This window comes from Ursus arctos, unplaced genomic scaffold (genome assembly GCF_023065955.2).
Source record: "Ursus arctos isolate Adak ecotype North America unplaced genomic scaffold, UrsArc2.0 scaffold_2, whole genome shotgun sequence".
Taxonomy (NCBI): Eukaryota; Metazoa; Chordata; class Mammalia; order Carnivora; family Ursidae; genus Ursus; species Ursus arctos.
In genome coordinates, this window is record NW_026622874.1 from 61875222 (window position 1) to 61946736 (window position 71515).

Sequence of the window (71515 nt, forward strand, 5' to 3'; positions counted from 1 at the left end):
CTGAGGATTCTTCCCTATGACCCTCCTCTTGGGGCCTGACAGAATCCGAGTTACTTCGTTATAATGGAGAACCGTAGTCTCTCCCCCAATTCCAGACTGGAGCTGGTTCACAGAACTCAGGTCAGGGTTACATTCCCAGCCTTAGATAATTTTAAAATGTATTGGTACTATTATATATAGATAGCATATTATAAATGTTATATAGATATATTGGTACTGTTATATAGATTACTATTACATAGTTTCCCTCTATTTCAGTCTTAGGAACACCACGATCTGGTAGGTATGCCGGGGAGCTCTGTAAGCGAGCAAGGCCTGTTACTACGTTACCTCTTTCCATAACCATACATAGTCTTTACGTCTGATGGCTTTGTGATGCCACTTGACCTTTGACTCATTGGGCCCTCATTCTCCCTATTGAAATCAGGGAGACGTTCACTGGTAATATCTCATGACTTCACAGGCTGTCCGGACCAGGCACGGTTAGGTTTTCCACTCTTGAGTCCATATTTTAGCCTAGCAACTGAGCAAACTCTGAGAGCTACTCCTATCTCCTTGAGCAGATATATTCAGTACAAAATCTCTAGTTAAGGGCACACATCAGTACGTGCTGCCTGTCTGAACGTTATGTTTCTTTCTCCTGTAACAAAGTTAGAATAAATGCCTGCACCCACGTCCCTGGTTCTCAGTGTTATGAATCTGGAATCTGTCACTAGTTATGGATTAGGAGGCAGTGAGAGAAAGTGAGGCAGACAGAACTTGTAGTAATGGTGGCAAGTGAGGCCAACACTGTTCGGGGAAAAAAAAAAAAAAAAAGGAAATGGAAGGATACAAGCAATGATTTCAGAGCACTGGAAATTGACCAAAGGCAGGTAACACGTTAAGAAACAATGTTCCAAATACTGCTAGAGCTTCAGGTACAAATCGCAAGAGTACGTGCGTTTTTTGGTTTTTGGGATGGTCCCATGATCGTCCCCCCACCCCCAACCCGCCGCCCCCTCTCAGCGCAGAGGGGAGGAACTTTAGTGTTATCTGCTTGGGGTTGGCAGGAAAACCCAGCAGCTTCGCTGGCTTAATGCAGACTCATCTGGGGAGAAACCCACAGCTCTGCTACTCTGATACTGCGGTCTTGGTTCTGAGTGAGGAACAAATAAGCCATAAATTTAACGGAGAGATCCTGAAAATAAGAGAGTCGTAGAAAGGCTGAAACCAGTTCCACATCTCTAGCTTCGGGGAAACTATGAATGCGCAAGGGAGACCTGAGAACTGGCTGGAATTTTGAATGCATCCAACAGGCTGCCCACAGGTTAATCAGCACGGGGTGGAACCGTATGGGTTCTAGGTGTTTATGTACAATCCCTGCCCGAATCGTCGGATAACCGCTAAGCTATGTATTCACAGGGAAACCCCTGGGAAGCCAGGCACAAAGAGAAACACAATTGAGAAAATGAGCAGACATCAGCATCCATACACAGCAGTCTTTGCATTTAAGTTGGAAAGAGTAATAGAAAATGGAAAAGAACAATAATTGACATTTAAAAACATAAATTTTCCAGAGTTCCTATGATATATTCAGTTACCAACCAAATATTACAAGTTGTGTAAAGAAACTGAAAAGTGTGACCCAAATTCGGGGAAAAAGTCGTCAATAAAAGTTAGTTCTGAATGGGCCCATTTACAGCAGACTCATGATGAGCAGATTTTATAAATAGAGTCAAAGAATTAAAGGAAACTATGTTCAAAAAATTATATATATAGAATGATAGCCATTCAATGGGGAACCTCAAATGGAGGCCATAGAAAAAAAGGGAATTCTAGAGGTGAAAACTATAACTGAAATGCTATCAACAGAAGCGAGAAGGCTGAAGAAACAACCAGGGAGACTGAAAATCGATAGTAGAAACTGTCCAGTCTTGGGGCACCTGGGTGGCTCAGTCAAGTAAGCATCTGACTCTTGGTTTCAGCTCAGGTCTTGATCTCAGGGTCATGAGATCGAGCCCCACATTGGGCTCCACACTGGGTATGGAGACTACTTAAAAAATAAAAAATAAAAAAATCATCCGGTCTGAAGAACAGAAACAAGAGAATGCAAACAGAGTGACTCTCACGGACCCGTGGGACAAAGTAAACACTGCAACATAGGTGTAACGGGATTCCCAGAAAACAAGGCGGAAAAAAAAAAGTATTTAAATAAATAATGGTTGAAAACTTCCCAAATTTGATGAAAAACATCAAATTTAATGGGTTCAAGAAACTCAACAATTCCTGAGTTGGGTAAATGCAGAGAGAAGTATATGTAAGACATCAAGCTGCGGAAAGCCAACACAGAGACAAAAAAATCTTAAAAACCAAAGAAAAGTGACTCACCATGTACAGAGAAAAAACTATGATTAATAGCTGACTTCTTAATAGGAAACATAATTGAGACCAGAGGATAGTGAAATGGCATTCAAATCACCAAGAGAAAAAAACTACAACAGAATAATCTGTATCTAGCAACAACATCCTTAAAAAATGAGAGAAAAATTAAAGTGTATCTAGATAAACAAAGACTGAGAGAATTTGTTGCTAGCAGACCTACCGTTCAAGAAATACTGGAAGTTCTTCAGGCTGAAAGGAAATGACAATTGACAAGAACTCGTTTCCGAGGGAAAGAATGAAGTGAACCAGGAACATTACTTCCGTAACGTATATAAGTCATCGTAGAGGAGTGTTAGTGTGGGCTTCTGTCAGCCTTTTTATTTTCTTCCCATGGTAATTTCTTTTAAAAAATACCATTATTTAGAAACAGTTATATTGTTATAATACCGTATGGAATTGTAAACTGGATTTATAAAAAAGATGTTATACGACAATAATAGTGCAAAGAAGTGAGAGGGGGAAATGGAGCCCTATTTCCATATTGCTGTATTTCATTGAAATCAACTCTGCGTTAGCCCGAACTACATTGTGATAATTTAAATATGCATAGAACAAACACGAAAAAACATCTAGTTTTAAAATCAACAGAAGAATCAATAGGGTACAATAAAAAAGTTGTTTCACAGAAAAGAAGGCAGTAAAAGCGGAACAGAGAAATGAAAGGACATGAAATTTGGGAACCAACTAGTGAAAGGAAAGGCGCTAATCCGCTCACAGCCTTAACTACATTAAAAGTGAACGCATTGAATCCTCAGAGCAAAAGGGGAAAGATTGTCAGATTGGATTTTAACCAGCAAGACAGAGTTGGTAGGCTGTTTATGGGATGTACATTTAGAATCTGAGACACAGATACTTTGAAAATAAAGCGTGTAAATAGCTACGTCATGCGGACATAGAGCAGAAACGGCTACGTTAATATCAGACAAAATAGACTTTCAGACAAGGAATATTACAAGAGACAAATATATATATTTCTGATAAAAGAGTCAGTGTGTTAGGAAGATATAAAATTATAAATGTGTATGTACCTAAGAACAGAGCCCCAAAATCCATGAAGCAAAAAGGACAGAATTGAAAGGAGAAATGGTGCAGCAGGTAGAGTTGCAGAGTTCAGTAATTCAATTTTAGTAATTTCTAGAACAACCAGACAGAGACTCTCTAAGGATGAAGACTACAGCCCTGTCAGTCAACTTGACACCTGACATTTATGGAAAACTACACACAGAAGGAGCAGAACGCACATTCTTCCAGAGTTCGTGTGGCACGTTCTCCAGGCTCCAGATATCAGGCCACAAAATTGGCGTCCAATTTTTAAAACATGAAGTTTTCTGATATTTACATAAAACAATTTTCTTTCAATTAGTATTTACATGATATTTTTCCCATTCTTTCATGTTTAATCTTTATGCTGATATGTCTGTCATAAACAAAATTTTGTTTTCCTCTCCAGTGTGACAAGTTTCGTTTACTAGTTGGATTATTATTTTATATTTAATGAATTTTATATTTTATTATATATAATGAAATTTATAATTTCTAATTTTACATTTAATGAATTTTACATTTCATTATATATATGAAATTACTGATATCTTTGGGTTTAAATATACCATGTTAGGATTTGTTTCCTACTTCTCCCATTTTTTGTGTAACTTTTCTCTCTTATTTTGGAATAACCAAGTGTTTTTATTATTCCTTTTCCTTTTACTGGGCACTTATACATTATTTTAATGGTTATTTTGGAGATTACATTTCAAGGACCAAGCAAATATTTTGTGAAACCTGAATTTGATTTATCCCCATTTAAATGTTATTGTTGTGTATTTTAATTCCACAAATACTTAGAGATCCACATGACATTAATTTACTGGATAATATTAAGCATAATATTGACACTTGCCCATACATTTATCCTTTCTGTTATTTTAAAATTCATTTTGGTTATTTTTCATTTTGGTTTCCATCTGGGTGGATTTTCCTTATATCTGAAGAACTCCGTATTTCTTTAGTGCAAGTCTGCTGATGAGGAATTCTCTCATTTTTTCCATTTCTGATGCTGTTTTTGTTTTGTTTTCTTCGTGAATGAGATTTTCCTGGAGTGCAGACTTCTCATTTGGCAGCCCTTCCCTTTCAGTACTTTGAAGATGGCATTCCATTGATTTCTGTTTCTCATTATTGCTATTAAGCCAGCTCATAGTTTTATTGGTATTCCTTGAACATAATGTATCTTTTTCCCTCTAGCAACTTTAAGGCTTTTTCTTTTAGTCTTTATCTTTCAGCCATTTTACACAATATGTCTACACCCATTTTGTCGGGTTGGGGAGGTATATGTAGCCATCATGCATGTGGTTCAGGGTGAATCTGTATCCCGATGTTTTCTTCAGGTTTGGAAAACTTGTGGCCATATTTCTTCGTCTCTTGCTTCTGATGCATTCTCTCTCTCCTGTGCACCTATAACTCCAATTACACACAGGCTGGACCTTTCACTGGGTTCTGCGTGGCTCTTGCACTCTTTGATACATACTGCATTTTCCCCCTCTCTGAGCTTCAGCTTGGATATCTTCTCTTGACAGACTTCTCACTCACTGATTTTTATCTCTAGGTTGTTTTTTTTTTTTTTCAAATGTGCCGTTAAACTATTCTATTAAGTTCTTAGTTTCAGTAATATTTTTTATTTCTGATGTTTCACTTTATTTAAAAAAATTTTTTTTTCCAGTTCTCTGTGTGGTTCCACAGTCTGTCATCTATTTTCTTCAACACAATGAAAATTAGTTTTTTATTGCTTCACAACAAATCACCAGAATTTTTTTACATGTGATATATTTACATTCATTTTCTCATATTATTTCTCAAGCACAAATGTAATAGTTTAAAATAATACACACGTCTTATGTCACGGTTCCCACAGTATAGTTTGACTGGGTCCCCTCCTCAGGGTCTCACAAACCTGAAATCAGAGGCTCAGCTGGGCTGTATTCCCTTCTGGACCTTGGCATTCTTTTCCAAACTCATGTGGTTGTTGACAGTTTCATTCCTTGTGGTTCTAGGGTGGAGGCTGTCTTTTCTCACTGGGTGTCAGCTGAGTTTGCTCTCTTCCTTGAGGTGCCCATATTCCTTGCCACCTGACCTCCTGGGAGTCCTCTCAAAACTTGGCAGCTTGCTTCTTTAGAATCACCAAGAAAGGGTCTCTTGCCCCTGTCTGCTAAGATGGATTTTTATAGGATACGTAATGTGAGCATGGCAGTGACATCCCCTCACCTGTGCTGGACTCTGGTGGGTGGGGGCAAGTCACAGTTCCACCCATGCTCTAGAGGAGAGGATTACTCATGGATGTGACTGATTGTGGGTCACCTTAGGACGCATCTCCCACAATCTGTCTCGGAGTTGTATTAATAACTTTAATACAGTGACTGTTTTATGAGTCTTTTTCTATTGAGTGCTTTTTTTTTTTCCCCTTCTTGATTCTTAGCCCCTTGGTCTCTTGTCCTGGTATGCTTCGTGCATTCTGATTGTATCCTGGACACTTTACATCAGCAGTCCTCAAACTTTTCCCGAAGGGGGCCAGATAGTACACGATTCAGGATTTGCGGACCAAAAGTGTCTCTTGCAGCTATTAAATGCTGCCATCGTAGCACAGAAGCAGCCACAGTAGTAGGCAGGTGAGTGGGGTTATGGTTAAAAAAAGAGGGAAAAAGCCCTTTAATTATGGTGACTGAAATTTGAATTTCATGCAGTTTTCGTGTCACAAAATAGTATTCCTTTTTAAGCTTTTTTCCCCAGTCATTACAAAATGTAAAGTCCATCATAGCAGCTTGTAGGCTATGGGAGAGCCGATGGCGGGTTCCTGGGTCAGCAGGCAGTGGTTTGCTTACCCCTGCTCTATGCGAACAGGTTGTGAAGATAAATGGAGTCTGTACATTATATGATCTTCTCTGTTTTACCTCCTAGCAGGTAGTTAGACTGGGAGGGAGAGCATATTAGTAAGTGGGGATTAAATGAGATTGAAGCTGGTTCCAGTTCCAGAGGGTTCATTTCCACTTTAACCTCCCACCTAGAGGGCAGCCCTGGAGACCACCCGATGCTCTGCTCATTTTGTTTTAGTGTTTTGATCAAAGCCTGTAAACAACAAATTATAGCTCCTCGAAGAAGCTGCAAACAGTGGGTGTTAGGCTAACATTGCTGCATGTCCTTTCTTTATGGGATCTTGGCCTCTCCACCATTCACACTGACTTGGAAGCTACACCACCTCTTACAGTCATTCTAACATCATTGCGGAGATGCAAGAGAGGGAATTCGGTCCTTCGATTGTCTGCACATGTGAAGAGTAGGGGGGGCGGGGACCCTGGAAAGGCCCACTTACTCCACTTCTCTTGTTTAACCTTAATCTCTTCCTTCGTGAAACGGGGATGGTAATATTCAGTATACACCTGCACCCTGTTACTGTGCATTGCGTGAAGCCGCGTGAGGGATGCAGAATGAGGGCAACATCTGGTGAGACATCCCTGTCCTCACCGTCGTCACGCTGTGACATCCTCACAAAGAAGGAGGACCAGATCAGAGGTGTGTCATCCAAACGCCAACCAGATTAGTGGCAGATCTAAACACTAAACCGGGGTAAACAGAACCACTAGTCCGCTTCTTTTCCGCAATAACCATCTGCCGTCCTGGATCCCTGTCACCAGCTGTACCACCGTTGAGCACAATTTCAAGTTACATTCCATCCAACCAATAGTTGTGCAGAATTCTGTGTCCAGACTTGTGCTAGTATTTCTTCTGAAGCCGGATTTCCGGTTTAAGTCTTGGTTTCTCCTTTATCAGCTCCATGTCCTAGAGAAAGTTCCATAACATTTCCGTGCCTGTTTTCTGAAGACACAGTAATGCTGCCTCATAGGTTTATTGTTAGGATTTAATGCACTAACATGCACATTGCATAGTTTAGTACCTAGCATATAAGAAGCATGTATCAGAAACGTTAGTAATTACTTCGATTAGTCGCAGCTCTAAGTACCCTGCGAGAGGAGATGAACGAGAGTCCCTAAAGGTGCTTACAATTGAATTAGGAATGTCAGATCAATGCAACGAATACAACTCATGAGTTAAAAATAGGTGACAGCTGAGTGCCGACTTCTACCTCGTTTAAAGCTACATCTGTGCGGGCTGTGGGTAGTAAGATGGGTGCGGTGTCTGGAAGATGGCCTGGCAAGGCTGAGGCCTTGGGCGGGACGGAGCCAGGGGCTCCAGAATGATGCAGGCTGTGTGGCGAGCAGAGCCGAGATGGGAGAGATTGGTTAAAAGTAGAGGAAGTCACGAGGATGAGAGGCACAGCATGGAGGATGTAGTCAGCGATACTGAGAGAGTGTTGCGGCTGACAGATGGCGGCCGCACTCGTGGTGAGCCCAGCGTAACACAGTTACGTTGCACACCTGGAATTAATGTAACATGTGTGAACTACAACTTAAAAAAGTATAAAAGTGAGAAAGACAAACACTGGATGATTTCACTCCTGTGGAATTTAAGAAAACAAACAAGCAAAGGGAAAAAGTCTGTTTCCCAAGAAACAGACTCTTAACTCTAGAGACAAACTGATGGTGGGGGGGGGGGGTGGAACAGGTGATAGGGATGAAGGACTGCACTTGTGATGAGCGACGGGTGTCGTAGGGAAGTGTTGAATCACTGTCGTGCACCTGAAACGAATTTTACACTGTGTTAATTGGAATTTAAGTAACAAATTTTTTTAAAATGTGAAGTTCTTACAACAGAAGTCGGAGACTGGATGGCTGGTGGTACCCTGGGACTTCAAACTGGCTCCGGGGGCGGGACATCCTGTGGCCCCGGCTGCAAGGGTCCGTACTTAACCCTCCTTGACTATTGTTGCTTCTCTTGAGCCACATAAGAGCCATTTCCATATTAAGCTCCTCTCCTTGGCACCAGAGAAATGGACAGAAAGTATGACACATACCTTGGCAGGACCCTGGCCCAACCTATCAAATTTTGAAGTCAGCCTTTTCACCCCCAGAGATCTCTCCCAATAGCCAAGCCAACTCTCTCTCTCTCTCTCTCGGTGTTAATCCTGGGATTAGGAAATGAGGTTCCTGAGTAATGAGGTCTCTAGACGCTGTGCTGTTTGGATTGTGCCCTCTGCTATTAGTCAGTTGGGAGTAGTCGGTGCCGTTTTGGGGAGAGAGACCCAGGAGTCTGGGACAAGCCATCTGCACCTTATTAAGAAACCTCAAGCCAGAGTTACTGCTTGTGAGCCAAAGAGGAGCTTCTGGCAGAGGAGGCTGTGGGAATCTCGAGGAACCTGATGTGGCTTGTTCTGTCCCTCACTCGTGGGCTCGGGCACTGGAAGATGGGGCGATGCGTTGTTTCCTTCCTTTCTAGTTTCTTTTCAGTGTCACATTCTGGGTGGTATCTCAAGATTAGCCAGTGAAGGAGGAGTTCCATTAAACCACAGCTCTGCTTAGGAAGATGTTAGTAACCCTCAGATAAGAAATTCGTAGACTTTCGATAGGATAGCAGTATTTCTACAGTGATCTAAACTCAAGGAACTGGTGGATTTTAAATAATTTCAGGAAGGGCATTGACAAAAATCTGGGAAATGCTGTATAACTATTAGTTCAAACAGACCATATCTATTATTGCAGGCAGTTGTATTTTCCGAGTGCAGGGCTGTGACTCAGAAGAGCAGAGAAGCAGACTGCTGGTGAGTTTCACTTCCTCATCTGCTGGAGTGGCGGATGGGGACGGTGGCGGCGTTGTCACAGCGCCAGTGACGGTCTGTAGAAGGGGCGACCCGATCTGTCGCAGAGAATCTTGCGATTTTTATCATTCTGGAAGTGTGGATGTGTGAACTAATGGAGGGAGGAAGGACGTAAGACTTGAGGGACCTTTCATTGGGTCCCATTCAAAAGGCTGTTCAGAAATTCAAGCTCTGAGGGGAGGACCGTTGTTGGTTATCTCTGAGCTCCTGATACCAGCGCTGCACCCACCCTTCGTGATGTGCTCAACACACTGAGCCCCTGAAGAAATGGTTCTGCTTGGATTTGAAGCAAAATTTTATTATTCACAGTAGATTTAAAAAAGACTCAGAGAACAATGAGATAAATAAGTTCTCCTCCCTGGAGGAAAAATGTAAGTAGTGTATTCATCCAAGATTGGGTCAGGGACAGGCTTTGTGTCAGTTTTTTTTTTTTTTTTTTGATCATTTTTTTGAAAGGAAGAAAGGGTAATAACCTCAAAGCCAAAGATACGGTCTGAATTTCGACGTTGCTGTCCATCTCTACCCTCCCTACCTTTTTGTCTCTCTCCTTCTTCTCCTCCATTTCTTACGCCCTAGATGAGTGATCCTGCTCTTGCCAGTGTTTCTCATTTCCCCATCCCACTCTGTGCCCCTTTACTGGTCGTTCTGCCGAGTCTACCCACATAATGGTTCTGGGATAGAGTGGTTCCAGGGGTTGGTAATTTAGAGCTGACTAATGGTCTGGAGGAGGAAAGAAACCGAAATATTCTAGGCTATAGGCATGAGTAAAATCTTTTGCCAGGAAAGTGAAATTAAGTTATAAGAATAACCTGGATGAATTTCAATGTAAGTGTGCAAGTATAATGAAAACTGTGGTTTTCTAGTGATGGGTTCCAAACTATCCATGATAACCCGGGAATGCATTCTGGATGTCACTACAGATTTTTCCTAGATATATCAACTGGATGAGCTTCTGTGGTCTAAAGGAGACAGAAAATGTTGGGCATCTTCAAGAGTGGGATTAAAAGCAAAACTAAAAATCTTGTCCTACCAGAGCCATACCTATGTTGGGATAGTACATGCAACAGTACCTGGATCTGGTCAGTGCACTTCCAGAAAGATTTTTAAAGCACATGACAAAGTCCATATGAGCAACTGGAAGGGAAATGATGACGTTTATAAAATCAAGGCTGAATAATTACAGGCTTGTTTACAAATCCTAGAATGCTGGGCTGAAGACCCCTATCCCTAAGCAGTGCTGTGTCAGACTCTTCAAATATACTAACCCCTCTAATACAGTGATTCCAAGAGGTATTATTACTATGCTCAATTTAGTAATGATTTTAAATATTCTTCTTAAAATTTTGAGTGACTACTGAAGGAATTTATGCAGGAAAGCTCCGTTAGCAGATTTTTAAAAATTTTGTCTTAATTCCAGTAGAGTTAACATACAGCGTCACATTAGTTTCCGACGTGCGATATAGAGGATTCAGCACTCCCATACATGACTCAGTGCTTTTCACCATAAGTGTGCGCTTAACCCCCTTCACCGGCTTCACCCCTCCCCTCAGCACCTCGCCTCTGGTAACCGTAAGTTCTCTATAATAGAGAGTCTGGTTTTTGGTTTATCTCTTTTTTTTTCTTTGTTCATTTGTTTCTTAAATTCCACATGTAAGTGAGATTGTATGACATTTGTCTTTCTCTGACTTATTTCACTTAGCATTATCCTCACGAGGTCCATCCCTGTTGTTGAGGATGGCAAGATTTCATTCTTTTTTATGGCTGAGTAATATTCCATTGTGTTTATACACCACATCTTTATCCGTTCATCTGTTGATGGATGCATGGGCTGCCGGCATAATTCGGCTATTGTAAAGAGTGCGGCAATAAACAGGGTGCAGAAATCTTTTTGAGTTAGTGTTTTCATATTTTTTGGGTGAATCCCAATAGCAGATTTTTTTTTTTTTTAAAAAGAATATTATGATAACATTCAGGAGGCAGGCTTGGACTTGGACCAGCATCAATGCACTGAGGGAGCTTGACTGGGAGACCACTGCAGTCCCTACAGAGAATGTTCGTTTGTGCTCTAGAGTTGGGTGTTGGTAGAAAGCACAGAGAGGAGGGGACAGAGAGGACAGAATTTCAGGAGGGACTCTTTTCCACATCTGAAATGATGATCCTCAATTTTCTGAATGGAGGTAATGGTTAAACATGGCGGGTTCTATCAGGAGTAGGTATGGGTTTAAAGGGCAAGGCTAAACCTACCACTGTATAGTCTCCAATTCTGAGCTCCCGTGAGATGAGTTCATTTCTATCCTTATCTCAACTTGGAATATGCAAAATTGAAGGAAAAAAATAAAACATCTGGACCTTCTCCAATTAGATGAATTTTATCTTTGCTCTCACACTAGGAAAACCCACTCCCTACTCAAAGGGATATCATTGGTTTTGTTCCATTCTCTTTTCTGCTAGAATCCAAGGAGATAAGCCGAATACCTGCCATGCCTTATCAAACCATTGCCCACGGCCCTAGAGGATACTTGGTGCAGGGTTTTCAGGAGGAATTTTTTGTTGAAATGCTCCCATTTCTAGTCTTCCACAATCACTGGGGATTTTTAGGTTCAGGGCTTAGGGAAGAGAAGCCTAGGACCTAGGTAGGGTTCTGGGGGAGCAGAAATCATTGGAGGATGGTGCTGGGGCATTCGACAGTGACAGTGCATTCTGACCAGGGTTGAAAGGATATCAGCTATATTCTGTCTTCCACCTCAGTTACTGTGCCTCACTGGATCCTTCCCAGCTAATTCAAGAGTGTCTGAGGAGGAACTATAGCACCGAGCTTCTTCCTTGACCTGGACTCACCTCTCCAATGTCTGCCTAATTACTTCTACTCATCTTTCCTTTACTCTGTCTCTACTTTTCCTCTCAGATCTCTCTCTGCCATCAGTCTCAGGATCCTGGGGTAACACTGCAGTAGAACAAAGAAGAAGGTGGGCAGAGGTGATGACAGCAGCAGATACTGGTGACCCTCCAGGTCCAGGGCATTGCTCAGCCGATGGTCACACTTTTTACTGAAGGGCTTGGGTTAGCCTACTCTCTTTCACGATTGGCTCATCACACCTGCCCTTTGCCCAGACCTAGACCTCCCTCAGTGCCAATGCCAAACTCCACTGCCGTGACCGAGTTCCTCTTGGAAGGGTTTTCCAACTTTGGGTGGCAGCACAGGCTTGTCTTCTTTGCTGTCTTTCTAACTTTGTACCTGCTGACTCTCTCCGGCAATGTTGTCATCGTGACTATTATTCGTCTGGACTGTCACCTCCACACTCCCATGTACTTCTTCCTGAGCATGCTGTCCCTCTCTGAGACCTGCTACACTGTGGCCATCATTCCCCGTATGCTTTCTGGCCTCCTGAGCCCCCACCAGCCCCTTGCTGTCCAAGGCTGTGCCACTCAGCTCTTCTTCTATCTCACCTTTGGCATCAACAACTGCTTCCTGCTCACAGCCATGGGCTACGACCGCTACGTGGCCATCTGCAACCCCCTACGGTATTCTGTCATCATGAGTAAAGAGGTCTGTGTCCAGTTAGCATCCGGATCCCTGGGAATTGGTCTGGGCATGGCCATTGTCCAGGTGACATCTGTGTTTGGCCTGCCCTTCTGTGATGCCTTTGTCATTTCTCACTTCTTCTGTGACGTGAGGCCCCTGCTGAAGCTGGCCTGCACAGACACCACTGTCAACGAGATCATCAACTTTGTTGTCAGTGCCTGTGTCCTGGTTCTACCCATGGGCCTGGTCTTCATCTCCTATGTCCTCATCATCTCCACCATCCTTAAGATTGCTTCAGCTGAGGGCCGGAAGAAGGCCTTCGCCACCTGCGCCTCTCACCTCATGGTGGTCATCATCCACTATGGCTGCGCCTCCATCATCTACCTCAAGCCCAAGTCCCAGAGTTCCCTGGGGCAGGACAGACTCATCTCGGTGACCTACACGGTCATCACCCCCCTGCTGAACCCTGTTGTGTACAGCCTGAGGAACAAGGAGGTCAAGGAGGCCCTGCTCAGAGCTGTGGGGCGGAGGCCCCTTTCCTCTTAATAAGGGCATATTGTTGAAAGCCTTTGATTTGATTTTGTAAATATATCCTTATTTTAATGCTGTTTCAGTGATGCTTTTAAGTATGAGATCGAGAAGAATAAACGTAAAGGGACCAAAACTGTGGGCTTCCATTTGAGTTTGTCATGGCTTCCTGTGCCCTCCTTCAGAGAGGATAAAAAGTGGCATCTTTAAGTAGGTAGGTAGGTAGGTAGGTAGATAGATAGGACACCTGGGTGGCTCAGTCGGTTAAGCGTCTGCCTTCTGCTCAGGTCATGATCCCAGGGTCCTGGGATTGAGTCCCACATCCAGCTCTGCCTCAGCAGGGAGTCTGCTTGTCCCTCTCCCTCTCCCCCTCTCCCTTCCCCCCACTCGTTCTCTCTCTCCTCTCTCTCTCTCTGAGAATCAATCAATCAATCTTTTTAAAAAATGGCTTGGCAAATGCTGAAGACTAGAGGGGAAAGATTTACCCGCCTGGGTCACTCCTGCCCGTGTCCTGTCACACGTGCGTGCACACAGCTACACAACTCCATTGGGACACAAAACTAGCAGAGTTCCAAAAAGCCCATGAACAAAGGGTTTAGAAGGCACCTCAGAAAGACTTTCACTGTTGTTGGTAGGAATGTAGGAGTAGTTTGTACAAACTTTTTAACAAGTGAGGAGACGCATGCATATTCTCTTCTGTGGACGTTGAGGACTTTCTCGTAATCTGTTTTGGCTAATTGCTAATATCTCACAACAGCCTAAGGAATCTTCAGGAGGCTGGGTACACACGTTTCATGTGGTAGAACTGCCCTACCTGGCCATTCCTGGGAATGAGGGGTGCAAATGTGGGAAAGCAAAAAGTCATCAGCTACTGAGAGCACAGATGTGGGTTGTCCACAGTCTGGAGATGGCTAGGTGAGAGAACACCAGATGTAAAGGGGAAGATATTAAAAAGTTCAACACCTTCCATGTTTCCAGCACAGGAGTGAAAAGCACAGAGGCTGGAAGGAGCCAAGCAAAGCCTAGTTCTTTTGCAGGGTAGACCTAAACTCTTGATAGGGTGTTAGAAGTGTAAGCACTTTGCCTACAACTTCTGAAAATACTTACTAATGACCAGAAGTCTGAAGCTTGACTTAAATAAAAAAAGTTTTCTGGTAAGCTCCTAAGCCTACAGAAGTTAATTTTCGGAAGTTTCTTCTGAGATACTCCCAACTTAAAAACTGACTTAAAAACAGCATTCCTGTCTGAGCATCACAGAAGGTGAACACGCGTACTCTGGTGGGTCCTTTCTCCTCATCCTTCCACTCCGCTCTGGCCTTCTATGCTGAGGAATAAGCATACATACCCCGAGTTCCAGACACAGCTCCTGTGGTCCCCGCAATCCAGCTGATGTCATGGGGCGACCCTGCACAGGCAAGATATCACTTGGGAGAGTGTCCTGAGGTCTGCTGGCTGTGGGGGATGGGACAAGGCAGTGTAAATTAACATTCTCTGAGTCAAGTTAACACGTCTGACTTTGCAAAAAACAGTAGCGTGTGAAGGCGACCCAGAGGCCAAAGATACCTTTGCCTTCATGTCAAGATTTCTAGAGACGATAGCACCAGTGCATTGCTGTGAGAATGGTCGAAATTATAAAAAGTTTTGGGCTTAGTGATTCTGCTTAATCCAGATAAAAAGCTGTGAGGTAGGGGTCTGATGGATGGGCCTCACTCTCTTCTAGCGCAATTGTCCTCTGTGGGTGCTGTGCGACCCTACCCAGAAGGCACACCTTCGGGACCCACACATCCATTTCCCCAAGCTGCTGGGAGGGCTTTGGGCAAACAGCGGTCAGTTGAGTGGCTCTTTGGAAATTGTTCTTGCTGAAGAGCTACTTTCTCCAGAGTCACACATCTTCCCAGGGCACCCTGCCTCCAAAGACTTGTCTACCTCGGGGTGTAAAGACTGGCCCCCGGACCTCGGCCTAAGATGATTACAAAGGGCCGTCCCAGCTCCAGGGCTCTTGCCCGTGAGATGGTTTGATGTTTGCTATGACTACATCGCATTTCAGCTTCTCCCTCTGGGGGCGTCCGCTGTCTCCACCCTCACACAGGTGTTGGCGCTGAGGGCACTCCCTAAGAAACCTGTCACGTTTCTATCTGTCTCAGAATCTGTTTTCTGAGGATCCTAATCTGCAACGTTTTAGGATCCCATTCCTAGAACAGCAGTCGGCAAGTGGAGAACCCAGATTTTTAGCCTTGACATATTCTAGTGAGGGCTGAAGGCAGTGGCTCCTATATTTCAATTTTTTAAAAAATTCACCCTATTAATTGAAATATATGTCCTGTGGCTCAATTTAGTTAGTAGTAGTACAGTATTATCCTCTTGGAAACTGGTGAAAAAAAATCAGAATTTTTCTCAGACTCTACAAGAAGTCATTCCTTTATCTTCAGAATTTTTTCTGTGAGCAATTTTCGGTTGCATTGCAGCCCTGGATTTCCATCCGATTACCTTGCAGTGAGATTGCCGATCACTCGCAGTGATATTTTTAAAATTTCAAGTGCAGGAAAGGTTGAATGTGGGGATATGTCATTCCAGGTTTCAGGAAGGGAAAGAGTGTGGGTGCTACAAGTGACGTGTACAAGCTAACGTGATAGTGAGCCTGGGCACAGTTGTAGGTAAGAGGTTCGGGGTGGGGTACCATGGAAGCTGATGAAGCACCAGGTGGGGACTTGAGCTTGGCGAGTAACCGTCCAGAGCTGGGCAGACAACTTAAGGCAGGAAGGCGGGACCACTCTGAGAGGTTATCTAGGGACCCAGGCTGGCAGGTGCCTCTGTCATTCTCAACATGAAGCTCCCATCTCTGAGGTCAAGGAGATGATCCTGTTGTCCCACCTCGCATTTCATGAGAAGAGAGAAAGAGTAGAACCTTTCTTCAGTCAATTCCCCCAACATACTGACAAGGTGGATCTTTTGTCTGAGTTTGCATGCTCGAGGTGACCGAGGGACTTTGTCTTTCCCTGGCCACCAGTAGGGAGTTAACTGAGTTGATTTTCAAAAAAACAATCTCTAATATTGGGAATTCATGATGATTGTGGCAGCCATTTTGGAACAGCAGCTGTGGGAGAGAAAATTTGCTCTGGGAACTGGCCTAGACCAAAGTGGTAAGAGATTAGAGGCAACAGAGGAGGCCCTAAGAGTGACGTGGGGGTGGATTATCTCCCTTGCAATCACCAGTATAACATACGTACTTCCTCTCTGGCATAGACAAAGTATTTTATATATATAAAAATAAAAACACATCTATTTTAGAGCTCCACAAAATATTTAAGCTCTGATTCTGTTCCACATTCCTTACGGAACAAGCAATGTATGGAAAGGAAGAAAAGAGGACGAAAAGAATTGTAGACAGAAGTCTCAGACAAACCTGAGATTCCGATCATGGAAGAGCACGGCGAAGACAATGTGTGCAGGATGAAGGAAGAATCCACCCTGGAGCTTCTTGGGGATGCCTTCTGAGCCTCTGAGCCTGTGGAGTCACCACATGGGAAGTAGGCTCCCAAGTCACCGAGGACAGGACGTCTGGGCTTGAGGAAGCTTAGAAGCCACCTAGTCCAAACTCCTCTTTTTACAAAGAAATGGAATCTCAGACACCGGCCAGTGACTTTCTCCAGTCACACAGCTAGTTCACGGGGGCTTGAAGATCCAGGGTCGTGTTCTCTGCAGAGCCCTTGCAAGCTTGGGTGGCGATAAAGGGGAGGTGGAAGTGGACTGTGATACTCCAGAACCTAGAAGACCCCTCAGAAGTCGCATCTCAAGCTGATCAAGCTTGGACTTTCTATGCACGTTAAATATCTCTCAACTCTTCACTCTGGGTCATTTGGCCTCAGACCCAACAAAGGAGTAAGTTGCTTGCTCTCTGGTCTGATGTGCATGATGCCATGTCTAGGATGCTGTGAAGCAAGATGTTGTTAGTGAAGATGGTGGCAAGACCATGGTCTCAAGGTCTCATGGATCTTCCGTCTTCCCTTAAAGGCAGGGGAAGTGTCTAGAACAACACCAAGGAGCTTCCTGTGGAGACTCTTCCTGGCCTGTTATTGCAGGAAAAATCTCTTCTCCACTCACCAGGCCTGTTTACATGAAGCCAAGTGACAAGGCTATTCACTGGGAATCTGGTCACTTCTCACCTCTCTGAAATGATTCGGGGAAAAAAAAAAAACCAAAACAACTAGAGAGTGTTAAGGAGATTCATTCCAGATACCTATACTAAAAAAGAAAAAAAGCTCCAATAATTCTCTCTGTGGTCCAAAAACATCTTTGGGAGAAAATAAGACTTCTCGGTCTCATGGGTATTTACAAAATTTCCTAGATTCACTTCCTCCTTGTATCAGTAATTATTCTAAAACATATGAAGCTGCAGACACTCTGGTCTCTCATCGACTGTTGTGAACTCATGTGAGCACTGACAGCACGTCGCCTCTCTTCCCTAATCCTGTCCGCACGCCCCTGTATAACTGTCTCCATGGGAAACGGTGGCGTGAGGGTGGGAGAGCAAAGATTGGGTCTTTGCCTGGGATCTTTCTGTTTTCAGAGTCGAGAGTTCTGGTGATTATTATTTGCTGGGATTCCTCCAAGACGCTTAGTTCAGTTGCTGTAAGACGGTATTCAAGATACAAGTTTGGGAGATATTGGAGGGAAAAACAGTAATGGGAAAATCTTAGACTGAGCCTCATCCCCAGAGTCCGAGGGCGCAAGATTGCCCCAGATTCAGCAAGAGCTAGAAGCTTGTAAATGGCACATTGAAGTGAGAGGATAAAAATGGTCAATCTCACCAGCATCCCTCCATGTCTTTGTAGTTCTAGTCCAGACTTAGAGTGCTTAAGAGAAGACATCTCTAGTCTAGAACTGCATGGTTTTTGCCTCTAGGAACAAAAAAAGAAACTAGCAAGCCTCAAATACTCAGAAGCATCATGTTACCTGGTTTCATATCTCTTTTATTCAAATTGAACTTGTCTTTGACAGATACTAATAAATGAATCTACTCATTCCTTTACTTATTTCACTGACGTTTATTGAGCACTTACTATTACATGCCACTTAATCAGTTTGAGTTGGTTTAATGAAGCAGTTCTGTGAAGCCTTGGGGGCAGACCTTCCTGTGCGCATCGGGAGCTGTGTTTGACGGTGGAGAAGCGATTGCTGACGCTGGAAAGAAGCTGCGACTGCTGATGTTCTTAAGCAGTGACGTCAGCTCTTTTCGGGGTCTAGCTTTCTGCCCTTCTTGGTCCTCTTAGTCTTCAAGAGCAATGCCAACTGCTGCTGGGTCAAGACAAACAGTCCTGTGTCCACAGCAAACAGAATCGCCACCAACACTGGGATCAGAAATTGTAGCCAGGAGTATTTGCTTTGGTGACCACTCTGGCCGGGGGAATCTAGATGCAACAAGAAGCATAAGTCATATGAGGAACTGACGAATGAGGCTCAGGACTTCATCCTCCCTAAGAGAAGGACCTGACATGGTCCCCTCCCTTCTAGCACCACCATGATATGGCATCCAGGACCCGAGAGCACCCTGCCTGTTGGCTGAAACACAGACGCAGGGCCAGAGCTGCTTTACGCTGCCTTCCAATTCCCCTCTCTTGTGATTCTGTTACTCTGTCTGCAAGGCGCTGATTTTTGTGATTATCCTAGAATTATAGAGCCCCAGAGTATTACAGCCAGAACCCCCTCCCCCGCCCCCCCGCCGAGGGCACCTAGACCAGAGGCTCTCAGCACTGGCTGCACATGACCGTTACCCGAAAGGGCTTTTAAAAATACTGATGCCCAGTCCTCCAAACGAGTTAAAGCAGAACCTCAGGAGATGAGAGGCAAACATCAGTATTCTTAAACTTCCCCAAGTGGCATCGAGACTAAACCCTTTACTTTACAGTCAGGATACTGGAAGGCCAACGACAATTAAATAGCACTCAGGTCTCAGAGTAGTTAACAGAAAACTGACATTAAAACTTAATTCTGGCTTCTGGTCTCATGCTTTTTTAGACATTAGCAGGCGCCAGATCCGCCAAGCAAAAAAGCGTAGTTTCCTCCTTGCAAGGCAGATACTCAAAGGCTCCGTCTCTTCTCTGGAGGTAGGAAGGAGCCTCTTTGTCTCTGGCCCTGAGGCAGCCCACCAGCCCGGCTCTCCTCAGGAGGCTCTGTCGCCTCCCGACTGGGGCACCCAGCCTGCTGGCCCTTGGGTCTCCTTCCCAGGCCTCCTCTGCCACATGGCGTCTTCAAGCTCCTCACAGCCTTCATTCCTTTCGCTTCGACACTCGCTTTCAGTCTGATACATGGCAGTGTTCTCCCCCGGGAGCAGCAGCGGGCTTCGAGATCAAACCAGGAATCGCCATCCGTATGCTTGGGCAGAGCTTCACAGGCCTCGCATCCATTTCCCGATATCGCGTGTAGTCTTCACCGAGATCCCACAAGTGAGCACGTGTCACTCTTGCCAGCAGACCCATAAGGGCTCGGAGATGGGGGGGGCGTCTGTGCCGCAGCCCGGCCCCTCCCCGCAGGCCGGCAGACTCGCAAGGCGCCACCGCTGTCCCCTGCTGCGTGCTGCAGCCACTGCAGGCTGGGGGGGGGTCTCTGTCCCCCTTCTCCCGCCATGGGTCCTCCTCTTGCTTTGCCAACTCACCTTTTTTCACAGTGATGTTGAGGGGGTCAGAGGTGTGGTTTTGTCTCCGAATGCAGCCGGTGCAGAAATATCTGCCGCCGTCCCTGACTGTGACATTGGTAATGGACATGTCGATGCTGTCATACCAGTACTTGAGGGCTATGCCATTCCTGTAGTAGGTCACCTTTGAGACATTCTGATTCCTCCAGCCATGGCACCTGATGTGGAAGGACTCGCCCTCCGTCACCACCTCGGCGGAGGCTTGCAGAAGCAGCCACCCTGGAGAGCAGTCGTTAGGTTACGTAACAGCAGATGGCCAGACAGAGACACAAAAGTAGCAGTGGTCACGCACCGAGCGTGTGTCAGGAACCGTGGTTTATCATGAACCCACTTCTTGGCTCGTAAGGTCAATAAAACAAAACACGAAATAATGCTTGGGGTCTGTCCTCTATGTTGGTAAATCCTCTCTCCTCCTGAAAAGTGAGTCTGGGGCCACAAAACCACGCTGACTTTTCTACCGAGCCTGACCCTGGACGGCTTGAAAGCCAGTACTCATTTCAGCTCTGTGGACACGAGTTCTGGTCACTAAGGGGGAGTAGAACTATCCTGCGCACAGAGTCCTTGCCTAGGGGCAGGTCTGTTTTGTCCTCTTGCCTCTTAGGGGCTCCCTACTTCTACCATGACTCATAGTTGGCTCCAAAAGTTCCCCCGACCATGAATGCCAATTTTAATTGCGTGTGTGCCGTTACTCTTCCTATTTGGCTCCATGCTTCAGGAGGCCAGGGGCCACGTCTGATCCTTACATTACATCCCCAGCGCCCGACACCATTACCGCGGCGTGGGTACGTACTCAACAAATACTTGTTAACAATGATTCTGTAAAACGTAAGAGTCGGGTTCTCTGGCTAATGTCATTGTAGGAATTGAAACACACTCACTGAAGGAGAATTTTGAACAAAAATCTGGCTAGGTTGTGCAGGCAGAGTTTATTGAAGAGCAGTGCTGGAGGAGTTTTCTAGAATCTCCTCAAGGAAATAAGCAATTCCACACTCCTTTAGTTTGTATCTGGAATTTGCATACAGATGCCGCCACACCTCTTTCCAAGAGGAAAATATGAAGTATGTTTATACTTTAAAATATATTCACATTAAAAAATATAAAGTAAAATATATCCATGGCCTAGCTACTTAAATGAAATCCTTCCTTTGTTCATCCGGCATTTACTAACCAACCACATGTGCCAAAGCATGCTGTGCTAATTGTTGGCAGTGGAAGGATCACAGAGTTGAAACACACGTAAGATTTGCTCTTAGTAAAAGTGAAGGTCGTGAGGAATCTACACAGATGTCTTTCAAAACCATGAGTGCAACCCAATATCCACGTCGTGGTGCATGGAAATTGTTGAGCAAATTTTACAATCAGACCTTTGATCTACTTCAGATGTTCAGTTCTTTGCAATGTTCACATAGCCAACCTACCATTCATACGTATCATTACATCAGCCCCAGGAAGAAGAGAGATGAGGTGGAGTAGAGGGATAACGTGGGGAGGTGGGAGATGGCCAGAACGTGGAAAGAAGGCAAGGCCGGGCAAGACTAAGTGTGGAAAGAGAGCGACAGGCAGGTCTTGAGTAGGAGACCAGAGTCCCACCCCAGTGCACTAACCCTGGAATAACGTGATCTCTCCCCATCTAAGGATGGGCCATTCCTCATATGGGGGAATCTATTTTTCCATAGTCCTGGAACTTACCTGCAAAGACTCCTAGGTACACCGGTTCACTCGGGATGGAGTCTTTGTTCTGACACCTGTATTCCCCACTGTCCTGGATTCGGGCTTTCACAATGTTCAAACGTGAAGATGTCTCTTCCAAGCGGATGTTGTTGTGGGTCCACACAGCGGAGTTAACTTCAAGGGAGTTGTTCTCATGACATATAAGAGTCACAGTATCATCTTTCAATATCCTGTTCCATGGTGGGTTCAAGGACACTGTAGGTTTCGAGGTATCTTTGAGGAGATCAAATTGTGGTAAGAGACATGGGGGGGAAAGGGAAAACTGTCCAGACTCCAAAGTACAGACATAGCAATAGTGAGTCAGTCAGCGGTCAGTCTACCCTTGGATAGCTGCTAATAAGAAACTGTCCTGATTCCTCAGATTACAGAAGGATGAAACAGTACTGTGGCCCCAGGGAGCTACCAGCCTAGGGGGGAAGACCGGACATGAGTGTAGGGTATTCAGAAAACAAGCCAGTGAGGACTGCAGCCTCTGGTCAGGCAGGGGCGATGTCTGTCCTGTTCAGCCCTAAACTTAGCACAATAGCTGGTACATAGTACGTGTTCATTAAATATTTACTGAGTGGATGAATGTGTGAATAATGGATGAATAAATGTGTTGGACTAGATGAAACATAGTCTCTCCCAGCTCTAAATTTTTATGACTATTTAACTGTGAGTGCATATGGAGTGAAAAATACATGTCAGTTCTGGAAGGAAGTGAGAAGCGCCGACAGAATCAGTCTTAATAGGTTTTCAGGAACAAAGAAATGTGGTACAGATTTGACCAAAGCCTAGGAAGTGGCAGGTGGTGATGAGGAAGGGTGCAGAAACAGAGCTAGACTTGGACCCAAGGGGCTTGTGTTAGAAGCTGGCCCTTGGTTAGCTGCGGACTCCAGCAAGGCTCTTAATTGGACAAACGCCTCAACTACAAAATGGCGACAGTGCGAAGATGATGATGATGTAGAAATTGGATGAGGTTGTGTGGTAGTGCCGGGGCGGCACTTGGATGTTTAGATGTTCCGCAGATATGGTTGTTGCGTACAAAAAGGTGGGGTGTCTCAAGAGAATGAGGTGGTTCTTTTGAAACTGTTGAATGGGGGAAAGGAGGAAGACAGGCAAGGTGGAAGTGGGGCTCAGGTTGGACACGGAGGGGCAGAGGGCTAATCATTAGCAAGCAGAGGAGATGGGGTGAAGGGAGACAGCGATGGGGGGAGCAGTGGCCAGCCATGTTGAGGCTGACAGAGCAAGGACAGAGGACTCGCTTACCTGCTGACATGCCATCTGGACCTGTAGAAGTCCAGAGAAGGTAAGTTAGTGGCTACGCCCAGTCTTCCAGGACTCTCAAGGACAGGGATCTGGCTACGCTGACGAGGTCCACATCCATGGAGTTTTAAGGGCCAAGCATCTTCTCAGGAACCTGACCCAGGGAGAGAAGGAACTTCTCTCTTTACTCTGCCCTCCCTCCCTTGCCCTCTGGGAGATGCCAGAGTGATTGCAAGGACAGTTCTCGGGCTGGCTCCCCCGTAGGTCTGCTCAGCCCGATGTGCCCTGATCTCCAGCTTGTGTCCACTATAATCCCCGGGAGATGCCCTGTGGTTGGCATGTAGCCTAGAAAAAGTCACCACGAAAACTGTCAACGTGCCCACCCCCGCTGCTCGCCAGATCCATCTTGGCCCCTCGGGGGGGGGGGGGGTCACTGAACGTCTACTTACGGCAGAGCAGCAACGCCATCCACAGCAGGGCAGGGCCTCCCATGGGAATAGGCATCTCCTCCGTGGCCCCCAAGCGCCGACTGGACTGGAGACTTAAAGCCTTAAAATAGACTTGAAGCCAAAAAGGAGAAGGAAATGTTTTCTGTATCATATCTGGTTAACTCATCAGCTGCGCCTCGGTTTGCCTTCTCTGGCGATAATAGTCAGAGCGGAGCCTAATCGGGCGATTTCACATTTACCTGCTGGTCCCCTCCCGTGCCGGACCGGCGAGTGTTGAAATTCAGTTGTGGTTCTCCGGAGCGGCCTTCCCTCTTCTTACCTAATTTCCTGCTGGTCGTGAGCCCACGATCCACACGTTTTCATCTTATTCCCTGAGGATCCATGATCTGAGCAGCCAAACTGGGGATATTTTCAGACTCCTTCTCTTCCCCTGGGTCTTGACGGAGCGCCCAACACAGGACGAGAGATGTTAGACCATCACTTCCAGGGATCTGGTCTAGTCTATAATTTATTTCCCTTCCCAGCTTTTATCCATTTTTATGTTTCCAGTCTTCCAGCAGGGCTGCCCTTCCTTCTTTAAACCCACACCAGTTCTGTTCCCCCCCAAGACCCCTTTGACTAATTATTCTGTGTCTTAGTTCTGGGCCGGAGCTGGTGACCGGCCCCCAGAATTTGGTATCAGTGACGATGCTAGAGATGATAGCTGCACAGGTACCTGAGGTCGTGACCACTCACGAGGCTTCTTTCAAAGGCTGTATTTATTCTACTTGGTCCTTGCCGAAAATCTGAGGTCGGCAGGGCACTACGAGGTAAGCCAGGCCCCGTTCTGTCTCGCTGTGCTTTTGCTCACAGGCTGTGGGAGTAAGTCTACTGAATCAAACGTGAAGTTCCTCCACAGGAAAACCGAACCAAATCTTCCAGCCTCTGTGGCATTAGAGAATTTGGGGCTACAAAGATTCATAAGTAGAAAGTTCCAGATAAGAAAGTTCAGTGACTGGTTTCAGGCCACTCAGTGGTTTAGGGACAGATCTTTAAAGAAAACAGCAAGTTATTTTGAAAAATGCAAGTTGTTTGTATTTAAAGATCTGAATTCAAACACCCCCCACATTTATGTCATTAAGGTTTACCTGTAACGTAGGGACGACTATGGCATTGAGATCACGGCTTTCGTGTGAAGTATAAGAAGTTAATAAATGTGTAAAGTGCACTGCACAGCATCTGGAATGTAGAAGAGGCTCAATGAATATGTCTTTCCCTCCTTTATTACCAGTGTTTATTAAAGACACTTAGGAGACACGCGCGTTTCAACTGGGTTAAGGCAGCTGGTCACCTACTTTCATGTGATGACCGGTATAGCTTAGGTAAGCAGTCTCACTCATCTCCATTATCATGATAAGAGAGCGTAATAAGGGAGGAATTGAACATAAGGAGTTGTTCGACGGGGGTGGGGAGCAGGAGAAAGAAGTGGGGCAGATGCCGTTTTTGGGGTGCTGTTGGAAGGCAATGGTCGAATAGCGAGATCCTGGAAGAGACAGCTGTACTCGCCACCTTGTTGAGACTCTGTCCAGGGCACTGATGGGATCTTCCTTTCTCCCAAGAGGGTGATCCTCCGGTGACACTGTCCTTCAGAGACAGACCCCTTCCCGGACTCACATGGGCTCTTTGAGAGCTTCCTCCTAAGACTCCACACTGTCCAGACACCTCCTCCTTGATTGGGAGGGTACTCCGTTTGCCGCACCACCCCAGAGCTTTGGGCTCAGTGTCCGCCGTCGAAATGGAGGCCGTGTTTCGGCAGTGGTGAGGGCCAAGAGCTCGCACATCCAACAAAGCAGTTCGTGAAAGCTCAAAAAGTAAACCAAACCACCCCGTGCATCCACCCCTAAATCAAAACCATAAGTGACAGCGAAAGCAGCAGCACCAACATCAGGAGGAAATCATCCCCACGGGACATGGCCACAGGCACCCAGAGGCACGAACTGATGCCCTGGAATACCGGGCTGACGCCCCGGTTGAGTCCCACACATCCTTTATCTTATCCAAAACCCAGGGCCTCTGAATTTTTCATATGCTCTCCGGGTCGAGCGTCTCTTCGTTTCGTGTGTCCTGCCTGTTGGTGGCCACAAGTGTCTCAGACCAGAAGACTGGGTCTTCATCTCACCTCTTCCCACAAGCTTTCCAATCGGGGTATTCCTAAGTAGAGCGTCTCTATCCCAAATTCTGACCTATTGTTGGCTCTTGGAAACCTTAATTTGTATTTCACGCTGTAGCAGTGGGGGAGGGAAACCCAAATGGCCGTGAATGAACTACAGAGCCTGCGAGCTGTGGTGGGTCTCTGCAGCTGGATCCAGAGGGAGAGGCTTTGGACGGGAGTGCTCATGATTTGGGACATGTTGGCCGAGGAGGGGTCAGCCCATAGGGTCTCAGGACGTTTGTCGCCTTCTCCAAAATTGAAAGCAGACAGAAGGGCCAATTTATTGGCTTCTTCCTCTCTGTGTCCTCCAGCACAAGGCAAGGTCCCATGAAACTGGATGTGAAAAGATGAGAGAGCCAAGTGGCCGTCTGCTCGCGGTGTGGGTGCAGCTGATGAATGCTGATCCCCCGTGAGGACGGGGGACAGGGCTGAGGCTGCAGCATGACTAATTTGTTTTGGTCCCACCGACTTTATGTGGTTAAAGAACGAGGAAATTAAAACACAAGGAAGTTGGGTGACTTGTCCAGGCACATACCCGCTAAGTGGAGGAATTAAGATTTGAAACTACGCGGTCCGCCAAAGAGACTGTGCTCGTGACCACCTCCATATAACGCCCATCCAGCCCGGCTACGCAGTGTGCTCACAGTGCACCTAGATTCAGAGGCCCCCTGCAAAGACTGTGTGCATTCCCAGGGATCTGTAACCCACAGAGGGAAAATCACTGGTCTAGGCTAACCTCCTGTTCTACCATTGCTTTCCTTGGGCTCACGAGATGACGTCTCAGTCCGTAGCCATGCATTGGTGTTGGCATGGTTGTGTATCCATTATGTATATTTCATAGATGTGCCTAGAGAGAAGAGAGAGAGATTCTTGCCTTTTAATCCAGATTCTTAAGGTCCAGGAGGCCATCAGCTCTTTCTGCCACCAGGACAGGCATCTGTCTGCTTAGGGAGGAGTCCTCAACAGGGGGTGCTGGCTGCCTGGCGGATTTTCACAATAAACACGATGGCTCTACTATGTTTTATTCTTGTCTTGACATGAGTGGTTGCCTGCTTTGGGTGGACCCAAAAGAAATAAATGGAAACTCCCAGGGCTCCCAAAGTAGATACCACTGACAAGGAGATGGGGACATGGATTGTGGAAGCCACAGCTTTGGGTGTGGACAGAGATTCTTCCCCCCAAAAAAAGAAACAATGTGACTTCAGGAAAAAATCCTAAAGATGATCTTTTCCTTCCATCTTTAGAGACTTCTTTCTAACCTGGAAGGGACAATCAGTGGAATGTTTCACAGAAATAATGGATTCGAATGGAGACCAGACACAAACTATATTTCCAGTATCTGATTTTAATAAAACATACTATTGCTCAAATTCAAAGGTGACCGTAGTATTTGGATTTTACATAGTTTGGCTTTTACATATTAGCAAGAGCTAGTATCTGTTTATCGGTGAGTCTACGGGTAACCAATGCAAGGTTACCAGTGGCCAAAGGGCCTGGGCAGGTACAGGATCATACAGGTGCAGTAGGCTGGGGAAAAGTCCTGACTAGCGTTACAGTTCTTGGGTGTCCCCTAAAAGTGTAAAATACAGAAAAAATCCGTGAATAGGTCTCCTAACATCCCTCAGGGCTGGACCGCTGACTGAGTGTGACGGTCCCATGGGCGTCTGGGGTATCACGCTGTCTGTCTTTGAGGTGCGTAACCGGCCGCTCACTTTCCATCTTGCAGTTGGGGAGCGGTCTGAGCCACGAGGTGTGCTCCCGCCAGCCGACCAGGAGCTTGGCTTATAAATGTTGTGTCGCAGCCCGGGGACCCCGAGGGCCTCGGACTTGCCGTCCTGCCTTCCGACAGACGCAGATCAGTTGAGGTGCGCTGACTTTTCCTTCAGAATGGGGAGAACAGAAGTATAAGCCTGCTAAGGAAGATTCTGAGGGAAGGGTGGTGGTAAAAAAAAAAAAAAAAGTTTTATAAAATGTCAGACGATTGCATTAAATTTTAAAACCTAAAGAATAAAACTAAGTTACTGCCCGTGCGTATTTCACAGAGATTAAGTGTAATGCTGACTCCGAGTCCATGCTCTGAACAGGCTGAGGGCTGTCGTTCTCAGCCCGGATCGCCCAGGGTGTGTGGTTCCTGGTGAGCTCCTCGGTGTCGCGGCGCCTCAGCCCCATCTCAGGAAAACGGGGCTGGCGATAGTGCCCGTTGTGGCTGAGAATTAAATGCGTAGATGCAGTGAAAGGTTTAGAGAGAGGCTGGCAGATAGTGAAGCCGTGTATGGGACTTACTGTGTCATTATTTTGTAAGGAGCCCTTGGACTTGAGAGCAGCAGGGACAGAGCCTCCCCATGTCCATGGGAAAAAGCTAGAAAGACCACTGGGGGACCCAGGGGGCACACCTGGGTCCGAGGATGCGGCCTGCGCACACAGGCCACGTGGGCCGGGGGAGCGGACGGCTTGGGGGCTCAGCGTCTCCGGATCTCAGGGCAGTTGCTCTCTGGGGGTCCCGGGGCGGGTCCCAGGCACGCTTTGAGACGGAGAAAGCCATCCTGCGCTCAGCCCTCAAGGCAAATGTAGTGTAGGCCAGTTTATTTTAGGCTTCCTTACAGAATTACACAGTTCAAAAATGGAAACAGCCGGCTCTGAAAGGAATCCCTTTAGGCTGTTGGCAGATAAGGACAAGAGGTCTTCGCTCAGCCAAGGACATTTGCATTTTAATAGGTAACTTTCGAAGCCCTAATCCTTCAGGGCCTGGCTGAACAGTACTGTGACCAGTGTGTTTCTGGGGGTGAGGATGGGCGTGAGTGGGGGTTGAAAAAGGAGGACAGACGGAATCATCTGAACCTCTCAGACGGTGTTCCCCGAAGGTCGTCCCTGCCGAAGGCCATCAGGAAGTACGAGAGCCAGAGCGTGCGTGCGAGCGTGCGTGCGAGCGTGCGTGCGTGCGGCTGCGGGAGCGGGAAGGGTCGTGCACTGCTGCTGCATGCTGGTGTGCAGCGTGCGTCCGTAGCGTTTAGCAGGCGCCGACACCCCGCCGTACCAGGGACAGCCTTACGTCGGGGGACTCGTCCTGCTTCTGCACAACCCGTGAACGTCCAGCCAGATGTTTATCATTATTCGAGCCTTGAATCCGACTAATAAATGCAAAGAATTTTTCCGTTTCTTCCTATATGCTGAATGTTCTAGGGAAAAAACCCGTGGAATGCCCACGTAAAGATTATTCTGCGCTCTTCCTGGAACAGCATCCTTGAAGGGCTCACTGTTGGACCAAATCAGACCCCCAGCAAGTCGTACCCCCTCTCTTTGCGTCGGTGCCTCGCCCTCCCCTCGGGCTATGCATGTAGCCAGTTCACTTGTCCTGGATATGTTTTCTTATAAAGTTATTTCATCTTATTTCTTCTTTATGTTGAGACTTCATGCGGGTGGAAGAGGTGAGTCTACAACTCCCACAGTTGGGGCTCCTTAAGAAATGGGGCAGAAAATTATGAATACAATATGAGGTATTAGAATGACTATTTAGAACAAGAAATTATATCACAGCAAGTTATGGAATATATAAAAGCCGAAAAATGACATGAACATTATAAAAATCCAGAAAAAGTAACAATTCGCTGCTAGACATTGCACTGTAATACTTTTCCTTTGCACCTTTACCACGTACTCTTTGATCCTCTTCATCAGACAGTGATGTCGTATCATCATTTTTAATAGAGAAACTAGAAACACAACTCATTCTTTCTCCTAGTATTGCTGACCAGTATTTTTTTCTATACTTGCTCCTCGGGGAGCATACAAGGTGCAGTTTCTACGAGACGCCCTCACTGTGTGTAAGACTGTTACAGGTTTGTGGCTTACAGACACAGGAATCCTGATAAATTCTGCTTTGTTTTTATTTCCATGAACAAGAAGACAAAAACATCATGGTGTGTTTATAGTTCTGTATTTCACATTACTGAGATTATTCCTGAAGGGAGAGGACTCCCATTTCCACTAGACACAGAAATGAACCAAATCCCCTGCTTACAATTTTACACACATCTGACGCTCGGGAAAACGTTTTGACAAGATTAGCTTCTAACTCCAGATAGTTCAACCTCGGTTTTCCTTCCTGCCCACACATTTCCAGCACCGAGGGCCGGAGGTGGCGGTCCCGCTGCAGCCTGACCTCTGGCCCTCGACCTTCGTGTCTCAAAGCCCAAACATCTGGCTCTTTGGTGGTTTTCCTGGAGGCCGCTCATTGCTACCATGATGGCGCTCGAAGTGCCTCGCCGCGTCTTACCCTGTCTGGAAGGAACTGCAAACTGCACGCATCCGTTACACCAAACCAGGACCGAGCGCCCTCAACCCACGTCCTCCTTAGCCGGTTCCCAGAACGGCTATGCCGGTAGGAATGGAAGTCTCACCCAAACGTGGCTAAAATATCTGACTTCTGTGAATCTCACAAAAACATATGACCTCTTCCGGGACTTTGGAGGGGCCCACGCCAGTGAGGGGTCATGAGGGTTAACTTTCCATAGCCCCCCAACCCCGCCTCTGCTAGGTGAGTCCATGATCCGTTCGTTCTTAATCAGGAGAACAAGGAGTGTTCCCAAATACACAGCACAAGATGGGGTCTGATAGGATTGAAAAGCGCTGGTCTGGGTTTTGAAGACGAGAGGAAGGCCAGACGAAGGTGAGATAGGTGTCTTAAACTGGGCAGTTTCCAGAGAAACTGTCCTTTCCTTCAAAACAGGCAAGATTTTCACAGAGGTTCAAGAAAACACTGGAGGACTTTGGGTCGGGCCTCCAGTGTCGGACCCAAAACTAGAATGTCTGGTCTGACAAGGGATGTGAACAGTGACTGAATATTGGAAAGATTCAGTATCAGAAAATTCAGGATGGGGGCGCCTGGGTGGCTCAGTCGGTGAAGCGTCTGCCTGTGGCCTAGGTCACAATCTCAGGGTCCTGGGATCGAGCCCCATGTTGGGCTCCCTGCTTAGTGGGGAGCCTACTTCTCCCTCTGCCTCTGCTGCTCCCCCTGCTTGTGCGCACTCTGTCTGTCAAATAAACAAAATCTTAAAAAAAAAAAAAATCAGGATGTTTTGGTGGCCGTCCCTATAGGCCAGTGTTTCTCATAGGATTGCTCAAGGATTTGCAAGTTTTTTAAATGAGAAAATACAAACATTTTCCACTGGTGATGATCTAAACAAAATAAGTCCTGGATTATTCAGATGACCATTTCGTGACTAAATTTACCACTTGATTTCAGTGCCAACATTTGCATTTTTGCTTACAATTTACAACTGCATCCAGTGACTGTCAAATTCAGTCATTTTGCACCCATGAAAATGGGTTCAACAGGAGAAAAGTGGAGAGAAGAGTCCCAGGGCACAGGCATACCACGGAACAGGCTGCCGAACACACAACCACCGTCCGTTTGGTTTGGTTTGGTTAAATTGAACTATGATTGACATATAACGTCCTATTCGTGTCAGTGGACATCAGAATGACTTACACCATGATCCCCACAACAAGTCTAGTTCCCCGTCACCACGCAAAGTTATTGCAGTTTTATTGACACTACTCCCTGTGCTGTACATCACGTCCCTGTGACTCGTTTATTTGATAACTGGCGGTTTGTACTTCTTAATCCCCTTCAGCTATGTCGCCCCTCTGGTGACCACCTGCATCTACAAGTCTGTCTCTTTCTTTTTTCTTTTTTTAAGATTTTATTTGAGAGAGTGAGAGAGCAAGCATGAACGAGGCAGAGGGTCAGAGGGAGAAGTAGGCTCCCAATGAGCAGGGAGCCCAATGTGGGACTTGATTCCAGGACCCTGGGACAGTGACCTGAGCCAAAGGCAGACCCTTAACCAACCGAGCCTCCCAGGTGCCCCTATGAGTCTGTTTCTATCGCAGCTCTTGCCACAGTCATGTTGCAGAAAGATGCATGAAGAAAATCCTCTCCACGTGACCTTTGGGGCAACAGTTAATGAGAAGGAAAATAAAATCAGAAATAAGTGATGATTTTTTTATATTCTCAATTATTAGATATACAAATTTACAATATATTTCAATAATGTCAAAATGTTCATCTTGAAGAGAAAAAGAGAACTACTTATAATTATCAAGGGCTACCTCCTTGAAGTCAGATTTTGAACATAGATTGCTGGTAGAGTTCTGATTAATTACATGCCCTCATTTCCCGGAGTGAACAAAGTCTTCAGTCTATTAATATCATTTTGCACAACATACTTTTCCAAACAGACGATCCCTGAATCTGAATTATTGTAACCAAATATGGGAATGACTTAAATAGAGATACAGAACTGATACTTGATCATTCTACCACAAAACCCAACACACACAGAATTTTGTTTCGGCACAAAAACATTATTCATCATGTATATTCATTTCTTTATTTGTTCAACGAACATTTATGTGCTAAGCGTTCTGTAATGTGCTGGTAATACGAACGAGAACGAGATGGACCAGATTTTTTCCCTCACAGAGTGAAGCCTCCGTTGGAAAAGATAGACATTAAACAAGTAAACAAATAAAATAGGAACAGCTTGTAATTAAGGTCTGTAAAAAGTAAATAACGTTGCTAAACAGAATCACAAGGGTAATTGCGCTTAGATAGGATGGTTAGGGAAGGCCTTCCAACAGAAATGACTTAGAGCACGAGCTAGGATGGACCAAGCTAAAGGCTAGGGCGAGACTATTTCAAGCAATAGGAAGCTCAAAGTCCCCGAAACAAGAAGGAATTTAGAGAATTCCAGGAATTAAGACAAGTAGGACGGAAGCACAGCAGGGATTAAGGGGGAGAGAGGCACAAAATGAGATTAGATGTGCATCTAGCAGCCGAGTGGCGAGAGCCTGGTGGAACATGGGGAAGCATCAGGACTTTATTTGAAGGGTAATGAAAAGGCATCAATCAACTTGAGCAAGGGAACACACACACACACACACACACACACACACGCATTTGTGTGTGTATTCACCTTTAATAGGTTTGATGGCTCGTCATCAGATACATGTATGCACACATCCCTATACACACACATTTGCACACACACATTTGCACACACACACACACACACTGCAGCTGTGTGTGATAAAGATTTTCCAGGTGGCAATTGGGAAATGGTGAGGAGACAATAAAACACGATGCTAGATTGGCCTGGAAAGGCAGCAGTGCAGGTGAAGACAAGTCGATGGGGTTCAGGCATCTGTTGGGAGGTGGTATTAACAGGACTCGCTGACAGACTGGAACGTGAGGGAAGCACAAAATAGGGTTCCCAAGTTTCTGGCTTTAACCTCTAGGTAGATGGGGATGCCATGCGTTACATGGGGAAGACTGAGGAAGTGTCAGATTTAGGGAGGAAAATCAAGTGTTCCAGTTTGGAGATGCTTTAGTTTGAAGCTTTTGTGATATCTAACATGTTTATGCCAAACAGGCAGTTATAAGAGTCAGGAGACCAGTAGAAATGTCTGGAGCAAAGACGTAAAGCTGAAAATCGTTGGCGTACGTTTAAAGCCAGTGGAGCAAGAAGAGATCAGCCAGGGAGAGAGAGCTGCTGGAGAAAGAGAATGTCCCAGGACAGAGCCGTGAGAAATTATGATTAGAGGATGGGTAGAAGAGGAAGATCCAGAAAGAGACCAGAGGAAATGACCAGTAAGGTGGGAAGAATCTCAGAGAATGTACCGCTAAAGCTGAGGAGAGAGCGCTGTTCTAGAGGAAATGGTTGATTGTATTGAATTTTGTGGACGGATGAAGATAAGAGAGTAAAATTTTTCTTTGGATCTAACAATGTGGAAATTTCTGGAACCTTATCAATGGCAATTTTGGGGGACTGGTAGGTGTGGAAGTTGGGCTGAAGTGGGTCGGAAAGGAGATAGGAAGTGCGGAAGTACAATGAGCATGCCGGCCTGAGTTTTGCTGTGGGATGACGATGCAGGAGGATGCGGGGTCAAGCGAGGGTTTCTATTTTTTGGAAAGTGCCAGGTCCTATTTGCTAGCTGATCAGAATAATCCAGTAAGCAGAGACACATAATGAGGGAAGACAGAGGCAGGTAGTGGAAAGGGTGAAGTCCTTGAATCACAAAAAGGGAGAAATGGTTTTCATTCATTCATTCAATTCAATTCAGAGTTCTTGAACATAACACAGGTGCTTCTGCTATCACGTCATATGCGTTTATTTTAAAAAGTCCTTGCATTCTGCAAAAATACACACTAAAAATAACAAGGCTTTTGGGGAAAAAAATATTGTGGCAGATCATGCAAAACCTATAACCAGAGCACTAACATAAACATTAGCATTTCTGCTAAATAAACGGTTAAAAAAAAAAGTTAAATCTCTAGTGAATGAATAAAATCAACAGTAGACATAGGACTTGATATGCTTCAAAGGAAAAGAAGGTGGTTGGAAGGAGGGCAGTGAACAGTCTCCAGACAGACGTATGGTGACACTAAGCCAAGGAGAACCCCTGTTCCTTGTATAGGTGCTCGGGCCCGTGCTGCGCTCACTGCACCGGAAGATCTGGGTCCGGGCACTCTTTGTCAGTAAACGTTCACATGGTAGGGAAATCTTGTGGCAACTGGCTTCCACATCATAGTGACAGTATTCCTGGGTTTACCAGCAGTATGTGGCATATTTGCATTTCAGAAACATGTGCTGTGTCACAGAAGCCGTAGTGTATTTCCCGTTGAGCAGCTGCTGTGTGCATAGCAGTGGACCGAGCCCTGTGTAGGGTACAGATATGCGAGAAAGGGCATTTCCCCTAACTGTGTTTGACTTTGTCAAAATCTTGATTTCCATAGTCCGAAGTAATAAAGGGGAGACAGCAATGTGTTCCAATAAAAATAATAAACATTGAATAGCAACAGTGATGCACATTTATCAAGCACTTAATGTCAGATTGCTTTATCCCATTGAATAGTCCCAGGAACCCTATGGAATGGTACTGGTAGCATCCTCGTTTTTCTTAAGTAGCGGGGTCATGCAAACAATGAACAGCAGAGCCAGGATTTGACGCTCAGAGGTCTGAATAGCTAGGTTCTTAAATATGGGGGGAGAAGGCATTCGGCGTGGTATCCCTGTACTTTTCCCACAACATTTGGGATTATTGACTCGTTCCCTCCACCTCCAACAAGCTGACAACTCATGGCCGTCGTTTGCCTTACAGTTTATAAAGTACAGTTCTGGAAGAGCACCTGCAGCTGGGGGAGCTGCGGGAAAAGTCTGGAAAGAAGTGATTGGACCTGACATTTGGGGTGCTGGGAGTTAGCCTGCATTGTCACCATTTCATGTGGCAGGACCAAGCCTCTGTCCCACGGGTTAGACAGGCAAAACAAAGAGTGACAGGGGCTTCCGCCATCTTGCCTGCCCCCCAAAGGGCCACTCTTTAGGTGAGGGGACTCCAGTGACATCAGGCTGTGGGGTGGGCTGCTTGCAATGGCAGCCAAGGGAGGTGGGGCCTCGCATGGGCCGGCTGGAGGAGGCAGACGGTGCGACCTACATTGCTCTTAAAAGTCCACGAAGGCCCCCCTCTGAGAGCACCTACATTTGGATACCTGACGGAGGACAAAAGAATAGTCAATAATGTTGGAGAAATGGGGACAAGTAACAAAAAGAGGACCTCACCACCACCGGTCCTCCTCTAACGAGGGGCGGTCAGGGGCAGGCACAGCAGTTACAATCAAGCTGGGAGCCACTGCTTCCACAGGGTGGGCCACTCCGCCTCATTCTGCGCCCGCTCCTCTCCCCCCAGCAACGAGGGGCTGATGCTGGAAAAGAAAGGGGCGTGGCGGCGTGGTCACCACCCTTCGCCTCCCAACACCGAAGGAGCCACAAGCCGCATTCTGGGCTCGGGGGCAGGTGGGAGAGCAGGGGATGATGGGAACGGGAGAAAATTTCACATCGAATAGAAAATTAAAATCTGAGAACACAGGATTGTGTTAATGACTCCAGTGAGACGGTTTTAGTCACACGAAGTGATAAAAAGTTGGTCTGAGATGTCATTAAGGGAGCGTGCTGCCCAGCGGGAACGGGGCTGCGGTCATAGTCATTGGGAAAAAATAACAATTTTGTGCATACGCCTCACAAGCTGGGCTCCTTGCAACACGGCTGCGTCCGTGAGCGGAGCACGTGGGCCGCGACGCCCCTGCAGGTGTGGCACGCGAGCATTCGCCCCGAGTGGGACCGGAGTTCGGGCAGCTCAGGTGGGCTCTCAGGGTGGCCGCATGCTGGTTCCCAAAGAGCAGCGGCTCCGGCTGCCTGGTGGAGGAGTCCTTGGTTCTCCTCTCGGGTCGGCCGGTGACAGTTCAGGAGCCGTCGTGCCCTCGCCTTCTGGGATCCTCTCTCGCAGGTGGAAGTGAAAAGAAGAAGCAGAAGGTGGGGGCAGATTTGAAAGCGGAAGTCAGAGGAAGAAGGGAGTTGAAAGCAGAATACAGGAAGGATGGTAGGATTGATGAAAACCATGGGGCGTCTGTTAGAAGTGACTTGGGGGACAGATGGGATCTCCAGGTTCCTAATCCGTTTTTATCCTCAGTCCCAAAGTAGGGAAAAACCATAAAACTTTAAAACAGGAAAGGACCTTAGAGAGGATCCATTTAAACTTGTCATGTTAGGGAGTGAGAAGCCCGAGCCCCGGATCGAGCTTCGTGTGAGTTTTCTAAGCCATTCATCAGTGGTCACCACGGAACTAAATTATGAGGTTCCATTTGCTTGCTTGCTTGTTTGGACTGAAGATTCAGGCTGAGCAAAGTCTGAAAGAACCAGTGCTCCTAAGGACTATTCTAGTTCTGCGGGGGGAGGAAGATCCTAAGAAATGAGAAAATAGCTGAAACATAGCACAGGTCAGAGTGACGTGACAAAGCCCGAGTGGGTGTCCCATTCCTGTATTTACGTTCTTCACATACTGAAATGGTAATAGGGCCATCGACTCTCGATCTCAACTTCAGTGAGTCGCCACATGCAGGGACTCACCGTCCGCTCTGCGGGACGGACTGGCAGGTGCACACCGTTGACTACATGACCGCGGCCGGCAAGCTTCTCTTTAGGAGAAACACCAGGAGATTGAAGTGTCGCAAAACCCAGGCCAAAGAACGCTTCAAGCCTGAAAGTGATTCACAGTGCTGAATGCATCCGAATTATCAAGTGGGGGAGCTGAGAACAGCCCAGTGAACTGGCTCTTTCGAAAATCTTGGTGTAGCCCCCATCACCCAGGGTTTGTGTCTTAGCCACGCAAGCCCCCCATCTGAACGGTAGACTCACGGAAGCTGACCAGGCTCTGAGGCGTCACTCAAACTCCCTAGATAGCTCCAAATGCGAATTCATTCACTTTTCATGATAAATAGACCCAACCAGACATATCTTTGTGGCTTTTGCTTCCTGGTGGATATAAGCAATAGAGTATGCTAAAATGCATGTCAGAAGTCTACTTACTCCTCCCCTACTACTCTGTTCTTACCCTGTCAAAGAATGCATCACAATCTATGACTTTTTTGTCTGGTTCCTCGTCACATACAATGTACGTTTGATTCATTGTTCTTAACCTGGTGCTCAGCGCAGTGCAGGGCGTGTGTAGACCTTCAATCAATATTTATTAGAGGTACAAATGAGCAATTAACTCATCGATTATTTCTATCATGATATTGCAACTTAATAAATCATCCTTCTCTTCCTTAGAGACAATTATCCAAAAAGAAAAAAAATCTCTTGAAGAGCATTCGAAGCATGCTAGACCACTCTGACTCCAAATGTTGATCTTTCATGAGGACCGTGAATCTTAGTTTTGCACCCATGCTAAGGAAAACTAGCACCTAAGGCCGTACTCTTCAATTCGTTCCTATGGTAATATCATCGAGGGTTTTCTTTTATGACTGATGGCCTGCCAGCCCTACTGAGAAAGGAAGAATGTGGGCAAGATTTAGCCTCTAATCCTCTTTCTCTTATTGTAACCACCCGGTATTTAATTATACATTTAATTTACTGGAAATACAGTATAATAAAGTCAACAAATGAAAAGGCAGATGAAGTCCCTTGTGCTGCCTGGCCCTGGCGTGTAGATGCCCTTCACCCCGGGCACACGTCACCTCGCTGAGGAAGAGAGAGTCTCCTCCGACCTGTCTTTCCTGGCGTCGTTGTGGCAGCAACTCCAGTTCTTTCAGAAACCACAGCGATTTGATTTTCTAGGGCACATGGCCGGCCGGGTACTGGCCGCGTGGATTACCTTGAAGTGTGTCACTCAGACTTCGCGGCCAGATTGAGAGGACAGCAGAGGAACGCTGCAGATCCCTTCGTGCCCTTCACCTCTTCTCCTCTGGACGCCGTCATCAACCCCGTTTCTAGAGCTTTTGTTTCTTCTGCTTACAGGACCGCGCGTGGGTTGGCTGGCATTTGCAGACCCCACTGCTACCTGCCGTGTTATCCTCCTGCCACCTCACGTGTCTGCTGATTGTAAGACACGGGCTTGCTGGAGCACGACGGCGTGCGGTCCCGCGTCGTCCACGTGGCAAGCGTGAACTCCACCCCCACTGGATGTACTCCAGTATGCGCTCGACTCAGATTACGTGGACCAAGTGTGGATTCCAATTCTACTCAGTCCTACCTCACTCTCTCGCCCTAAGGGATGAAAAGAAACTTCTATACACAAACAGTTTCACAGAATAAATGTAAGAGAAAGGACATGATTAGGAAAGCACCGTTTGCAACTTCTAATAAAAAATTGATTAAGACAAAAGTCATCAAAAGATGAAATGATAAAATATTGATGAGATCAATTTGAATAGAGCGCCAGGCTGTTGCTACCTGGAACACTGATCAATTTTGCATTGCTTGGGGTGGGAAAACCAAACAGCGTGCACCTCCTGGTTGGGCTTCCAGATAAGACACAGGACGCTTCGCTAAACTTGAATTTCAGATAAACAATGAATAATTTTTAGAACGTGTGTCTCATGTAATATTTGGGACATACTCATCCTAAAAAAATTATTTGTTGTTTATTTAAAATTCAAATTTAACGAGGTATCCTACATTTTTATTTGTTAAATCTGCTAACTCTATTTGATGTAATGCAAAATTGTGTGTATATATATATATATATATATGCACATATATAGTTTAATACAGTTTCACATATAATTTATATAGTTTAGTATAATGCAGTTTATAGCATATATATTTTAATATAGTTTATATACTTTAATAAGTTTAACCTGCATCTAATTAAGCCTTTAGAACTGACTTCCAATTTACAGAAAATACAGGGCATAGAAAGACAAATGGTACTTTGCATGAATGATATCCTGAAGATAAGATCTTGACTTCATTCTTAAACACGCCCATGAAATGAAAAAACTGGGTGGAGGATGGTAGAATGCTCTAGACCAAAGATGCTCAAAGGAGGAACTTTTTGCGCCCCCCCGCCCCCAGCAAGCACTGACAATACGTAGAAACACTTTGGTTTCCCCCATATGCTGCAGGGAGGGGAGAGGATGCGGGGCGCACCTAGTGGGCAGAGGCCAGGGAAGCTGCTAACTGTCTTGTAATAGGCGGGACATCCTCCCCCCCCCCCATGACACCATAAAATGTATCGGGCCCCCGAGGACAGTAGTGCCACTGCTGAGGGACCCTGACCTGGCCTCCAAGAGCCTTTGAAGACTCTACAGCTGATTGCAATGCACGGTGCCCATCTGAATCCTGACACCACACTACACATTCAAGAGAGAAGGCAAGGCAGCGATTTAAAAATGATAGGATGGACAAATGCGTACATGGGAAAGGCTCACGATACGTGGCTAAGAGAACAAATGAACTGGACGTAGGGAACTTTCTATGGCATGACCTCATATTATTGAAAAGGAACAAGAGCTATGAAAACAAGTCATTCCATGTTTGCTGTAAACATAAGGGCGTGTGTGTGTAAGTGTAAACACACACATTAATGCAGAGAAAACCAATTAGAGAATTAGTCACCAAAATATTAATAGTGTTGGTATTTCTAAGTTGGAGATCATAGGTGATTTATGCGATCTATTCTTTCCTCTTTTCTGTGTTTTCTATAATGAACACATATTACTGTTTTCAGCCGAGGGGAAAGAGGGTGGTTTTAGAAAGGAAGTTCTTAGTCTGGGTGGAAGACCCTTACGGCAATCCCCTTTCACAGGGCAGAGCTGAGATGGCTCCTCAGACATCTCCCTTGTGCCCAGAGAACCTTGATGGAGATGGTCATGCTGAGCCAGAAACTTAAAGAACTGGAGCAGAGATCTGCTGTGTCGTTCTCTCTCCAGCAAGTTCCAAGAATGAATCAAAGGGAGCACGAGCAATGGGCCTGACGGCAGCCTCTGCATTTCCAAGTGTGGGAGGCGGGTCTTCCTCATTGGGAGCTAGGCTGAGATGTATGTCTGGTGAACCTTAACAAAAGTGGCTATGGGCCAACACTGGACAAGAGAAGCCCTAGCCGCCATAGCCCTCCGCGTGCCCTGATAGGATTTGGATAAGTTGCAGGAAGTTGTCCATTCTCTGATCCTGAAAAACTAGAATTAAGGGTCTTCGCTTTGTAGGCTTATCTAGTGTTCCCGTGGTTTTACTTGACTGAACTCAATGCAGTATTGGTTTCTGAAACCCCAACAGTTCCCCACAGTGAGTAAGCAAATGAAAGCATCTCCCTCATCTGCTACCCGAGTTCCTAACAAAGCTCTTGAGACAAGCCCTAGGGTTCTGTCATCCTTAGCTCTTGGTACCCCAGAGGGATTTTCAAAAGGATGGTCCCAGGAGACCTGGCACAAGGGCTTTGCTTCTCTTGGGGACAATAAATATCCAAAGCTCCTAAAATCTGGAGTTTAAGAGACTGCATTTTTTCCTGGCTACTTCTCAAGCCAAAGGAACCAATGCCCTCAACTTGAAGAAATATAGCAATAATTTGAGGCTTTCTCTGATACTAGAGAAAGCTGAATTGTCCTTGCTTTGCAGGTTTTAGCTTCCCTTGTACATGGCTCTTGAACACAAGGTGTTTTTACCAGCTTCCTCTGAATAGATTCAGCCCTTTCAGTGACTTTTAAAAATCACTATCTGGAAAGTGATTCCTTCTTCCTTTCGCCAAGGTCAGAAGCAGTGAGTGGATGTGGGCAGAACTAAGTGAAAATGGAATGCCACGTGTGTTTTCTAAATTCTTAGTATTTTCCCTCTATGTTTTCCATTATTTTTTGGTTGTATTGATTCTCATGTCATTAATATTATATTTCTTCATGCTCATCTTGCTGTGGTAATGGATTCAAAGACATGAAATTTAGCGGAGACATGATAATAATCTTCCACTATTGGGCTGAAAAGAAAATAGAAGGTGAGATAATGCAGGGAGGTGGCAAGCTGCAGCGAGACAGCTGTTGAGTCGATAGGAAGTGATATTTTCTAAGAAGTAAGGCTACTCAACGATAGAGTGGATGATAGTATATCTACATGGATCTGTATAGTGAGAGAGCGTGACTGCTGGTAATGAAGAGAGAGAGCCACTGCGCTGTTATGAAAAGTGTCCAAGATATAGTAGTAAGTGAAAAAAGCTGGTTGTGAATTGTATGTGCCGTTTTATTTCATGTGTATAAAATTGAAATGGTATGGGAATATGCACAATTGTACTTAGAAAATTTCTAGACAGAAATTTTAAAAAGACACAACCATGAATCATGTTTACCCCTGCACCAGAGAAGGCAAAGCGTAGGAAGAGAAAACTAACTTTCCCATTTATACCCTTTTGTATAGATGGCTGTTTTTCCCCGAAAACATTTTTATAATATAAAAAAACCTAGTTTCATATTTTAAGTGAACTTGGTATTTAAAAAAAAAAAAGAGGGGATGCTAACTTGTAAGATAATGAATTTCCAATCATTGGAAGCACTGAAGCAGAATTTGGGGGAATATTTGTGAGAAACGCTTGCTTTTAAAATTACCTCCCAGTGCTAAGGTCCTGTGATTCTGTTATATGAAAGGACTTAACACCACCAAGCACGTGAATTTTCCCAGCTTGCTTCCCATCAGAAAGACATGAATAATGAAATGGATAAGATTAACTCCTTGGCCAGGATTGCTTGTCAGGTCTAAGCAGAACATGATTTCTCTAGAAGGAAGTATTTTGACTTTTTTTTTTCAGGGTGGAGGAATGTATTTGGCTAAAGACCCAGAATCCAAGAAGACAGCAAGTGATATAAAGTATTGTTCTTCTTGGTGACATGGATTCCACAGAAATAGGCTGCCATTTTGTTTCTGCTGTCATGACCTTACTATCCTGGTGTTAACACTCATCAGGTCTTTGCCATCTTGATGAGTCCTCATTTTCCTAAGGGGATGATGAGAGAAGCGAGGGAGACATGAGCTCAATTCAATCTTTTTTTCTTCTCTATCCTCACTTATCTTCTCATTCCCCCTTAGTGGAGGTAGGATTGATTTTCCAGTTACATGAGATTAGGGCTTTATCTTGTTCACTAACACATCAGTTTAAATAGCAGTGGTTTCCAGACTAGCCTATCACCACATCTCAAAGGAAAATGAACACACATTTTGCTCTCCATTTCCCCCTATATTTTGCAAATATTTTTTATTTTTCTATTCTTCAAAATCTTTAGTAAGGAAATTCCAAAATCTGCCCTCATTTAGCTGCTTGCATCCCACTGTGGGGATAGACAGAATTGAGCCTGTCTCTACTTAAAATTTTAATATTTTGTTCATCATAGATTTTTGCATTAGCTTTTTAAAAATTTTTCCATTAAAATCATGTTCATCTTGATCACTGAGGTTTTTTGGTGCTCCCCTAAATGTTGTACCCAAGATGAGCGCCTCACGTGCCACACTTCCCTTCCAGCACTGTTTAAAAAGCTTTTCTTTTTCCAACAATCCTTCTTTAAAAACCGCAGCTAATTTCCTCTGGATCTGGCTGTTGGGTGCTCAAATTTCTATGAAACGCCTGTTCGGAGACTGACTTGGTCTTACAGGATACTGTCCGCTTTCTCTTCTCCAAGGGAAGTTAACCCACTACGTTTACCTTTCCTCCTCAATCCCCTCTGCAGCCTCGTTATGGCATCTCATTGTAAGAAGAATTTAACGTTATTGTTCTGTATGTTTAGAAGAGAAATAATTAAGAAAATGTGGATTATATAGAAAGGATAAAAAGAAAAATCATTTGATTCTGCATTCACTATCCAGAAAACAGTATTTTTAGCATTTCGGTGTATTTATTTCCAACCCATTTTTAATGGTGTGTGTACCATTCCTTGTGTTTCCTTTCATTGTTTGTTCCTTTTCTTTCCTTTTTCTTTTTGAAAAATTATGGACTATCTATCTATCTATCATATTTTTCCGTGTCAGCACATTAAATGTTTAATAGCTCCATAATTCCCATCAAATGGATATATTATAATTCATTATTCCTTTACTTTTTTACATTGTTTTTGGTATTCATTATTATAAATAATATCCTAAAAGCTTCTTATACATATATCCTGATACATCTCTCTGGTTATTTCTTTAAAATAAGTAATTGGAAGTGGAAGTATGAAACTAAGGAGAATGGACACTCATGATCACTAATATACTAATATTTCATTTACTTATCAAGGTAAACATACTACAATTTTTCTGGGTTCCCCAACATTTTCCAGTTTTTCCAATCTTTTTTTCCCAATGCAATCTCATTCCCAGAGTGAGAAAAATTCTTTAATTCTTTTCAATAAAGCCAGGGAAAAAAGGTATCTTCTTTCTCACCTGTTTTGTAGCCACGAGGCTTCCTCAGGCGGTTGTGGTAAAGGTAATTGACACCAGCCTTAAAACGAGAAGACGAGATGTAGGACTTACTAAGTTTGAGCAAACCGCCAAACCGTAGGTGTCTTAGCTTCCCCATCTGCAAGATGAAGATAGTTATTGAAAAGATGGGATTGATGTGCTGTTAAATAACACATATAAACATTCTTCATAAACTAAAAAGTGCCATTAAGGAACTATTCTTGTTGTTAATTATTATTAAACTTTTTTTTTTTTTTTTTTTTTTTTAAAGATTTTATTTATTTATTCGAGAGAGATAGAGACAGCCAGCGAGAGAGAGAACACAAGCAGGGTGAGTGGGAGAGGAAGAAGCAGGCTCATAGTGGAAGAGCCTGATGTGGGGCTCGATCCCATAACGTCGGGATCACGCCCTGAGCCGAAGGCAGACGCCTAACCGCTGTGCCACCCAGGTGCCCCTAAACTTTTTTTTTAATAAGAGCTAGTTGGTCTATAAAACTCCCCAGATACAGAATAGAGGGAGGGTGCACAAACTGGTTCCCCCAGAGGTACCCAGTTCATTATTCTGAAGAAATTAGAAAAGAGAGCTCAGGGTCTAGCTGTGAGTCAGACCCCCTGTGAAAATTCCCACCCAGCGCCAGCTGGAAAACACGGAACTACACGCAGCGCAGGAGAGCCAGCACTTAGTACTGACCGACACGCCGAGGGCCCGCATCGACGGGGGCAAGAGGAGGCTCCGTCCGTACCTGAGAAAGACGGGAATGTGTCTGGTTGAAAACTGCTGTCGGGAGGCAGTCTGTTTTGAAGCAGTTGAATGATTTGTGAAGAGGGTTCACGAGAAGGTGTAGACATGTGGAACAGGGACAAAGCAAACACTCAGGTCCCCTGAGAGCAGAGAACGTTGTCCCAGTTGGCAACTCGGAAGGTTAGATCTTTAAGAAGATGATCAGAATTGTGGCTTCAACAAAGGGGAAGAGGTTGGCCAATGTGTTAGGTAAATAAAAATCTGAAACTAATTCGTGAGAAAATTCTCCTCAAATTATGCATTTTCTATTTCTCTAGCCCCAGTTGCCTCCAAACACCCGTGTTCTGGCTCATGAGGAAATCTGTTCCACACTAGCGCAGGTGTCCTTCCTGCTATCCTGTCACATCCCTGTTCCTTCTTCTGTGCCTTTACACAGAACTGTCCATCCCTGCAATTGCTTCCTGATTGTGTTTTCTACCTTTTCACTCCTGGGGCACAGGAGCACCCATGCACCGGGCACATCTCCTGGAGCAGGTCCTTGTAGCCCCTTCTCCTGGTCCTGAGCGGGCGGGGGCCCTGGCGTGTTCTGACTGACTGACAGCCCTGAGTCTCCATCTTGTAGACCCAGCATTCACCCATGAAAAGCAAGAACTACACAGGGGTGAGTGAATTCATTCTCCAGGGGTTTTCCAGCTTCCGAGAACACAAGATTATCCTCTTTGTGATATTTCTTACCTTGTACCTTTTAACTCTGGCTGGCAATGTCACCATTGTGACGGTTATCAGCTTTGCCCGTCGCCTCCACACGCCCATGTACTTCTTCCTTAGTGTGCTCTCCACCTCCGAGACCGTGTACACACTGGTCATTGTTCCGCGGATGCTCTGCAGCCTTACGGGTCTTAACCAACCCATCTCCTTGGCTGGCTGTGCCACCCAGATGTTCTTCTTCCTCACCTTGGCCATCAGCAACTGCTTCCTGCTCACAGCCATGGGCTACGACCGCTATGTGGCCATCTGCAACCCCTTGAGGTACACAGTCCTCATGAACAAGAGGGTGTGTGCCCTGCTCGTATGGGGGGCTTTCAGCGTTGGGCTGCTTGTGGCCATAATTCAGATTTCCTCTGTGTTCAGGCTGCCCTTTTGTGACAGAGAAGTGGCCCATTATTTCTGTGACATCCTCCCAGTTATGAAACTCTCCTGTGCGGACACCACGCTACATGACATAATTAACTTTATCATCAGCTCACTTGTTATTGTCGTGCCCATGGGGCTGGTCTTCATCTCCTACGTCCTCATCATCTCCACCATCCTCAAGATCCCCTCTGCCCAGGGCCGGAAGAAGGCCTTCGCCACCTGCGCCTCCCACCTCACGGTGGTCGTCGTCCACTACGGCTGCGCCTCCATTGCCTACCTCAAGCCCAAGTCCGAGAACAGCAGGGATCAGGATCAGCTGATCTCGGTGACCTACACGGTCATCACCCCCCTGCTGAACCCTGTGGTATACACGCTGAGGAACAAGGAGGTCAAGGAGGCCCTTCACCGCGCTGTTGGCAGAAACCCTCTTGTCTAGGATCTATGGTAGTTTGACACGTGGCCTGTCATCTTCTGGGTATGTGGGAATCTCAAAAAAAATTTCTTTTTTGATCCTGTCCTTCATTCTCTACCCAGGAAGCGTTGTGGAATGTAGTGGTAAGGCGGCAGTGAGGAGCCCAGACTTTCCCTGACTTGGGGTGCGTTTTCATCATCACGCTCCCGCGCTTGCTACTGATCTCAGACGTCAGCGCTGGAGGACATGTCAGTGCCGCTCGGAAGGTGCAGGGCTGGTAGGACTAACAAGCAAGAGGGTGGCTGATTGTTACCAGTTTATGGACGGCGGGAACCTGGGCTGTAGGACACCTGCTTGAAGGGAGGAGTTGGGAGAGCGGCCTGAGCGTCGGGTAGAGCCTGAGCTCTGAACCAGAAGGAGAGCGTGGCTGGTGCGCAGAATGTACTGGAAACACAGAACCACCTTCCTACTTGTCATCGCTTTCTCCTCCGGGCAGTGACAAGAGTCACAGACCCTGACATTCCAGAAGAAACGTTCTCTGCTTTAACATTCTCACATGCCCTGGAGACCCAGGAGATGTCTTCCAGTTTTACTGAAGCTCACCTTAGAACTGATTCCTTGGTGAGGTCATACAGTCACACGTTAGTGAGTAACTTGTCACTGTCGGCAGCTGCACCTCCCTGCAGTTAGAGACGCGTCTCTGGGGGGTAACGCACGCACTGTGCCGCGTTCACAAGCGTGGGGATATCTGAAGACCTCTTCTGAAATTAAATTTATTAACCCCGCCTCCCACCTAACTCTGGCTGTCTCAGATCTGGATAATTAGCGCGTGTCTTGCCTTCACGCTCTTCATTTCTGCATTGCTGAACTCGTTTTCCGTCAACAGTTGGGTGCCTGCTTTAAACTCTAAGTTTGCACACTTGTCTAAATGCAGGCTGGGGTGTCTCCCAGTTCCTCTTGCTGTTGCGTCTGCGGGGGGGCGATTGTACTGATTTGTGAGAAAGGTGTAAGGCTTTAGGGTTATTTGGCCCGGAGTGAAAAAGAGACAGAGCTCGTCAGATGTCTTCCAGTCTGTGAGAGGGTGATGCTAAAAATAATAATGGTAATCCAAACTTCCCCCCTTCTCAAGGACAGTCCAGGTGTCCCCACGGGAGGTGCGTTGAGAGGGCATGTCGGACAAGCGACTTGGGATCCCTAATGGTAGAGAAGCTAAGAAGAGAAACTTCCATGTTTACGCAGCATTACCTAAAAGAATAAAAGCTTTGTCTCTTCACAGCAGCTGCCTCACTGTTGCTCTTATCTGGGTTCCCAAGAGCACCTCCGAATCCTTTCTGGGCCTGGGTCAAGGGAAACCCTCTCACAGGCCTGCTTCTCAGAAAGCCCCGCTGGACATCCTCTCTTTGGGGGTCCTCACTGTAACAGCTCATTCCCAAAATCCTCTTCCAGCATTTTTATAGATGGCTGCGTTTTTGCACACAGAACCCCCTAGGACCTCCCACGGCTGCCCAGGGCTTTATAGGATTGGCGCCCATACTGAAAACTGTGTGTGCCCCTGTGTTCCTATAGTTTGATGCTGAAGAAAATTATGGTGTAATTTTCCCAAAGTAATATTTGCAACGGTAAAGAATGTGCATTGAAGGCCCACCCATTCTTTGTCTTTTTTGAAATTTATACCATCATAACAGAGCCCAAAAAAATTAAACCAATGCATTTAATTTCAAAGAAAATGTGTGACTAATTCTCCCTCCACACAAATCCTGTCTGAACAGAGTGATGCTTAAGCCCACACCTTAAGCTTAGTCACCGCATAACCATTATCTCTCTAAGTCAGGGCCTGCCAGTTCAGGGGCTTGCTACTGTGACGTGAGGCACACATCTCCTTTTGGGAGAATGTGTGATCCCACGAAGACACATCCCAATCTCCCCAGCAAAGGATGGTTTTGCATCAAAACATCCCTCAAAGGAATCCTACTCTTGTTCCAGAATATTCTTTGCCTCTGTCCCCACACAGTACCCCTTGCTCACACCCGTCCTCCCCATGGTCTTTCCATCCTCCCAGAGTTCAGCAGTCCTGGAGCAGACAGACTCCTTGCTGGCACAGATGTGGAACTGGGCATAAGGAGACTTTTGCAAGTGACCGTAACATTCCCAATGGACCGCATGTGCTCTCCTGCTTTGTTGACAAAGAGAAGCGGCTCACTGTTCTTGGACTGGGTGCTATGGGAGGAAAGGCTGTAAGGGCAGGTGAGGCCTGTGGAGCCCTTCAGTGACCTCTTCGCCCTGGGGAACCAGGACTCCCTTTCACTAGGGACCAGAGGCTGCCTCCGAGCAGAATCCGTATAACACACGGGAGCTCGCAGGGTGACCGTGAGCGCGTTATCTCCGTCATCATCTAAGAAACGTGTTAAAGTGCGGGCTTTGGTCCGGCTGTCCTGTCGGAAGAGGAAGTAAAGACGTCCTGCATCACCCGGGACTTTCCTCTTCTCCGCAGCTTTCATCCGTGCAGGCCGCAGACACCAGTCCCGGAGCGGGAGACAGGGCTGGCTCCCCAGTGTCACTGATACCGCAGCGCACGGAGCGCCCCCGTCCCCACCGCGGAGCCCACTCTGGGAGGTCTCCCATGGGACGCTCACGGCTGCGGTTTGAGGGCGTTATAATGACTCTTCTGGAAGCTGGCTTGGCTGTACTGGACCAAGGCTCAGAACCGGCGACGCCTGAGGAGCGGAAGAGGGTGCACGCGGCGCCCCCGCCCGCCGCTGCGCCGCTCCTGTGTTCAGGGCCGGTCCCACCGCTTGCTCGCCCGCGGCTGCAACATCAGCATCGTGGCGGTACTTACCATCGGCTCAGGTCCTCCGAAGACCCCTGGGAGAGGCGGGCTTAGCCATCATAAAATCAGCTGTTTTTCACTTGCTTCGGAAAGCAGGTGTAACAAATACCATGGTCTGGAAGTAAATTAGGGGATAACGAGTAACTTAATCCAGGGAGACACAGCCTAGAAACACTGTGAAGTCGCGAGCTGAGTTAGTGCTGGTTCGTAGTAGGAAATGGAAAACAGCTCTTCTTGCTTCAAGGGTTTCTTAAAATGTTCACCCTAGGCAAAGAATAGGAACAGAGACTTTAGGGAGAGGTTGCTAAGGAGAGATTAGAGACTTCAGGATTGAGAGACAAGGAGAGCACCTGAGTGGGAGGAGGAAGAGGAAGGGAGGGAGCCCAGGCTTTTAGTCGGTACAGCGGGAATTAGGAGGATGACAGGTCCCTCTGATCTCGTTAACTCCCCATGTGTGATTTGTGGCCTTGTTAGTGTACAAATCTGGGGTAAAACAGCGTGGCTGGCCCGAGAGTGGCGTTTGAGTGTCTGATTACTGGTAGTGATATGATCGAGAAGGGGAGTATCTCAAACTTGAGAAGATGAGGCTGTGCTTAGTGGCAGGAATAGGAAAGAAACAAAGGGGGACAGAACACTAATGCTCTGTTTTTGCTGCTAATAAAAACTTTCTATAACACTTACACATCACAAAGTGCATTTTGCCTTTAACCGATCTCACCCAATCAACTCTTGCAAGATTGGTGTCATTTCTATCCGTATTTCACAGATGAAGACACTGAGGGTCAGGGTCCAGTGAGCTCACAAAGGTAATGCGATTTGTTTGGGAGACACCAGCTCTCTGATTAAAGTCCGAGATCCTTGTAAGGTTTCATATTTCTTCCCCTGCGACCCAGACTGAAGGATCAGAAGGGCCAGAGAAGGGACACCCCAACCCTGCAGGACCTTCTCTCTTTCTGGGAAAGACTGCCTGCCCCATCTTCTCCCCCCAAGGTGAGAGGGAATGGTGTTCCCATGTAGGGAGCCAACTGTTCTCTTTTCTCTGTCCTGGGGCTTTCTCATGCCAGGAGTATCCCTACTCTCCAGCATCTGTGGTGGTTTCAAAAATATGTCCAAAAAATAACTCTACTCTCCTTGATGGTAGGTCAACTCACTTCTACTGAGTAGATTACAGCCAAACTGAGGTGTGCCGTTTCCAAGATGAGAGTAGGGGAAGACAGACTTCTGCGCTAGGCCCTTGCTGCTCTGTAGGAATGCCTGCGTGGCAAGGAGCGAGGAGGAGCTCCGCCAGTCGCCAGTGAGGAGCCGGGGCCCCCAGCCCAACAGCAGGCCCAGAACGGATCCCGACAGTGGCCACACGGGCCAGCGTGGAAGCAGGTCCTGTCCTGGTCAAGGCTGAGATGAGACAAAGCCCCTGGTTGACTGACTGCCGTTCAGTTGTGCAGCTAAGCTCCTTCCTGATCTCTGCCCCACACGAAGGATGAGATAAGTGTCTGTGCTGGAAGCTGCTAGGGTTTGAGGTGCGTGGCACGTAGCAGGGGTAACTGATACAGCAACAACACAGGTGCCGCGCTCCTGCTCCCCAGGGGACACGGAGAAACAAGACTAGTACCCACCCACTTAGTACGACTGTGTCACACGGCCCGAGAGGATGACAAGGAGCAGGGCAGCCAGAGCTCCGGGCCGCTCTCCGTGGGTCTCGGGGTGGTGCGAGGGACAGCAGCACCGGCAGCAGTGGGGAGATGCTGGCCGGCGGGCTTCTTAGGTTGTGCGGTTAGGGGCACAGCCTTTGGTCCAGCAACAGAGGGCCGCGTTTTTAAGGGTTTTAATGACCCGAACAAGGATGTGATTAGAAACTAGTTTGTTCACTTCAACATGTTGTTTCAATGGTAGGGTCTTTCCTTTCTCTTTTAACCGCTGTTTCCTGCCGAGCTGTCCTGTTCATGCCTCCGAGGAAAGAGAAGCTCTGTTCTCCCAAAGCGACATTCTATTGCCCAACGTGCGTAAAGAAACCATGGCAGTGGATTGCTGGTTCTGTAAGACGAGCACGCTTGTGGAGCTGCTGGAGGAACCGCTGCCTTCCAGGCTTAGGGGCTGGGCTGTCACCCGTAGACCAAGGACAGTCCCTGGTTCAGGTGGCCGTGGATTTCAGTATAGCGTGAGCTGGAGACTCTGCGGCCTGGGGCAGAGTGGAGACCCAGCTCTGTGGTCTTGACGATGAAGTCGCCAGGTTGTCGATAAGGAGCTCCTGGTTGCTGGGTTAACAGATGACGCCCTTCACCCCGAATCAGGACAGCAGCCAGGAAGTTAGGGGCTCAGAGAAGATATCTGTGAAGACGGATAGACTGAGCCCATCTCAAGAGGACGTGGAACAGTGCTTGATAACGGGAACAAGCTAGCTACGTTGACCTAAATCTGTGATTTATAGATTTGACTGTAAGCATTTCATCCTGGTGTTTGTGTCTCTGTCTCCAATAAAAACTGTACCAGCTCCCCGTTTTTTAGTTATCACACATTATGAGTCAGACTTTAAAATCGAAGAACATGTAAGTCAGGTATGGTTCCCCCACAGCATAATCTCCAGCAGCTACCGCTGTGATTAATTCATAATACGAGCTGTACAAGTACTTGCAGCAGGGACTAATCTGGGTGTTTCCAGGTTGGTGAGAAGAATGAAAGGCAGTTGTCTGATTAAGGCTCCCGGTTGCAAACACAAGCCACCATATCTAGTTGTGACTATGCTCCTTTACTTACCTATGCCGTGCAATAAACCACCCAAAACTCAGTTTGTGAAACAATAAACATTTATTTAGCACACGAAATCTGTGGATAGGTGATTTGGGTCAAGTCAGCTACTTTTGAGGCAATAATATCATCTGAGCCAGAAATGGGATGATGGGATTAACACATTTTTAAATCCTTGTCTTATTTGTAAAATTTTAGGTTTAAATAAATCTTGATTTCTCTCTCTGTTAATTCTAAAACTACATTCATTGTAATATAAAACATCAAGAATTCCCTAAGTTATTATTTTTTTTAGATTTTATTTATTTATTCGACAGAGAGAGAGACAGCCAGCGAGAGAGGGAACACAAGCAGGGGGAGTGGGAGAGGAAGAAGCAGGCTCATAGCGGAGGAGCCTGATGTGGGGCTCGATCCCATAACGTCGGGATCACGCCCTGAGCCGAAGGCAGACGCTTAACCGCTGTGCCACCCAGGCGCCCCCTAAGTGATTTTTAAAATAATTTTTCACAGTGTATTTTTGCATAATATTAAATGTTATTTTCCATAAAATACATTACTTTAGATCAATATATTACAACTAAAGCTTACGTGGTAAGTTATTTTATCAAAGTCTTTAATGATATCCATTAATACATATCTAAAAGGAAAAATTTGACTTATCCACCTTTAATAAGTGCTCCATATTATTGAATTAAATTTAAAATTATGAAAAAACGTAATTTATGGACAGATTCACAATGACATTTTATATACTACATTTCATTCAGGGATAAAAATAGATGCATTAAAATGAAGATTGAAATTTAACTACTTTTTGCTACTTCAGAAACACAGAAAAAATCCTTTAATGATTTTGATTTACGTTTCTGAGGTTGAGAGCCTAAGAAAATCCCACACATTGTATGTAAAATAATATTCACGCTTAGTTTGCAAGTACTTACATTCCAAGTGTTTGAGTGCTGAAGACATCTTGATGTGCTGCAGAATAATTTGTTAGATTGGGATCTCTGGCAATCGATGGATAAATATCAAAAATAGAATACATATGTGTATTTGGGATAAGACCATATATTTATACATATAGACATATGTGCTAATGTGTAAATGTGCAGAGGAGTAACAGGCACTCACCCCACACACTGGTTATGTCTGAGGAAGAGGAAGGGAGAGGAAGGGACAGGGTGAGCTGATTTTATCCTTCAATGTCTTTACCTTAAAAAAAAAAAAAAAAGATAGGAAACAATGACAAATATGACAAAGTGAATACATGGTACTTGATTTGTAATTTTATAACTTTACTCCAGTTTTTTGTAAATTTAAACTTTTCACAATTGTTTTTTATTTTGAAAGAATCTTCGGGTGAATTCTGAGAGATCGTTTTTGGGTTCCTCATTAACATGTTCTATTTCGACATGAATGTTCCTCATGATCCATAACTTTAACCAATGACTCATTGTGGATATAAATGAAACGAATGTATGAGCAAGAAAAAAAAACATGTAAAATGTTGTAATGGTCAAAACCACCAGCTCGTCTTGCAGCGATAAACTCTCAGAGTGGTTGAGTCACGAGCAGGCATTTCTGATCTCCGCTAACCACCAGACCTGCTCACCTGATTCCCACTGGGAGGCATCCAGCAGGCTCCACTTTAAAGAAACAAGACCAAGGAATGGAGGGCCTCTCCCCTGGCTTCCATTTTGAAGCCCACAGCTGACCTCGGTGGTGAATGATGTCAGTTGTCTGTAAGATACGAGTCTTCCATATTTCCGTGTTGAACCAAGGCCTGGACACACAGATCGTAACAGGCTGTACCCTCATGAAGACAGATAGCCTGTCTGCTTGGGTGATGCGCTCAGGCCTCCTCGGGAGAAAACAGGGAAAGGGGAGTTATGGGAGATGGGGCCATCACAACACCTGAAAGAAGTGACCAAGGAGTAAAAGAGCGTTCGCCTCCGTCTCTCTGCTTATTTCTCATCTGAATTTGACTCCTGTCAGCTGGAAAAACAGACCCCGTCCTTGAAAGAAGAGAGTCAGAGGCCCGTTGGTGTTCGTCTCCCCCTTGCTCTGACCTCTGCGGCCTTTGTCCTCTCAGCCCTCAGGCTTCGCGGAGGAGGGAGGTGTGGTCACGTGGGTACTGAGTCCACTCGGGTGGAGGCTCCCAAGCCAGAAAATCGGGGAGAGACTAGAGGTTTTTTGTGTTTGCTTGTTGTTTGTCAGTGTGGGGAAGGGAGGGTGGAGCCAGTAGTGGTGGTGGAAAAATGGGAGAACTGATGTTTGGAGCACCAGGGATCTTTATGGCCAGAGAAAGGAGAGTAGGCATGGCTGCCAGATGGGAACACCGTTACCTTTGGTTCAAGAGAAGAAGTGGTCTGGAACCTTGTTGGTTCACAGACCAGTTTCCTGTATTGGGGGGGTGAGGGCACTAAGGAGAAAGAGGCAGGCCACTCCAAATCGGTAGGTGGCAATTTTATTAAGCAAGGGAACAAGGGAGCTTACCTAGGGGCTTGTCTCGGCAGATCCCTGTACCACCCCACCAGAATCTGAAGAGTTTACATAGATTAACTGCATTCAGCTTCACGTACCCTCCAGATGCTCTCGATGCCACATCTGTCTCAAGGTTGCTCCCACTGGGCAAGTTACCCCATCCCTCCACCCACCCTCCTTTCAGGAACCCTCGGTTTGTTTCCCTGAATCAAGAGTCTCATATGTTTTGTCTCCCTCTCTTATTTCTTCCCATTCAGTTTTCCCTTCCCTTATGGTCATCTGCACTATTCCTTATGTTCCACGTATGAGTGAAACCATGTGCTAACTGTCTTTCTCTGCTTGACTTATTTCACTTAGCATAATCCCCTCCAGTTCTACATGTCAATGCAGATGGTAGGTATTCATCCTTTCTGATGGCTGAGTAATAGTCCATTGTATATACGGACCACATCTTCTTTATCCATTTGTCTGGTGAAGGGCATCTCGGCTCCTTCCACAGTTTGGCTATTATGGACATTGCTGCTATGAACATTGGGGTGCAGGTGCCCCTTCTTTCACTACATCTGTATCTTTGTGGTAAATACCCAGTAGAGCAATTGCTGGGTCATAGGGTAGCTCTATTTTTAATGTCTTGAGGAACTGCCATACTGTTTTCCAGAGTGGCTGTACCAGCTTGCATCCCCATGAACAGTGAAAGAGGGTTGCCCTTTCTTCACATCCTTGTCAAAATTTGTTGTTCCTTGTCTTGTTAGTTTTAACCATTCTAACTGGTATAAGGTGGTATCTCAATGTGGTTTTGATTTGTATTTCCCTGATGGCAAGAGATCTGGAGCATTTTTTCATGTGTCTGTTGGCCATTTGTATGTCTTCTTTGGAAAAGTGTCTGTTCATGTCTTCTGCCCATTTCTTGACTGAATTATTTGTGTTTTGGGTGCTGAGTTTGAGAAGTTCTTTATAGATTTTGGATACCAGCCCTCTATCTGACATGTCATTTGCAAATATCTACTCCCATTCCATAGGTTACCTTTTAGTTTCATTGATTGCTTCCTTTGCTGTGCAAAAGCTTTTTATCTTGATGATGTCCTGATAGTTCCCAGGAATAAATTCTACCTGTTCATGGTGAATAATCCTTTTAATGTACTGTTGGAGCCTATTGGCTAGGATCTTGGTGAATATTTGGCATCCATGTTCATCAGGGATATCGGTCTGTAATTCTCCTTTTTGATGAAGTCTTTGGTTTTGGGATCAAGGTAATGCTGGCCTCATAGAATGAGTTTGGAGGTTTTCCTTCCATTTCTATTTTTTGAAACAGCTTCAGCAAATTGGTATTATTTCTTCTTTAAATGTTTGGTAGAATTCTCCTGGGAAGCCATCTGGCCCTGGACTCTTATTTTTTGGGAGGTTTTTGATTACTGCTTCAATTTCCTTGGTATTAGTCATCATTTCTCCCCTGGCATTCATGATTTTATTAATTTGGGTCCTTTCTCTTTTCTTTTGGATAAGTCTGGCCAGAAGTTTATTGATCTTAATAATTATTTCAAAGAACCAACTTCTAGTTTTCTTCTCTTTACTCAAAGAGGAGCTATAAAGGGACTCAGGAAAGTCAAGACATCGTCCAAAAGAAATAATTAACACCACATTTGTTTATCATCAGCCAAATCCAAATCTATGTGGAAAATTCTCTGATTCTGAGGGGGCTGTTGAACCCCAGGGACCAGGTATGAGGAAAAGGGATGGATAGGGTAAAACAACCTTTGTTCATTACACTCAATATATCAACTCCCCCCCCACACACACACACAATTGAGTTAATGAAACCAAACAAGTGAGTTGGGGGAACAACTTACCTTATGAGATCTTTAATTCCTCTATCACATATAAATAATATAAGCTATATTTGGAAGTCCTATGTAAATTCCAACAAGCTCTATGTGGAAATAGAACGTGTCCACATGAAGTTGGTAGGACAATTTTTATGTCATCTCTCATCTTGTTTACGTGTTCTGATTCTAGAGAAATCCTCCACACCAACCTCACCTGTGGCTAAAGTCTGTTGTTCTACAGCACCTGGACCAAGGCAATAAGCTCTTCCATATCCACATAAAATTGGGGGCATAATCTATCAACTGGGCAAAGAGAGGATATTGTCAGGCCACTCTGAGCCCCTCTGGCCTCAGTGCATTTGCACCATCTGGAGTCAGCCTCTGGCACTGTGGAAGTCCTGAGTAGGAGAGAAACCCCAAGTAAAAAAGAGATACTCAGTTGGACGAAGAGAAAGATCACCCTGAAATAGGAGCAGGATTCCTGAGGGGGAGGATTTCATACAGTGAAAAGGCTTAGGGGTGACGCTGGAACAGAGCTAGCCTTGTTCTTTACAGCCCCATTTGATTGGACAAAGTCTGTTGGAAACAGATTTAACCCCAGTGTAAAGAACTCTCTCTCTCTCTCTCTCTCTCTCTCACACACACACACACTCACACACACACATACACATACACACACGCAGTATTAGAGATGAAGTGGATTTCTCTGGGAGAAACTGAATTTCCTGTTATTCAAAGGACAGTATGTGTAATGGTCAGCATTTGACCTCTGCCATGACAGATCCCTTTGTTTATTGATCTGGTCTCTATGCCCTTGAAAAAATGAAAATTCTATCAACTTCACTATTCTTATCTGTAAGATTGAAAATAAAAGTAGTACATTCTTCAAAGAGTTATTTTAAAGATCAAATGTGATAATGCATGAAATAAGCTTTTAGCTCAGTGTCTACCATTTAATAAGAGCATAACAATTATTGATTATTATGATATTTTTTAAGTAAAAGACTACTGAAGTAATTATTTTCTAGAAGATTGTTTACTAAAGGCTTTTAAAAGCAAGGTCAGTATGGAGAGGAAACTTGTACTAATATTATTAAATGGTATTTCAACTATGTCAGTTTTTAATTTTTATTTTTAATTCATGAATGTCAAGGTTGCACGATGGTTTTCTATACATATAATAGGGCACCTGGGTGCCTTATGTCAGGCCAGTTTGGAGAAAGTCTGATTTCTATTATGATTAAGTTTATGTGCCTGACTGATCTCGCAGTGCTAAGGTTCTGCTTAGGTTCGAGGGTGAATTTACTGAGAAGCTAATAAAACTTAAGCTTCTCCCTCATTTGCACAGAAAATAAACATTTGTTTTCATGTATTCAGAGTCTGAGCCCTCCCCTTGTTCGATGCCCACACAGAGAACCGAGGTCAAGTTCTGGCCACCTCTTTTATTTGATGGGAAAAATCTTGGTGTTAGGATCTCATCTCAGGACTCTTTGTTCAAAATTTCATGGTGTGATATCCAACAAATAAAACATAATAGCACTAAAAAACTGCCATTTAAAATAATTTCTTTCTCCAGCCACTTGTCCTTTCTCTCTGGAGCATAGGGTCTTTTCAGTAACAAAATGCCTTTTTAGACCATTTGTATCACAACGTTGAGCTCCCACTTTCTCTTCTCTTGGACAGCCCAGGAGATTGCTTGCACAGAACACAGAAGCAAAGAGACTTAAAGCTGAAGTGCCTAAGAAATGACCTGAATTTTGGTGGCCCTCTGGAAACAGAAGAGAAGGTGGTAGAGAGGGTGAGGAATACGACCTAGATGGTGACCTATAAAGCGGTGTGCTGTGAGAGATCGTAAGGAGTGGGGATTGTTGGAGAATTTGAAGAAGAATGCTCGGATACGAACACTGACATCATTTGCCCCGTGGTGTTATATACAACGTAACCGTGTTCTATCCCTTCCGTCTGTTAGTTCTGCCACAAGAACAGGTACCTGGCTGACTGCTAGTTTGTGGCCAATTAGAGAAATGGGCTGGATTTCTTTTCTCTGTTGATACAGGGTCAAGAAAAGACAATAGCCTGTAGGAAGTAAGGGCAAGGCAGAAATGGAATCAAGAAATTAGAACTAAGTGCAAGCATAAAAATAAAAACCCTGGGGAATTTGCAGAAATTATAAGAGGGCTTTGGACTTCCCATCAGACATAGAATGGTAGGTTCGAATCAATCAATTTTAGGCAATTAGTGTGTGTATGTCAAAGGGCAGGTTGCCCCTGACATCTGGGATTACTATGTATATGAAAGAATTAGCAAACATTTGGCAACCATAATATATTTAGTTAATCTTGACATTACCTTCCCTGGGGTAATGGGCACAGGGGACCAATGACCATGAGTGGGAGGGGAAGTTTGTAATCTTAATCCATGTGTGCCTCCGACTGGTTGTCCTGTTGAGAAAGCCAGAAACAGACCTGGAGAATGAAGAAACAGAATGGGGAGTGGAAGGAATACCATACTTAGGGCTATGGGTTCACGTGCCAGCTCTATAGTGAGTTTTATGTGACTCTGGGCTAACAGGTCATTTTTTAAATTTCTTTATACACCAACCATTCAAACCACGATCTCTTAAATGCTGACTGGTCTTTTAGGACTGAATCCTTCAAATTCTCTTCCTTACAAGATACCCATTTTTGTTTTGTTTTATTTTGCTTCGGGCAGATGGTCTATTCTCTCACTCATCAAAAAATGCTTATTTTCCTTCATGTTCAAGTTTTTATTTAAATTTTAGTTAGTTAACATATAGTGTAATATTGGTTTCAGAAGTAGAATTTAGTGGTTCATCACTTACATAAATACCCAGCGCTCATCACAAGTGCCCTCTTTACCACCTATCGCCCATCTAGCCCATCCCCCCCACCCACCTCCCCTCCAGCAAACTTCGGTTTATTCTCTGTCTTTGAGTCTCTCTTATGGTTTACCTCCCTCTCTCTCTTTCTCTCTCTCTTTTTTTCTTTCCTCTATGTTCATCTGTTTTGTTTCATTGTTTCTTTTGATTGTAGCTATGACTTACTGGCTCTACCTATTGCCCTGGTTTTCACTCTCACTCATATCTTGCCTTTTTCCCCTTCCCCTAAAGAATTCTCCTTGATTATCCTCAAAATGACTTTCTCCTCCATCCAGACAGAATAGTCATTCTTCGGGGTCTTCCTGATTCTTCATCCTAATTAAGTCCTAATCAGTGATGCCTGTTGCCACCAACTCCCCCTCGCAGAGAGGCGTCCCAAACCTTAGAGATAATGACTTCTCTTGATTATCCAGACACTCCCACCCAGTTTTTTCATTTCAGATGAGTTTGTTGGATTTGGGGAAGTGGGTGTTAAGGATCAGGAACTATTCAAAATGAGGTTGGTGTAGGCTGGCAAACACCACTGATGGCTCCTTATCCGTTGGGACAAAATCCATGGAAATGCTGATTAAACAAACATCCCCTCTGCTCCCCTTGTGGGTCTGTGGTTAAGATGAAGCAGCCTCAATTGTGTGAGTCGACTGGTTTTATTTTACTGGGAGTTCCCTTCTCCACGTTTATATTGATAAAAAGAGTTAGATACTGAGTGTGGGTAGTGTAATATAGCCTGCTTATCAGAGGAATTACCAGAAGAATATAACATCAGTGCCATGCTCACAAGAAGAATGCATGAGTTAATGCTTATCGGGAGAGTATACCATAGATAGCTTGCTTATAACTAGTTAGATGTTAAGTGCTGGTCATATAACACGGAGAGTGTGCTTATCAGATTAGGATCTTAAGTTTATTACCTTTAGAAAGGGTCCTTTTTAGTATATCCTCCTGCACCTGCATATTTTTAAAGGTTTTGGGGTTTTTGCTTTGTTTTGTTTTTCCAAATGAATTGTGTTTCTTAAATAACTCATGCTCTCATTTAAAAAAAAAAAAAAAGACATCAAAGGCTTCCAAACCAGAGCTACCAAAGTTAATTGAAGTAATTCAAGCAAAAGCAGTGAAAGTTGACATACAGTTAACCTATACTACCTTATAGAAGGTAAAAATACAATTTTTTTAGGACATTTAGGATAGAGGAAAGAATGTGTTGGTCTTCGCCAGGCAGAGTCTTTAGATACTAGGTCAGAGCCAGAACTCTCATAGATTACTCTAGGGGCTTGAAAGCTGTTCACCCAACAGATATGTCCACCCAGAACTTTAGAATGTGCCTTATTTGGAATAAAGGTTTTTGCAGGTATAATTAAGGTAAAATCTCATTCTGAGATTTATCCTGCATTAAGACAGGCTCTAAATCTAAAGACAAATGTCCTTACAAGAGACAGGAAAGGAGAAGACATAGGCATAGGAGAAGGCCATATGAAGACAAAAGTGAGATTAGATTTATGCTGCCACAAATCAAAGAATACCCAGAGCCATGAAGCAGAGGTGAAGAAGTCTCCTCTAGAGCCTTCTGTGGGAGTGGCATTGAAGGCACCTTGATTTCAGACTCCTAGCCCCCGCAACTGTGAGAGGAACATCTCTGTTGCTTTAAGTCACCAAGATTGTGGTAATTTATTACAACAGATTTAGAAAACTAATATAATTACCTTGCTGGAATATTCCAGCAAGAGCTTTGGAAGGTAGGGAGTGGGGGAAAAAAATGACTAAAGAATCCAGAACTTCACGGATGAGTTGAGGTTGGCTGGGAGTGATTCCAAACATAAAGGATCGGGAGAGGGTTTCTTCTTGGATTGGGATGCAAGGGGGTCTGGGCAAAGCTGGCTGAGACCATTCTTCTCTGGTCATGACTCTCCCCATACTTTGCTCGGCACAGCTGCGAGACACCAGCCAAACTTAGAGGGTCCATGCAGAGATTTCTGGGAAAATCAGGACCGCAGTATTAACAATGATGAGATTTTCAATAAGATAGGTATTTCCAGAGAGAGTTGTCCAAGATGAGCCTCAGATGGCTTGATCTTATCCACAGGTTTGGCTGCTTAGATTCTTGGTGTTCCCACTTCTCAACAAGAATGCCAGGCCCTGAGCTCTGGTGGCAACCCGGAAATTTCCCTGTGATAGGCACACTGTGAAGTTAATCCTACGGCATTAGTGCTATGGTGAATTTCACCTGCATGAATTCCCAACCTCAATACCACTCTGGTTTTTCTGGTTTTTGTTTGTTTGTTTTTTATTTTCTATTTTCCCCAATAATTCAAAAATTTGGGGACAGTTTTATATTTACAAAAAATTGGAAAGATAGTACAAAGAGTTTCCATATACCCTGAATCCAGTTTGCCGTATTATTAACATCTTACATTGGTACGGTACATTCATCACAATTGATGAGCCAATATCAATACATTGTAATTAACAAAGGCCATACTTCATTCAGATTTCCCTGGATTTTACCTACTGTCCTTTTTCTTTTCCAGGATCCCATACAGGACACCTCATGGTATTTAGTTGTCATGTCTGCTTAGGGTCCTCTTGGCTATGACATTTTCTCAGATTCTTCTTTTTGGTGACCTTGACAGTTGTGAGGACCACTGGTCATGTATTTTGCAAACTGTCTCTCAGTTTGGATTTGTCTGATGTTTCTCTTGTTTCCACTGGGGTTGTGAGCTGTGGAGAGGAAGATCGCAGAGGAAAAGTGCCCTTCTCATCACATTATCTCAAGGGTACACACGATTACTGCTGGTGTTGACCTTGATCATAGGGATGAAGTAGTGTTTGTCAGGTTTCTCCACTGCAGAGTTCCCCTTCCCCTGTCATTCCATACACAGTCTTTGGACGGAAGTCACCATGCATCGCCCATACCTAACAAGTGGGGAGTTATGTTCCACCTCCTTTGGTGAATGATATGTTCAGATATTTTGTCCATTTTGTAATGGGTTATTTTTTTATTGTTGATTTTTAAGAAACCTTTGTGCATTTTGCATACAATTACTGTATCAGATATGTGCTTCACAAATACTTTCTCCTAGTCTGGCTTTCCCCCCAATTCTCTTAACAAAGCCTCTCAAAGAACAGTTTTTAATTTTAATAAAGTCCAATTTATCAATATTTTCTTTCAATAATCATGCTGTCGGTGTTGCATCTATAAACCCATCACCAGACGCAAGGTCGTGTCAGTTTTCTCCCGTGTTTTCTTCTAGAAGTTTTATAGTTGTGCATTTTGCATTAGGGTCATGATCCCCTTTGAATTACTTTTGAGGAAAGATGCGGGGCGCCTGGGTGGCACAGCGGTTAAGCGTCTGCCTTCGGCTCAGGGCGTGATCCTGGCGTTGTGGGATCGAGCCCCACATCAGGCTCCTCCGCTATGAGCCTGCTTCTTCCTCTCCCACTCCCCCTGCTTGTGTTCCCTCTCTCTCTGGCTGTCTCTCTCTCTGTCAAATAAATTAAAAAAAAAAAAAAAGATGCAACATCTTGGCCTAGGTTCACTTTGTCATTATGGGCATCCAGTATTCCCAGCACCATTTGGTGAAGAGACTATCCTCTCTCTTTTGATTTGCCTTTGCTCCTTTGTCAAGAGTCAGTTTGCTACAAACCTTGCCGGAATTTGGACTGGGATTGAGATGAATCTGTAGAGTAAGGTGGGAAGATCTGATATCTTACCAATATTGGAAGACGATCTCTGTCTTTTCGTTGGTGTATTTAGACCATTCACAATGAAAGTGATGAATGATAAAGTTAGGTTCACATCTGCCATGTTTATACCTGTGTTTTACTCACTGCATTTGTTTTGTTTCTATTATTCCCCTATATTTCTAGCTTCTCTTGTTTTAACGGAACATTTTATGCGATTCTATTTTATCTCCTCTCTTAGCATATCAATTATGTTTCTTTTAAAAATATTAAAAAGAGGGGCAACTGGGTGCCTCAGTCAGTTAAGGGTCCAACTCTTGATTTTTGGCTCAGTCCTGATCTCAAGGTGATGACATCAAGCCCCACTTCAGGCTCTGTGCTCAGCACAAAGTCTGCTTGAGACCCTCTCCCTCTGCCCCCCCCCACATGCACACACTCTCTCTTAAATAAATAAATAAATAAATAAATAAATAATAAAATTTATAGAAAAATATTTAAAAAGAGAGTTTGCCAATAGAGTTGGCAATATACATTTTTACCCAAAGTCCACCAGCAAATAACATTACAGTGCTTCACGTGTGGTACGCCACCCCGTAACTGAGCACCCTTAACTTCCCTTTCCTATATTTTATGATTTTGAGTCATTTGCTGCAGTTTCCCATATACTATAATCATCCAACACGCTCTGACTATTATTACTTTAAACAGTTATTTTTTAGATCACTGAAAAATAACAAAATAAAGATTTTACTTTAGCATGATTTAGTCCCTCACTGATGCCCTTCCTTTCTTTACGTAGATCCCAGTCCTGATCTACACCATTTTCCTTCTGCCTGAAAAACTTCTTCTAAAATTACTTGCAAGGACAATCTCTTGGCAGTGGAGTCCTTCAGTTTTCATTTGTTTGAAAAACAATTCCTTCTTCGTCTTTGAAGAGAATTTTCTGAATACAGCATTCTAAGCAGGTAGCTTTTTTTCTTTCAAAGCTTTAAATATTTCACTTTATTCTTTCTCGCGTGGTTTCTGATGAGACCTTCTGATCAGCCTTCCTCTATAGATAAGGTGCTTTTTATCCTCTCTGTATTTTTTTCAAGATTTTGTCTTTGTCTTTGGTTTTCTCCAGTTCAAATGATATGCCTGATGATAGACTTTTTGGTATTTATTTTGTTTGGTGTTCACTGATCTTAATGAATCTGTGGTTTGTGGTCTATCATGAAATTTGAAAAGTTCTCTCTATTCTAATTTCAAATATTTCTTCTGTTCTGTTTCTTCTTCTTTTGGTATTCCAATTAAACTTTCTGAAATTTTTCTCACGGTTCTTGGATATTCTCTTCTGTTGTTTTTTCTTCATTCTTGGTCTTTTTAGATTGTGATTTTTTCTTGCCATGTGGCACACTTTGTAAGTTTGGTTGAGAGTTGGACATCATGTATGAGAATAAAAACTGAGGCAAATGGACAGTTAAGGGGAGGCTTTATGTTAATCTGGCTAGGAGTTGGGCTGTGTTTAATATTTGCTGTATCTGCAGGTCCCAGAGACTTCAAATTCCTCTGGGGTCCTTGTTTCTGTCTTCCCTGTTGACTTGGGGATTCGCTCCTCTTCTCTTTTAACTGTGAACGGTTATTATGCCGGAGTCCCATTGATGTGGTGGTGAGGTACGGGGTGTGGGTGAATTCCATAATTCTAGGATTAATTCTCAGTCTTTTAATCGGCCTGTGTCCACGGGATGTGACCTTCATCAGTGTATCTTATCCTCCCTCCCCACTCCTGGGTGAGAGAGCCATGCTCAAACGGCTGGAGTGAGAGGAATATTCTTCCCCAGATGGGATACGGCTCTTGGTAGATCTTCACCCTGTGAGCGGAGGTCTTTCTATGGAGGGTATTCACACCGAACGTCACTCAGCTATTCTTCCCTGGCCTCTGCCAGGCCCCTGCGGTTCTTTCCTAACTCTTCGCCGTGAGAGCCCTGGGGGGCATCTGGAGGTGAGACCCATGGAGATACGAGGGGCCCCTTAAGACAATATCGCCCGGGTATTTCCCACTCTCAGGACTTTCCACACTCAGCCTAAAGCAATTCATCAAAGTCATCCTGGAAGTGGTTCCAGTTCGTGGCTCCAGCAGCTGCTCCAGCAGGAAGCAGATCTGTCCGTGGCTCTCTGGATTCACCTGTGTGTCCCCCAGTCTGGCAAGGATGGTTCACTCTGCAACTTCAGTTTCTTGAGGCATCCATGAAAATGTGTCGATTTGGTCTCTTGTTTTGTTGTTGCTGTAAGAATGGGAGTGACTTCCAAGTTCTTCATATATGGGAACTGAGAAGCATCTAATCTGATTTTAAAGACCAGATTTTTTTTTTTTTTAAGGGACCCCTCTGTAGGTCAGGACAGCCTGGCTTATGCTCAGGTGAACTCCAGGTGTAAATATTAGAAATAATGCAATTATTTTGGAGTTTTCTCCTAATATCACCTCTTCCTTGAAGCATTCTGTGAAGCCTTTATCTTGCACTGAACTCACCTTTATCTGAGTTTATATCCCTCTCTTTGTGGTCTTTTTATCTTGATTTGCACTTAATTGAATACTACTTAGTAACACTTAATTTTAGAAGACGAATGGCCTCTTCAGCTACGAGCTCTTTTATGGGAGGAACAGTCTTTTAGGCAACTACTATCCTCCTGGTTGTGCTGCCACAAGCGTATATGAGGCATATAGGAAATACTGAATTGTGCTTAGGGCAGGAGGGCGGCTGCTTACTTTTCTTCGATCTTGGTGTTAGTGAGGCTTCCTCAGACTTTCAGAACAGAAATATGCTCAGGTCACTCCATTAATAGAGGCTTATTGTCAGGATGGATGGGAGGCTAAGGAGGAAAGGACAAAACAGGCAACAACCAGACCCCACAAGTGACTGGTACATCGTTCATCACTAGTTCAAGATACAACACTAAATGCTTTCATTTCAGGGCAGGGGCAACGACCCCAGAGCGGTCATCCATGTGGGGACAGCTCCTGCATTTCTGCTTGCCCGACTGTGCCTATGTTCTGGGTGATGGCCCTTTCTCCTGCTCTATCCATCTGTGTCCCTGATTGACTGATTTAAGGAAGTCCTGCTGAGCACCCTCTGTGTGCCAGGCTCTGGCACATAATAAGGCTCTGGAAATAATAAGGGGATGAAAGATACAGTTCCTGTGCACAGAACATACAAGCCAGAAAGACAGACGAGTAAGCTGGTCCTTGGAGCGCACGAATGCTATGCTGGGACCCTGGATATACAACAGGAACACAGAGAAGGAGGGTTTCATCCAGGCGAGGGGGTCAGGAAGAGTTGCTTGTAGCAGGTGTCCCCCAAAGTGAGAAGTAAATGAAGAGAGGAAGTTTATCGACCAGATGACTGTGATGAGTCTTTATCACAGGCAAAGGGGACAGTGTGTATGAAGGCCGAGGGAACTCACGTTTGTTTGGGAAGCAGAAAGCAGTTTAGTGTGACTGCGTTGTGCAGGACGGGATGGGGAGCAGGGGAGGATGTGGTGGAAATATAAAAAGATAGTGTCTTAAAGATAAGCAGGGTCAGATTATTAAGACATTTTAATATGTCAATAAGTATGAACTTTATCCTTAATGCCCCTGAAGGGAAGACACTGGTGACTTTCATCCATGAAAATGACGTAGTCCAATTGGCACTTTGGAAATACCATTCTGTTAACTGGTGGAAAAAGCCAAGTGAGACTTGACACAAAGAGACTAGTTACTGAGCTTCTCCGATAATCTGAGGAAGAGATATGGGTGTGATGAGAAAGAAGTGAACAGAAGGGAGGGAGAAGTATTTAGGAAATAGAAAGGCGAGGCTCAGGACTTTGTCTGTGAATCCTGAGATTCTTCTGATGCCGGGTTCACTTCCGCACAGCCGCTTCTGGGGTCCTGGCAGCCGTGCTCGGGGTGGTGGAGTCAGGGGCCCACACCCCGCGCCATTCTGAGCTCCTGCGTACACTTCCGAAGAGCCCCTGACCTCAGGTTCCTGAGGGGGGGAAGCAATCAGGACATTTTAGGAAAAAAACACAAAACCGAAAACCATGTGTAGGAGCTTCTCTGCACCAAGAATAAGGGCAGATTTAATATGAGGCCAAGTAAGAGTCTTATTGACGATGGAAGGGGTAGCAGGAAGGCAAAGTAGCTAATTCTTGCCTTTTCTAAAGATGGTATGGATGAGGCGGGAAGATCGAATGTTCCCCAAGACGCTGTTGTCCACCAGGAAGCAGGTGTTCCTTCCTGGAGACCCCATTGGTAAGCTGAGGCAGTTAGCCTCCCCCTGTCCCGGGTCCTAACCTCCAGCAGTGCCCTGGGAGGACATGAGCGTCACACGGCTCTCTCCAGACCAGGCATCCCGACACGTAAGTAAGGGGCCCTCATCCTGGAGCAGCCCCTCATTTGGACTGACCCCTGAAAGCTTCACAGTCGTACCTACATTTTGACTTTGTTTCTTCTTCTGTGCAAGGAGGTTGCACTCGGAGTAAGGCTGCGCTACCCGTCGAATTACTATGTGATTCTGAATGAACGCAACCGCCGCCGGCAGCAGCCACGATGCTGTGTTTACGTCCTGGTGGGTTACGGGCATCTATTCTCGCCCTATCGTGGAACTATGTCTGCTGAACTAAAAAAAAGAAAAAGAAAGAGAAAGAAAAAGAAAAAAAAAGGAAGAAAGAAAGAAGGGAAAGGAAAAGAAAGAATACTCCTATTTTAAACAACAGTGCCTGGGGGGGGGGGGGTGATGGGTTTTGTGAAAAGTAATCTCAGGGACTGCTGGTCTTTTGTGCCCCTGACGCAGTAGATGGCCCCTTTGCCAAGCACCTTACTGGGTTTTGGTACAACCAGTGGGAGCCTGGAACTGAGTTTTAGAGTGAAGATTAGAGAGAGCTTTGTTCCGCATTCTGTAGGAAAGTAATTCAGATCCTAGCAGGGGAGAAATGGCTGGGAAAGATGGGAAGAACGGTGGGAGCAGAGGGCGGCAGTCACTGGTAAGCAGCCTGTAAATCCACATAGGTACCAGCGCTGGAGCACTTTTCGTGGGAGTGTGGCTAATATAACCTTTAGGGCAGCGATGCCGACGTTCACGTGTACGTGTGCATTCTGCAGGGACCTGTGCCCTAGACGCTTCCCCATCAGCCTGGACTTCATTAGCAAAGCCCGATGCACACCACGCGTGAGCTCTGTAAGCGGAAGTGGGGGAATTCCACAGTCAGGTGCGCACGTGCGTGGGCGGGAGGCTGTAGACACCAAGCGTTTACAGACCCAACGAATGCCCTGGGGGCCAGAGGTGAATGTGAGAATACAAACCTCCGAGGAGTCTGAGAAATGATGGCACAGGCATCGTCCTTCCCTTGAAATGGCTGTTGAGAAAACTTTGAAAGCAAGGATCACCCCAGCTCAAAACTTGGTTATCCTGCCCATGAGTACCTAACAGGTGGAAAAGTACAAATGGAGGGAGGCCCACGTAATCTAACTGGTTATCTTACAAATCAAGTGGGGACAATGGTAATGTTCTTAACCTTTACCTAGACAGGCATATCTTCATAATATCAAAACTAAAAATATGGCTAAAGCTGATGAGAAATAGACACAGAATTCATAAAATATATGTTTGTTTCAAGAAACTTATTTTTCTTGCCTTCATTTCAGAAAAGTCACTAATTATGTTCTTTTTATCAGTATTTCCGTGTTATAGTTGTCTTGTTAAAAGCAATGCCAATTTAGATAATTTTCTCTGAGTTGTTGTGGCTCATAGATAGTTTTGATTAATTTCAAACTGAGGGCCTCAGAGGGGAGGGGGTGGGGGAATGGGATAGGCCGGTGATGGGTAGTAAGGAGGGCACGTATTGCATGGGGCACTGGGTGTTATACGCAAATAATGAGTCATGGAACTTTACACCAAAAACTAGGGATGTACTGTATGGTGACTAACATAATATAATAAAAAATTATTATAAAAAATAATAATTTCCATTCATAGAAAATTTGCTTTTCTGAGGCAGTAGCAACTGGAACCAACAAAAAAATGCGTAAAGCAATATTTCACTAGAAATGACCTAACATTTTATGTATTAGGCTTGAACATTGTGATGGGGTCAAATATAATAAATTACTGCCAAGTATGTTACCAAATGTTTAGATTTCATCCTGTAAATTACTGTCACTTGCATCACATTTTTCTTTGCTGTCTTTTACAACAATATCTTAATCCATACAGTATTGCTTAGTTCTTTCAAAAACTGTCAGTGCTAAAGGGGAGCCCGGGTGGCTCAGTCGGTTAAGCATCCAACTCTTGGTCTCTGGTCAAGTTATGATCTCAGGGTCTCGAGATCAAGCCTGGTATCAGGCTCTGTGCTGGGTGTGGAGCCTGCTTACGATTCTCACCCTCCCTCTGCCTCTCCGCCACCTCTCCCTCCCTCTCTAAAAAAAGAAAAGGCCAATCCTGGAATATTATTAAAAATAAAAACAGTCGGGACACCTGGGTGGCTCAGTCGGTTAAGCATCTGCTTTCGGCTCAGGTCATGATCTCAGGGTCCTGGGATCGAGCCCTGTATCAGGCTTCCCTGCTCAGTGGGGAGTCTGCTTCTCCCTCTCCGTCTCCATCTGTGTGCTCACTCTCTCCCTCTCTATCTCTCCCTCCCACTCTCTCTCTCAAATAAATAAATAAACAAATAAATAAATCTTTTTTAAAAATGATAATATGCAGTTATCTCTCTTTAGTCGTGACTATGCCATTATCATTAATGGACTTAAAATAGTCTATATAGAAACTAATACCAGAATTTTTTATATATGCATCCTTTCCTTCAGAGTTATGGAAATGCTTTTATTTTCTTTTTCTAATTTCTTTTGTGCTGTTGAAATATCACTTTTGGAACGTATTTCACATATGCAGTTTCTTTTGGCTTACAAAAACATTTTCTCTAAAATGTTAAGAAGTACTTCTTTAGGGGCGCCTGGGTGGCACAGTGGTTGAGCGTCTGCCTTCGGCTCAGGGCGTGATCCCGGCGTTGTGGGATCGAGCCCCACATCAGGCTCCTCCGCTATGAGCCTGCTTCTTCCTCTCCCACTCCCCCTGCTTGTGTTCCCTCTCTCGCTGGCTGTCTCTCTGTCGAATAAATAAATAAAATCTTTAAAAAAAGAAGTACTTCTTTACTCTTTAAAAATTACTTTTTATTACTTTTTATTAAGTAATTAATTTATTGTTTTTATTTCTTACTTTATGTTGTTCATAAGCTTCTGCTAATATTATTAACAGCAAGCAATATTTCTTAACAAATAACTGTGTAGAACAGAAATTAAACTTTATTTTTTGTGGAAGATCATGATTTACTATTTTTTTAAAAATTCTTTTTTTAATGCTTCATTTTCTAAAGGTTTTATTTATTTATTTGACAGAGAGAGAGAGAGCACACAAGTAGGGGGAGGGGTTATAACTTGAGCCAAAGGCAGCTGCTTAACTGACTGAGCCACCCAGGCACCCCCAAAAATTCTTTATTTAAATTCAATTTAGTCAACATTATATGTTATATGCCATATTATAATGGCATATTATAATGGCATATTATTAGTTTCAGAGGTAGAATTTGGTGATTCATCAGTTGCACGTAACACCCAGTGCTCATCACATCACGTGCCCTCCTTAATGGCCATCCCTCAGTTACCCCATTCCCCTCCCTCCAGCAACCCTCAGTTTGTTTCCTAGAGTTAAGAATCTCCTATGGTCTGCCTCCCTCTTTATTTTCATCTTTTTAAATTTTTCCTTGCCTTCCCCTATGTTCATCTGCTTTGTGTCTTAAATTCCTCATATGAGTGAAATCATCTGGTATTTGTCTTTCTTTAAGTGACTTATTTGCTTAGCATAATACACTCTAGTTCTGTCCCCATCATTGCATATGGCAAGATTTCATTCTTTCTGATGGCTGAGTAATATTCCATTATATATATGTATACACCACATCTTTATCCGTTCATCTGTCAATGGACAGCTGGGCTCTTTCCATAGTTGGCTATTGTGGACATTGCTGCTATAAACATTGGGGTGCAGGTGCCCCTTCAAATCACTATGTTTGTATCCTTTGGATAGGTCCTTAGTAGTGTAATTGCTGGGTCATAAGGTAGTTCTGACTTTTTGAGGAACCTCCATACTGTTTCCAGAGTGGTTGCACCAGCTTGCATTCCCACCAACAGTGTAAGAGGGTTCCCCTTTCTCCACATCCTCTCCAACATCTGTTGTTTCCAGAGTTGTTCATTTTAGCCATTCTCACTGGTGTGAGGTGGTATCTCATTATAGTTTTGATTTACCATTTATTTTAGGATCTTCTTTTGTTTCCCTCAATTCTTCCAGTACTTTACCTTCTTTACCCTAATGTAATTATTCTAACAGTGATTAGTAACATTCTCATCATGTACCCAAAAGCGGTTTTAAGGTCAATTTACTGGGCATTTCATCAAGATATTCCATCTTTGATCCAGAAAATATTGTATGTAATCCTTGATTTGTTCCAAAGAGTGTCATTTCTTTTGGCACAGTTGGGTGCGTGTCTTCTAGTGACAAATTTAAATTATGCAATTTGTATGTCACCAAAGAAAGCTTCTGAATTTTCACCTAAAATTCTGTCATAGACACGTTAACTTGAATTGGATTCTGTTTTGCTCAAAATATTCACGTCATGTCAAAGTAACGCAATGGCCATTTTCTGAGATTTTCATCCAATAAAGTGCAAGAGGGTTAGTCTTCCTCAGCTATGAAATTTGCCAATTTCACTAATGTGACTTTCTTCATCTTCAGATGGGCAGGTCAAAATTACATTTGCCGTTTCTGAATTGTAAGTGTGAGTAATTCTCTTTTTCATTATCATTGTTTGTATTAGTAATTCAATTTTCATTCAGTAAGGGATAGAAAGTTGTAGGCATTTCATTTCGTTTCATTGCAGATTGGATGAGAATAGCTTTCTTACTCATGTATATTGTTTTTGTAAATAATTAAATCTTTCACTAGAAATTATAATATCATCGTCACAAATCGTATGTTGGTCATGCACATCGGAAAGAGTCCACCTTCATTATTTACAATTCCAAATATTTCAGCCTCTTTTTTTAGCTTTTCAAAAATTTATTAGCTCAGAATTTCCTTTTTCCTCTAGGTTTATTAAGATATAACTGACATTTGAGACTGTATAAATTTCAGGCGTGCAACATGTTGATTTGATGCACTGACATGTTGCAAAATGGCCGCCACCATGGCTTTCGCTACCAGCTCCATTGAGTCACGTAATTACCATTTCTTTTTTTTTGTGGTGAGAACATTTAAGATCTACTCTCTTTGCAACTTTCAAATATACAATATAGTATTATTAGCTGTAATCTCATGCTATACATTAGATCCCCAGAACTTATTCGCCTTATAACCAGAAGTGTGTACTCTTTGACCAATATCTCCCCATTTCCCCCACCTCCAGCCCCTGGCCACCAA

General features: G+C 44.8%; 3 protein-coding genes across 4 annotated transcripts; 2 read left to right on the forward strand and 1 right to left on the reverse strand.

Moving 5' to 3' along the window:
• Positions 1-9573: 9573 nt before the first annotated feature.
• Positions 9574-18261, forward strand: LOC113246730 (olfactory receptor 10J3-like). Its single transcript, XM_048224845.2, has one exon. It carries the CDS (start codon positions 12213-12215, stop codon positions 13248-13250), a length of 1038 nt encoding a protein of 345 aa, XP_048080802.1. The 5' UTR covers positions 9574-12212; the 3' UTR covers positions 13251-18261.
• Position 18262: 1 nt separating this feature from the next.
• On the reverse strand, positions 18263-23443 carry FCER1A (Fc epsilon receptor Ia). Of its 2 annotated transcripts, XM_026487416.4 has the most exons (5): positions 23349-23443; positions 22903-22923; positions 21613-21867; positions 19885-20142; positions 18263-18640 (listed from the first exon to the last, which is right to left on the reverse strand). In XM_026487416.4, the coding sequence occupies exons 1-5, from the start codon at positions 23401-23403 to the stop codon at positions 18456-18458; spliced, it is 774 nt and encodes a 257-aa protein (XP_026343201.2). In that variant the 5' UTR covers positions 23404-23443; the 3' UTR covers positions 18263-18455. The 2 variants fall into 2 exon arrangements, with proteins under 2 accessions (XP_026343201.2, XP_057170771.1); XM_057314788.1 differs by lacking the exon at positions 23349-23443 and having other exon boundaries at positions 18263-20142; positions 22903-23053.
• A 20165-nt stretch (positions 23444-43608) lies between these two features.
• LOC113246697 (olfactory receptor 10J1-like) lies at positions 43609-50911 on the forward strand. Its single transcript, XM_044379851.3, has one exon. The coding sequence runs from the start codon at positions 44666-44668 to the stop codon at positions 45596-45598; it is 933 nt and encodes a 310-aa protein (XP_044235786.1). The 5' UTR covers positions 43609-44665; the 3' UTR covers positions 45599-50911.
• The last annotated feature ends 20604 nt before the right edge of the window (positions 50912-71515 follow it).

What these genes read in the sequence shown, in the direction of transcription:
- LOC113246730 (XM_048224845.2), top strand. Translation starts at nt 12,213, where the DNA reads ATGGTCACACTTTTTACTGAAGGGCTTGGGTTAGCCTACTCTCTTTCA.
- FCER1A (XM_057314788.1), bottom strand. An exon ending in GTACCTAGGAGTCTTTGCAG is followed by an intron (nt 20,143 to 21,612) that starts GTAAGTTCCAGG and finishes ACTGCTCTCCAG; the next exon opens with GGTGGCTGCTTCTGCAAGCC.
- LOC113246697 (XM_044379851.3), top strand. Translation starts at nt 44,666, where the DNA reads ATGAAAAGCAAGAACTACACAGGGGTGAGTGAATTCATTCTCCAGGGG.